Here is a 72,089-nt window from a genome sequence, read left to right on the forward strand (position 1 = left end):
ATTACCCATAAGTTACACGATTGTTTACATCAGATGTCGGGCTATCTGTCGGTGCGGGAAATCGGCGAAAATATTTTCTAGATTTGCAAAAATATGCGGGCAATACATTGTAATCTACAAAAAACAGCACACGAATAACTGAAGATGAATATGCAGCAGTCCTTTTAAACAATACTGGGAATATAACATTAATGATAATGTGATGAACATCACATGATCTTTATTTTTGGAGTAGGCGTTAGAAAAAGGTCTATAGTCATATAATTGTGTATTGAACTATTTACTTAATGTTAAAAATATTAACATCGACAAGTCTATACGAGTATCTGGTGTCAAGGAAACAGGTACTTGTTATAACCCCCGCAACTGACAGTTTGTGATTGATACGCTGAAAATTAGCATTGCATCGATGTCATTGTGTCATCCAGAACTGTTTATGCTCGCCATTGTATCATAATCATTTAAAGCATTCACGTCTGGTTTTGCCAGCTTCACATTCGTGCACGTATCGTAGACACTCGATTCGCCCGTGCTCTGAGCATTTACACCGGATACTGTATCATAATCTGAACAGTCAACCATCCGATTAGTCCCGATAGATCCCGAACGGCGGAAGCCATCATACGTATCATCATTCACCGTTGGCTCGCGTGCATGGTCATATAAATCCTCAGTTTGTTTGTCGGGTATCTTTTCGTGTAGTTCATTGTACACGTTATCAGAATCACCTGTCTGGGATGCTTCATTCTCTTGTGTTTTCTTCGTTGATGAAAACGAAAGAGTTTCGCCCTTGTCCTCATTTTTCTTTGATGACAGCGACATGGTTTCGCCCTTGTCCTCATTTTTCTTTGATGAGAGCGATATGGTTTCGTCCTTGCACGCCGTAATGTCTTTCTTTGACGTGATAGACATGGTTTTTAATACTATATTAGTAGCTTTATTTGGTTCCGTTTCTATAAAGCTCGTTTCATATGACGGTACATGTCCCTCCATTAATTCGTAATTGTTTTCTGGCAGCTTTGCTGAGCCATAACTCATATGTTTGATAAGTTTGGATGTTCTCATTTTCCTTCTAGAATTTTTGTTCTTTCGCCATAATATCACAGACACTGCAATTATGACAATAAACCCAAGAACGATAAAGGCTAGAGGCCAAAGTACAGGTGCATCCGCACTTTGAACTATAATCGGTTGTTTACTGGGGATGCTATGTGTCGACGTGACAACAACTCGTGTCGACGTGCTAACAGCATGAGTTGTCGTTTGAACACCATATGTCGACGTGCCAGTTCGCGGTGAGTTAAAAATTGTGGTAGCTTTTTCAGTCGTTGTAGAAGGTAGACCGATAGAGTCACAAAGAACTGGCAGTGTTTCGTTACAATTCTTGACAGATAGGTTGAGGATTCCATTGTAGTTTTGGACAGCAACGCAGCGATCGCTATCAACTTCTCCTGGCGCAATAAACGAGTATGAGGTTCTACGGAAGAAATTTACCCAATAAGCTTCAGCGTATGATCCTGTTGAACCCACGTGACTAATAACATATGTTTTGTTTCCAAATATAGAATTTTGTCTCGTGCACGCTTCAGCTGCGTCCCACCAGCTGGTGGCGCTGTCACTTGGTATTACATTCTGTCCAGCAGTTACCTGCTGACATACGTAGTTGTATCTATGGCTACAGTCCACCATTGTAATTGCCTGATTCGTAGTGTTGTATTTAGCACACTCTCCAGAACCGACAGCACCACTTGATGAGTTCGCTGGAATGTAGTTACAAATAACAGAGAGCATAGTTCCCCGGCTATCAAGAGGAAAAGGTGCAGTTCCACACAGTGCGTTCTGATCGGACAGACATTGAGATCCAGTATGCAGTAAAATTTGAGGATGGAAAACGGGTACGTCACTTCCCATGCAAAAACACTTGTCATTTGAAAACCCGAACCTGGAGAAATTACAAAACCGGAAACACGTTTCCAACATATCGGCCTGATTACCGAATGGAAGGTTTCTTAATCCAGTAACAACGTCCTCCCTGTATAGCCTACAACTTCCAAATGTTAGTGCTTTTGATAACTTCGAATACATCCCTACCCATGCCTCCTTGATGTCGTCATCGATTGTGCCATTCAATTCGATATTGTTGAAGTCTACGTCACCTGTGACATCACTCTGTATACGACATCTGCCATCGGCGAACGCTGCGTTCCACGTCATAGGTGTCGTTATTTCAGAAAATTCTAAAACAACGCCGAGCTTTACCTGTACGAGGCAGGCAACTAAAACAAGTCTTATCATACTTTTGTGCATGTCGGTCGACGTTGGGAATCAGCCGGACTCAAGTATTACGTTCAAACGAAGCGACTTTGACACAGCTTACCACAAGCTTGCACTTCTCGCTAGTTTTAAGCAAGATAATATTATATATAGTATGTTACCATGACATTACTTCATCATCCGGTAGGTTACATGACATATTTCTCGCGTAGTAGTAGAATCAATTTCATGTCCTTTTTCGGCATTTTGTACACGTTTGTTCTATTTTCAGTATTTGCTGGAAGTTAAGATTTCTTTTCCTTTCCAAAGATTTCAAGCCATAGGCTGAAGATCTGGGTTTTTTTCATTAAAAAAAATCCACAAATTTAACACGATATTTTTACTACACTTTAACCTTGAGTTAAAACACGCCCTTCCTCGTCGATTCCAAGATGGATATATAAAATAAGAACACAATTCCAAAGAGTTCCAATAAACATCATTTGTATAACCATCTACAGAATCCCGTCTCCAAATGTCAAACTCAACAATGTCATTCGGTTTTCTGCATGTCATTCATAGTTTGTGTGTTCCGAACCGGAAGTGACTGGATATCTTATCATCTTGTGTCCAGTTTCCAAATCGGATATGATGTAATAGGTATGCATCCTGAGACCAGTGTCCAGTTTCCGTTGATTGATCATCAAACCTTAAATGGAAATATAAAATATTTAATTTACTCTACACGTGTACAGCCTATATGAATATTGAAACAATTAGATTAATGCGCGATGACATTCGCTCACTGCAGGTTGAAGGTTGGTTTCATGACTATGCTTATTTCCTATAGCGGATGATGTTTTCACAATTTAACACTTTCAATCAACTGATACAATGCTCTGTGTCATTTGAGTCTTTATACAATTACAAAGTTTGTATGGGTCATACTGAAGTCAGTCTGTCTTGATGGCTGTTTGTTATCCGCAGATCACTTCTGGACAACTTCTCCTCAAGTACTAGACTGATTTCAATGATACTTCACAGTGATATTAAGTATAATGTTCAGAAGTCCGAGAAGGCCGTGGTAACTGGTTTTATAAAATGGCCAAAAACTCATTAACTGTCAAACCTGGTCAAATTGTGTAACAGGTAGATTTTAATAGCTTCTGATTGATCAAGACTTAGAGCTTGTCCGATGAATCTGAAAATCTCACAAATACAACGCATATTTGTTTTTAAAGAATTGGGTGTAAAGTGTTTGATTTCGGTTGCCAGGGTAACCAGGTTTTGTGAAATGCCCAATAGTCACTAGCCCTTGGGGTATTTTTTTCTACTATGTCAGTTGGTGAAATATATAATGTGAACAACTGGTAAATATTTAAACATATGGATGATTTTAATTTGGTCGAAATTTAGATATTGTCAGATATAGCTGAATACAGTATCCGTTTGGTTACCATGGTTACCATATGAAATGTCAAAATAAATATATATGAAATTTATGCATAGATCATCGGTTAGCATGTGTAATCTTATTTAAACACACCACCTAATGATTGTAGGATATTCATATAAAAACCGCTAAAAAATGGTTCTTTCAGGGTTTTTGTTTTAATGAACCTTATCTTGTTACACATTGTGTGACAAAATTATAATGAATAAAGTAGTCGCGCCTGACTATACATAATGGTCAATTACAATGAATACAGGCCGAGGTCATTATGTCTGAGGTCAAGGTCACAGGGTAAACATAAGATATAGTTTTGCCCTAAACGATGACATTTTTAACTATAATTATTAAGATTTTGGGAATTGCCTTTTTTATGACGTCGTATTTTGGGATGTTTATTAACCAATATTATAAATCATGGCCATCCATTTGGAGAACAGAATGATCATCTATTTCTTAATTTATCAGTATGTTTGCTTCATTTCTAAATTGTTGCTTGGAAGCAAACAGTTTATTGTTGAAAATATTTCAGTTTGTATAGTACGGATATGACCAACTTGCTTGCAGTACGGTCCATTAACCGGACACTCCGACTATTTATAGGGATCCTTCCCTATTTGTCAGTATTCTAGTTTCAAACATGTGCTTTTAAAGGCCCACTACCTTTCCGTAACAACTTTTAATTTTTTAAATGGAAATGTAAAATCAGTTATTTGCTTACCGTTAACACTATAATCCAAATCACCTTCTGAATAATTAAATAAAAAAAGATTACATATTAATTTTCATAACGCGGGTCGTCTTATGTTTCCCGTCGTCTTCTAAATTGTCTCGTGTTACTTGAATATCACTGAACCAGACGGCAAAACAGAGAATTGAATCGTCACTGTTAGTATAGATTACGGAGGGAATCCTTCATTTATTTGGTTTTGTAACCTCACATTTTCTGATGTTTATGTTGCTTTAAAAAAAATTAACATTTTTGTTTCGGAAAGGTAGTGGGCCTTAATCTTCTGTAAAAGAAAAAAAATCTGTATTTTTTTCATCTTACAGATAAGTTGATGCAGAGGTCTTACTACACAAGCTAGTTCATGTACAATATGGGTCAAAAAAAATTGTACTAGTATGCTTTCGGTAAGCATTATGTATATAATATGAATTTCTTCAAATAGTAGATATGGGACAAGGAAGTAATACCAACTGTGTAGATAAAATTGTAAGTAGATTGTTCATGTAAACCTGTCTCTTTAATCATCCAGATATTTTTGCTTGATTTTCCATTGTTAATTCTATATCACATGGTCGTGTTTGTTTTACATGTGTCTTGATACAGGGACTGACTGTCATGAAAATCTGCATCGTCTGTATTGTTTCCTTGTCCAATATATATTACATTAACATACTAATCTACTATATACATAAATAACTTCAATGATACACGTATATACAATCAGAAACATGTATAAGTATATATGTACATGTTTCCGATACAAGAATATTGCTTTGTCACATCAGAAGCAGATTAATTCACTTACCGTAAATATGTGAATAAGAGCATTTCCCAGACGTAGCCACACTCCACTCACGTCTTGAAAACGATCTGAAGTACACTTCGTACAATTTAATTTTCTTCCTTGTCGTTCAAATATGGCCATGGTCATACAACCATGGCCAGACATAAATGTACGCCTGACTGGTTTCTAAAACTTAAATTCTTCTTAACTCTCCACTAAGACTTGTGTTCGTTTTATCAATTGTTTATCTCGTATTTCCCAACTCAATCTTTATCATCTATCTTTGTAATACATCCGCATTGTTATTATGTGTATGGGGTGGTCTCGCCTTAGTCCTTTACAAGGTTTGACTAATCTGATATTGTTTATCTAACAGATAGAATCTATGTTTAAATTGTTCCTCAAGTTGACCAGTCCAGTAGCAAGTGGACCGACTCGATTGTCGCTGATTGGTCAGATACTGGTCAACGGGACGTGTGACCGACGGATATAGCCTCCGGCAGATTTTCCGGTTAAGGTCAATTTGGCAGATGACAATAGCCATATGACTATTTCGTCCGCAATTTATTTTTAGATACAAACTAATCTGGGCGACGCTTAAATATGTCTATCAAATGAAATATTTGGACCAAACAATCGTTTATTAGCATGTACTACAGAGATCAGCAATCTACTTCCGTTCTAGTCTGAAGTGATTATTTTATGCTTATCAGACGTAATTACATGTATTGCAACTGTTACCTCTATATAATTTAATTAATAATATAGAATGGTTTTAAAAGAAAAAAACAATGCGAATGAAATCCTGGCATATCCCTTAATTACGCCTCGTTTTTGGAATTCGGTTTAGCGCCCGGACCCGGGGTTCTGTCCGCTGCCCAAGACAAATGACATGTATATATTCATAAAAATGGTAGTTTCTGGTCTTTCTTAACGATCAGCAAAAAGGAGATGGGAAGAATAATTTGCCCGTGGTCATTATAATGTGAATGGGTGAAGTGTGATTGTATGTTGTCTTCGACGGCATACTTCAGTGATCGATGAGTTACATGTAGCACTATAAAAATGGTAACGTATTACAAGAAGACACAACACGAATATACCGAAGCCTCCCAAAACATATTCACCACGCGCTTCAAACACTCAACACAGTGCATGCATTGGAGACCGTTCATCCTTCAAAGATCATGACTGTTAATAGGACATTAATTTGAGCAGAGTAATTCGTTTACACTCCGATACGCTTCCTTAGTTTCTCTCTGAGTTTCGCGGAAGTTAACTCATTCATCCCTGAAAATTTACAATGAACTGCTGAAGTCTTTAAATTAGAAGAGACTAAACAAGTTTTAGGGTAAAACAAGATAAACACCAATATTAAATTAGTTCTGGTTAAAGAGACAATTCACTCAGGCTAATTATTTTATATAACCAAGAAGCCAAATATAGCATAAATGAATTGTTCTATATTTCTTATGAAACATATAACGTAAAACATTGACAAATTCCTCAACATTGTTAAGTATTTTAATTAATATCGTTGAAATATCAAATCGTTGATCAATACGATTAAGCAGGTACAATATGGACGCTGTACCCATACCCGAGCCAAAGTCACGCACGTTAAACAAATGAACTACATAACCACTAAGATGGTGATAAAATGATTTTTTGGCAAGACAATTCACCTAATAAGGTAAACACACTACTGTCAGAGCGATTTGAGCAGTTCTAGACAAAAGTTGCATTACTCTACGAGCAAGGGACAGGGTTCGGCATACAAGAAGTTTGACCACAGTGTGTAATGGCGGACAGCGAGAGAGTTTGAACATTTCACACACATGTCACCACCATGGGCTTTTCAGGCATATCACAGTAAAACCGACTGATCTAATTTCCATTAGAAATGGGTTTTTTCCGATATATGTACAAATTTTAATGTTCTCTTAGACTGAATTGCCCCTTGAAACTTTTTTGTATGTATTTAATAATATATTTTGTTTTAAAATTCTAAGGGGAAATATTGAAGTTGTCCAAACGTGCAACATTCTCTTAAAATTACTGTCGACCAAATTGAATTCATAATAATGATGATCAAAGGATACCATATAAATCTACGTTGTGTTTATGAGCTAAACAAGCCTAGAATTTGGCAAGTACAGTAAAATCTCTCAGAGTTACTTCCCTTCATTTAACTCCAATACAGTACTAACACAGTGAAACAAAAGAAATATCTCTGATTGGTCAGAAACCATGTGATATTTTCATACCCAGAAAATCTTTTTTGTTTCACCAACATATAAAAAACGTACACTTTTTAATATACAAATAACCCAACATATTTAAACCAAATTATTTTATATATTTACAGTTTGCACTGACACGGACTCAATTACAATGCTTTCTAGTACAGTACTATCATTATCAGTGTATAATGAAAGCACAACACGTGCGGGGATTCTATTGTTAAGGGAATAGTCGATGGCGTAGCAACGTGGGGTCATGACCCCTTTTTTGTGGGAATATATGAATGACTCGATTCCAATCAGCTGTTCAATCGAATACGTTGACGATGACAGGAGAGAAAACATTATGGGTATTTTAATAAGAATTAAAAATAAATTATATTCATTTACGTGAAAAACTGTATATGTAAGGAATATACTTTATCTATTCCTTAAATACGTGTACATTGTATATTTTATCGGTATCCTGTAAAATGGTCATCTTTCGTGTGATTTAATTTCCGCTTGTTTCAAATGTACATGTACTGTTAGTCTGCGTATTTAACTTGATGCATTAATCTCTTATATACTGTTAATACCCCAAAAATACTCACATCAAAGAACCTGTGACTACAGGATTTTTTTGAAAAAGAATAAAATGATAAAAAAAAAGAAATCCGTAATGATGTTGAACGCCACAGTAGTAAAAAAATATTTGTAATTTTTGTTTTTTTTACAGGTATGTACACTAGTACTGTAACTGATATTTTAAATGACGCGTCTTGTTGAAATGCGTGTATCTGTACAAAAAAACCCAGTCTATATAACAGAAAATAATCAATCATTCCTTATAGTTCCGATGTCGTGTATAGGGATATATTGGTAGTTGGCTAAGTATATTCTAAGGGAGATAATTGTAACTCTTAATGTATACGAGTTATTCCCCTTTATTGTAAAGACAAGTTTTGATCGTAGATAAAAAGACGTGGAACTGAAATGATGTGTTGTCATCTATCACTTAAGTATAGCGAGTTCCCGTAGTAAACAGACATGTTCTCAACTGCACCACACAACGTTAGACGATTGTTGTAACAACCAGTAAACTGATGGAATCCCGGAACAGCTGGCTTTCAATTTGGCGGATTATTTCTTAAATACTTGTAGTTCATCTTCTGATATATATGTATATTTAAGATGTCTATTTATACTCGTATCCATGTTTATATGGAACATTTGTCAAAACATGTACAATAAGCCTAATCGAATCCGCATATGCACTATTTGCGGAAGTCAGTGTTTCGGTGTGTATATTCTTGCGCGACAACCACTGCATTTACGCAAGTGTAAACTATTCCTTGGATGGTAAGGCTATATAGCAAAGAAAAAAAAATGAAAATGAAATATATGAAAACATACTTTTATCTTATGTTTATATTAGAAGGTCTGCTACGTCTTCCTATATGACATAATCTAGTATTTTACCGTTCCTATATTAGAAGGTCTGCTACATCATCGTATGTGACGTCATCTTGTAGGTTACTGTTCCTGCTGTTGGTCTGGATTTCGTCATATATAACATCCTGGTTCCTAGTATGGTCATATATCGTGTGTAGATCGTCATCTTCTGTCTCGTGTAGTCTGTTGTACGTTTCGTCATCATTTACTTTGACGTCATTTACATGGGAGCTGGCATTCGAACTGCCAACCGGAGGACTTCTTGGAGTGGAGCTTTGCTCATGATTCGCGTCTTTCGTTGTCATAGATACGTCTCCTTCATTTAGCTCCATGTACTCGTGTTCAGGACTCACTTGGCCCTGTGCTAATAGCGATGTATATACCCGGGTTTCCATAGGAACGCTTGGAACGTTTACTGTCTCTGAAACACCTCCAGAATTTGTCGGTGCTTTGTGAACAACTTCCGGTTCCGGTTTCTGGACCGTGCGAACTTTCTCTGACTTCACTGATTTCATTGTGACATTTCTATTACGTTTCCTGGAATACATTACCAAAATCAATACAACAATGGCGATTATTCCTAGAAATACACAAAATATAGGTCCGGTTTTAGATTCACTCACGGAGTATACTAAACTTGAATAAGAGTCACTTCCCGGCTTGCCAATGGTTGTAGAGCTTACGGAAATGTCATGTCTTTGAAATGAATCTTTGCCTGATGTAGATTCCTTTGCTGGTAACGTAATTTCTGAATCCATAGAAAAACAAAGTGCTGGAAGTTTGTCGGAACAGTCTTTAAGAAAGAACTTAAATATTCCTGACTCATTCCTAACGGCAACGCAATGGTCATAATCAGATTGTTGCCCAGGTGACAAAAACGAATACAAGTGTTTCCTAAACTTGTTTGTCCAATAGGATTCCACGGCACTCGAATTTGGAGATTCGACATAATGAATTACTGCAGATTTATCCCCGAAACCCTGTGCCAGACTTTGACAAAGGAGAGCCGCATTCCACCAAGAATGCTGTAGATTTTGGAATGAAACACTTTCTTCAATATGATCTTTGAAACACACATAATATTTAGGTAGAGTACATTTCGCTAATTCGACATGACTGTTGCCAACATAATATGACACACACTCTTCAAGATCCTGATTACCGAAATCGAATTTGACTCTAATTGATCGATACACACAGAGACAGCGCAGACCGGTCTGTTGAATCAGTCCTCCGCCGCACACTCCGTTGCCCGGCGATGCACAGAACCAGATTCCGGTATAGCTGTTTACATTACAGAGCGCGGAACTCGTGCGCTCTACAGTTGCCAGGCAATAACAAATGTCCTTAGATAGACCAAATATGGACTCATTGCAAAATAAAAAGCATGAACCAACCAAGTCTTCCCCCTCTGAAAATGAAGCTTTGGGGACAGTATCGTTGTTTAAAATGCTATCTTCATACATATAGCAGCCATCAAATTTCATGAACTTTGTTGATAATCCGTATAATCCGACCCAAGCCTCCGTTATACCGTCAAGTGTTGAAGCAATGTCAACTTGCAGACTTGCATGTGCAACATAACCCGCGAAATAATGTGACGTAGTACACAAACCCGACTCGTACGCTTCTCTCCACGGTAACAGTTCAGTGGCGTGTCTAAATTCCAAAGAGATGGCAGAACATCCGGAAACGATCATAAATATGATAAAAAATTCCATGTTTGGCACGGAAAAACCTTAATGAAATGAAATATTAAACTTCCCCGCTTAAAATGCTACAGCACAAGTTAGAGTTTTAATGTTCTGCACAATATGGAACTACAGTTTGTATTGTTATGCAAATCTTAACGATACTGTAGTTGAAGGGATATTCTCACCTCACTGAATCAACAGCTCCCAAAACATTTCACAGTTTACATGTCACCTTTATCTCAATTACTGGTTCCCGTAAAATGTCCCGAGTAAGTAAGTTCAATTATCTCCTGCTGCACGTGTACAATGAAGTGTCTTCGTTAGATATAATTCAGTCAAACGAATGTAACAGCAATATTTCTATGGAAATACTTGATTTCCGGAAACAATCCCCGTCTTCGTTTCCGCCGTTGTTTCTTTACATATTGAACGTGTATACGGTTTCTTACGTTGACTATTTAAGCATTGGTTGTTATATATTTTGGCATGCATTGATGTGTAACATACTGTGACGGTCAAGTGGTCAGGACTCTTTATCCTGAACCGACTTGAAAATAACCAGTGGTAGCGTGGCTACCGCCACATAAATATTTGAGGGGTGGAAGACTCTTGCCTAACTACCCTAACCATTGACGACTTAGTTACACCATAGATTCACCTGAATAGTTCTAAAATCCTCTAAGAAACAAACAGAATTCCAAAATACAGGTACAAACTTAGATATTTATTAATAAAACACATAAAATAAAGGTTCACAATATCAGCAATATTTCAATATCTCCAAACACGCTCAAGATTCTATTCCAACTATCTATTAACTTCATCATTATAATCTAGACTTCACATCAATATATAAATCATGATAACATGATACACAAACATTACAAGCTCAGAAACTGAGGAAATCCCCTCTCTGTCCATCGCTACACACTAACAACAACAAAAACAACCGACCTCGGACACAGACAGACGCAGACTAACAGGTTAAGATTACGTCATATATGGAACATTAGCACGTGAAGCGATCCTGGATTCGCTGGAAATGGTTCGATCACTCGCTGGATAATCTCTAACCAACATCATCAATCATACAAAAATTGTTTATCTACTATAAACATTAATACACGTAATATAACTCTAATAACTCACTTGTTTTTACATCACATGCTCAAAATATCTACTGCGACAAACGGAAGCACTAATATTATAAAATACGAAACTAAGGTATCGGCTAGCTCTGCAGCTGTGAAAACAATAATGGCTGCGCCCTGTAGCAGAAACATGTGTTCCAATACATCGATTACTTGACCTCGTACACTTGTAAGTAATCAGTTATTGATAGAAGCATCTATCTACCATAAGTGATACATCCTTATCATTTAAATAGATTTAACTGCATCCATACTCCACAGACAAAACATCGTGTTGTCATAATACATTAGGTGTTGTAACAAAAGAGGTTCCTCAATAATCGTGTTTATAAAACTCGAGTTAGTTAATGTTCATATTTTGAAAAAGATACGAGCTTTAGCGAGTGTACACGTCATTTCAAAATTTGAAAAATATTAACTAAGTTTAATAAACATGGCATAAACAGTAACTCGTTGGGGATCTTGTTTATCCCATAACTTGAACTCTATATTTATACCGTGGTGATTATTTGTGTATCGTCACATTGAGGGAAAGTAACCGTCATATATCACATCATAATATCTTTCCGCCATTTGAAATATAGTTCCCATATACTGAATCAATGTTTTGTTGTTTGTACTTCAGATAAATAACATCTTCCCATTGCAGTTAAGTTTTTTTTAAATAATCCGAACTTGGAAGCCGAAAGGAATCAAGAATACGATATACGATAATCAACTGCTATGGAGTTTATCACGTGATTTTTACATTGTGAAACATACATAGTAATTAGATAAATGACGTTCTGTAATTGCCAAAATAAATTGAAATGTCAACACTCGTAAGTTGAACACATATCTCTTACTAAATATCCCCTACGTTTGAGTTTAAGATTATCTACGAAACCCTCTGAAAAGCGATATATAGTACGTGACATTGATTTTTTTTTATCCCATTTGGATATACATGTATTCTACCAACAGATTACCATCGATATCCAAGTAAATAAGGACATAGTTTTTACAGTTGATGGACATTTTTTCCCTTTTTTGGCGGAAATGAACCAGTGTACATTCATTGTTTAGCCCGTTGTTCATCGTATCAACATTTCATCTGAAGGTATCCCATCCTTCTTATCCGAATTATGAAAAGATGTATCCTATTTCGACCTTTGTTATACGAAATTTCGTCATTTTGATTTGTTTTCCGTTAATCTTAACTGCGACTGCAAAGCAATGTCACCTCAGATGGTAAAAGTGTTTTGCATGGCATAAACCAGTAGTTAATGTATATCTGTAGGTAGGAGAGCATTTTGTTTTGTATATCGCATGTAAGTCATAATAATATCTTTAACCATAACGTATGATAAACAACATCATTATAACTCACTTTCATTTAGAATATTCTGATTTGATAAGACTTCATTATAAGATATTGAATAAGATATTTCATCGTAATTTGAAGGAGATGGGAATAACCCCAAGGACATAACTCCTGAGGGAAATAACCCCAGGGACATAACCCCAGGGGCATAACCCTTGATGGAAATAATCCAAGGGACATAACCCCTGAGAGAAATAACCCCAGGAACATCACTCCTGAACGAAATAACCCCAGATAAATAATCCCTTTGAAGCTCTGCACATGACGGGAAGTGGACGTCGTTAACCAACAATGGCGACGTTGTTGCTAATTATTTATGACAGAGATGCTACAAACAACAACAAAAAACAAATTAAGGAATCAGGGCATGATGTTGATATCTTATTGTCTGCAATCAGACATATTTAGCAACGTTGCCGAGAAATATCTTAATAAGTTCTTTTACCAGAGATTTAAATAACTTGTTGATGTTGAATACAACAATTTTATGGATTTACTTTAATTTTGTTCGGTACAATAAATTACCATACAGTATGATGCTTATCGACTTTTGATCTAGACCCCTAATGCATCTGAAAGGGTCTATGGACACGCTGGTAAGTTCATTGTCAGACCAAAATAGCACTGCAGGTAAAGCGTAAAATTTGCACCTGCTACCCCATTGCATGTAAAAGGCGACTAAATTTAGGACCTTATCTTTTCTTTCTTCCTAACTTACTTTCGTCTTCCTAACGTGTCTCTTGACACCAGCTTACTTTTGGCCTTCAGTTGAGCGCTCGCCCCTGTGAGGCAGGCTCTGGGCTCTGTCCCCTGGCCGAGACACACAATAGTCTATAAAAGTGGTAGTTCTGGAACTTCTGGACGGGGTGTGTTGCTTGGTATATTTGGTGGCATTCGAGAAGACACAACACGATTATACTGCCGTCTCCCAGAACACGCACCTCGCACTTCACACAAGCAAGACACGACATCAAGAAGAGGCCGTCCTTGAATGACCCTGACTGTCGATGTGACGTACATATGATAAACCTAACAAACTTGTAAGGCATGTTCACAATGGTGACTCCATCGTACATTGTTTTAGCCCTGGGATACATTAGCATGACAGAAATCGTGTTTGAGACAACTGTGTTAAACTAGCCATGGAATGGACGTGTATTTATTTTATTTACATTCGATATGATGTTGATGAAAATGAAAATGACACCTAACTTCCTTAAAAACGTTCAATTTTTGCATTTTCAAAGTCGGTGACTCTATTTCTGATTTGGTATTCTATTTTTGAAAGTCTGTCACAGTAAATAGAATGTTATTGAACTCCTAGATCTTTTCGTGTTTTCATTAAGACACTTCTGAACCGGCGAAGTCCTGAAAAAAAGAAACAATTCCTTAAGGATATATTATGGTGAGGATTCAGTCTCGTTGAAGTCTCGTTTAAACATTGATCAAAACGTTTTTGTGATTTTCAAAAATTAATTGTCTCTATTTGCAGCAAAATGCCATATAGAAAATATGTAACATTATTGGACTCCTATTATTTGCAGGATTTTTTATACGTTGATGTTAAGAAATTACTAATTTGGAGGCCATTTTGAAAAAAAAAAGATGAATTTCTTACACTTTGTAGAGAGGTGAAATATCACCCTTTTTACTTCAATAGGTTCACATTAATTGTCTGTGCAACGACATTTTAGCTATACCAAGTTCATTTTTGCTGTAAATCTTTTAAATGTTCACCGTTATAAAAACTATTAGCAATTTAAGTGTGAGGTTATACTTAACTTGGTTTTTATCTTTACATTTTATTGAAGTTAATGTGATTTGAATTTTAACAGGAAACGCTGAAAAATTACACATTTTGTTACAGGGAAAAGCATTCCATTATGCAGCAGAAAACCTGTTAAAATACCGTTTGTTATAAAACCAATATATTACTGGAAACCAGCAGTTATCGCGTACAAAAATGGTTCGTGTATAAAACTCGTTGCGGACAGTATAGTAGTTTTCAAACTGTCACTGACCGATCGCCAGACAGTATTCACAATGTAGTCACGTCTCATGCTCGTAGCATTTACAATATGAAATGCAACGAACGTGCGGTGCCCGTCCGATCGTTTTGAAAGACAGCTGACTTTCCGGACAAGTTGAAATGTGACTGTTGTGATAAGGAGGTTTACATTATGATTTGTAAATAGTATGGTGTGGTGGCATAATTCTGCGATCGTGTTATATAAGGTCGCAATACAGTAACTCGACTTTGCCAAGGTACGTATGTCGACTAGTCGAGTTATAAAGTAATTTGTTGAGATGATTATGTTGACAGGTCAAGTCATTTACACGATTCGTTGAGATAATTATGTCGGAATATAGATTTATATCTTGAAAAAAGTCGACTTAGCTTATTACGACGAGGTCCATGAAAGCCGGCCATGATAATAACTCTCCAAGATGCTTATGTCGATATCGTTAAATGCTAAATTTGTCGACATAAATACAATAACTTGTCATGTTTTAACTCGACTGGTTGACATAGTTATCCTGGCAAAATACTCGACGGCAGAAATATGCCACTATATAATTGTGCTACTTACCCTCTTCCAAGTCCACCTGTGACAACGTGTAAGTCAGTCGGAACCATCCCGGAGTATTGGATAGCAATATTGTACCAGGACAAATATAAACACCCGCCTCCATAAACTTGTCGAACAGCTCGATTTCGTTCTCTTTGGTTTTTTCCTTCAAAAACTGATCCATTCCAACACATTTAATTTAACAATAATCTAACATTTGATTTAGCATATATAGGATAGGTCTTTTATGTTTACTGTTTTGTTTTTTACGAATCAATCTTAGTTAAACGAAACAATTAAAAAAACGATGTGCATGCAAACCTGTCTATAAAGATCACCCAAAGGATCATTGGAGATCTGTATTGCCAAATAGTGTTTATACTTAGGTCAAATTGTGTTATAAAGGACCATTTGAGAGCCCTAAAATGGTCTTATTAAGGAGATGCTCTTCATTTCACTTTCACTTTCACTTTAGACTGTTAGAGTAATACTCAGACATATAATAACTAATCTTATTTTTATAAAACTAATCTAAACATACTCATTTTTCTGTTTACCGGCGTTTTATTAGATTGTTAATGCATTTTTAAGTTATTACTATTGAGATTTGCTAAAATGTCTATTCCATTACATAATCTGAATCAGTTATAAAATATATCGTAATAGATTCATATACAGATCTAGACTTGAAGTTATATGTTACCATGTCTCGACTCTCACGCGTATTATAAACACGTACTATTGAATTTGTAAGATAATTTTAGGTATTAAGAAAAGTAGTCTTAACAGTATGGTATATCACGAACTTGGTACACTTCCTCTACATGTAAACCGGATGAAAATCAAGCCTGAAGACATTTGTGTTTTAATGTTACACGTTTATGATAGAGAGCGGGGGATTGGTTTTATAATATAAGGAGTGACTTATTTAGGTTAGGGCTAGGGTATTTATGGAATGCTGTTCATATTGACTCATTTAATGAAAATAGAGTACTGGAAATAATTAAAATTCTAATGATTGGTAATTTTGAACAATATTGTTTAGAATTTATCAATTCGTCACCTATAGTGTTCTTAATACAAATATGTTTGAGGTGCATATTTTTAAAACAGTATTTTTAAAGATACATATATTCCTCTACAACACATCAATGAAATTGTTAAACTTAGATTATCGTCTCATAAATTAAATTTAGAAACTTTAAGAAAATGTATACATATGTATATTGTGATAATGATGATATTGAAGACGAGTACCATTTTTAAATGCAGTAATCATTAAGATATTAGAAACCGCTTTATAAAACTGGATATTATCATAATGCACCTAGCATGGTAGCCAAATTGATTCAACTTCTGGAAATCATCTGATTAAGGAAAATTTAAGGTCTTGATAAAAAGAATAAATACCGTTTGAAACAAAAATACAAGCACCCTCTACACTAGCGTAGCAGCCGTATAGGTGTTGGGTATCTCTGTATGTTTATATGTATGTGTACCTGTATGTGTATCTGTATGTGTATCTGAATGAGTACCTGTGTGTGTACCTGTATGCGTATCTGTATGTGTGTCTGTATTTGTATCTCTATATGTTCCTATATGTGTATCTGAATGTGTACATGTATATGTACCTATATGCGTATCTGTATGTGTATCTTTATTTGTATCTCTATGTGTTCTGTATGTGTATCTATATGTGTATCTGAATGTATATCTTGATATGTACCTGTATGTGTATCTGTATGTGTACCTGTATGTGTATCTGTATGTGTACCTGTATGTGTATCTGTATGTGTACCTGTATGTGTATCTGTATTATCTGTATGTGTATGTGTATGTGTATCACTCTGTATGTGTGTCTGTTTGTGTACCTGTATTATCTGTATGTGTATTGTGTATCTGTTGTGTATCTGTATGTGTATCGGTACCATCTGCATGTGAATCTGTATGTATATCACTCTGTAAGTGTATCGGTATGTGTATCTGTAGGTGTATCTGTATGTGTATGTGTACCTGTATGTTTATCTGTATGTGTATCTGTGTGTGTACCTGTATGTGTACCTGTATGTGTATCTGTATTTGTATCTGTTTGTGTATCTGTATGTGTACCTATATGTATATGTGTATCTGAACGTGTACCTGTATGTTTATCTGTATGTGTATATGTATATGTATCTGTATGTGTACATGTATGTGTATCTGTTTCTTTTTATGTTTAAACGGTATGGGTATCTGTATGTGTATCTGTATATGTACATGTAGGTGCACCTATATGTATATCTGAATGTACACCTGCATGTGTGTCTGTATTTGTATCTCTATGTGTTCCTATATGTGTATCTGAATGTGTACATGTATGTGTACCTGTATGCGTATCTATGTGTATCTTTATTTGTATCTCTATGTGTTCCTGTATGTTTATCTACATGTATATGTGTATCTGAATGTATATCTGGATATGTACCTGTATGTGTATCTGTATGTGTACCTGTATGTGTATCTGTATGTGTTCCTGTATGTGTATCTGTATGTGTACCTGTATGTGCATCTGTTTTATCTGTATCTGTATGTGTATGTGTATCACTCTGTATGTGTGTCTGTTTGTGTACATGTATTATCTGTATGTGTATTGTGTATCTGTATGTGTATCGGTATGTGTATCTGTATGTGTATCGGTACCATCTGCATGTGAATCTGTATGTGTATCACTCTGTAAGTGTATAGGTATGTGTATCTGTATATGTATCTGTATTATCTGTATGTGTATGTGTACCTGTATGTCAATCTGTATGTGTATCTGTATGCGTACCTGTATGTGTATCTGTATGCGTATCTGTATTATCTGTATTTGTATCTGTATGTGTATCTGTATGTGTATCTTTATGTGTACCTATATGTATATGTGTGTCTGAATGTGAACCTGTATGTTTATCTGTATGTGTATCTGTGTGTGTACCTGAATGTGAACCTGTATGTGTATCTGTATTTGTATCTGTAGGTGTATCTGTATGTGTATGTGTACCTGTATGTTTATCTGTATGTGTATCTGTGTGTGTACCTGTATGTGTACCTGTATGTGTATCTGTATTTGTATCTGTTTGTGTATCTGTATGTGTACCTATATGTATATGTGTATCTGAACGTGTATCTATATGTTTATCTGTATGTGTATATGTATGTGTATCTGTATGTGTACATGTATGTGTATCTGTTTCTTTATATGTTTTATCGGTATGAGTATCTGTATGTGTATCTGTATATGTACATGTAGGTGCACCTATATGTATATCTGAATGTACACCTGCATGTGTATCTGTATGTATACTTGTATTTGTATCTGTATGTGTATATTTGTGTGTACCTGTATGTGTGTGTATCTGTATGTGTATCTGTATATGTATCTGTATGTTTATCCGTATGTGTATGTATGTATACCTGTATGTGTACCTGTGTGCTAAATATCTATCTTGTTTTACATTAAGTTTTGTTATAATTTGCATTGTACATAATCATGCAAGTGTTTTTTTACTGATGAACCGTAAGGTTCAAAGAAATACAGAATTGAATTGACTACCTGTGACAAATCCATCCATATAAAAAATAACATGTTTACAATCGTAGGCGGTTGTGATATGAAATTTATCCAAAACATCTTTCACCAGTAGGAAAGACTTTCTTGCTCTGTCGTAATAAGTCGGGAAATACATGTTGTCTAGCCAATCTGAAATAAAAATAGATTTAAAAACTAAGCCCTAAGTCTGAAACCACAGTTATAACTAGACCATTGTCGGTACTCCTGATACCATCGTGATAATAACGCCTGGAATTTGGCATAGCAAAACTGAAGGCTCTTTGTGGGAAAAGAAATGAGACAGAAATTTTGTTCTGTTGATGTCCACCACAAGAATTGAAAACTGTCACAGTGTGGTTGACTTATGGTTTTGAAGTTTTTGGAGTCACTCTCTGTAAACTTCAAATGATGTCTCTACAGACATGTGATTGGTCAGTTTTAATATCTCCTGAACTGACTTCAGTTTTGCTATGACATATTCCAAGGGTGGATATACTGACAGGGATAGTAACCCATAGAGAATCGGGGATACAGGGATAGTCACAGCAGGTGCATTGTAGCTGATGACTTTAACTCAAAGATCGTTATATATTCTAGATATATATTTAGGCGTTACATCCAACTCTGGGATATGTCATAGTTATAACGAAGACAGTTCAGGAGAAAAAAAAACTGACCAATCACAGGCCCGAAGAACTTTCAGTGAAGATTACAGAGATAGTGACATACAAATCGACTACAGTGTAAGATTATTCGATTCTTTTGATGTACATCAAATGACCAACCAAACTACCTGCTGATCTATTGATGTAAACAGAGCCTTCAGTTTTGCTTTGACATAATACAAGAGCGTATATATAACAAGTGATAGCAACCCCTGGAACATAGAGGACGGTTTTACCTGTATCGGAGAGAATGTCGTTTACAAGGAATTGTGTTGGTGCTGGTATAGAAGAAAATATGGAAATCTTTTGTAGTTGAGCTATAACACTGAGGTCATGGGAATATATAACACCACATCGAAATCCGGATAAACCAAAATCCTGAAAGAAACTCATACATTTAAAAAACGTAATTATTAATTTACTTTTACTATGATGATTACATAAATAATAACAAGTTTTAGATTTATTTGTATACCTTCTATAAGCCTTATTGAATTGTGATGCATGTTTTACTGTTGAAAAAACGTGGTGCATAATGAAAGAAACTGCTTACTTAAAAGCCACATGTTTATCCACCGGAAAACAGCGTTTTACAACTAATATATAGGTTATGAACAGAATACGGACAGCAATTCTGGAAACTTCTCTGGTGTATTACATATTTATAACACGGTACATTGTAAACTTGGAATAAGTTCGTTGGGTGCCAATTCCCACGTTATGAATATCACATGTAAAATTAACTCTTGTTTAGCGTAGTCAAGAGGAACAACTCCTACATAAATTGAAATATTTTCTAGGTGGCGTTATCACTATCTTGTTCTTGGCATGACGGTATCCTTATTACTCGTTAATTAATCTGTAAATATGCATGCTATTTTGGTGTAATGTTATGATTTATGTGAAGCATCAAGTAGAGGACTCAGGTCGCCGATAATCATCAATACTATGTTTACAATTTAGTTATTGTTTTTGTTGTTCCCCACGTACATGAAGTAGGTTTAGGTAAATACTGAATTACCTTACTGATTCCCCACATGAAATGAGTTCTTCCAGGATCCGGAATGTCCAGAGACAGGACACTAGTGAAACACTTCTGTCCTTGTGACGACAAGGCGTATATTTCATCAAATACAACGTGCAGTTTCCTTCTGTATAAAATGGCAATTCAGTGAGGCTAATTCTGTTACATAACCATGAAGCAAAGTATGGCATAAATATATTGTTCTGTGTTTTAGATATTTTTCATAGATTGTCCTTTGGGATTGCCTTTATTTGCATATTACAAAGTTATCTGCCCTTGCGGGTAGAAATTGATTGTAATTTGTATGTGTTCACCAGCTTATTATCGTATTTTCAGATAAAACGACGTGAATTTCGCTCACAAAATAGTGAAGTCACAATGGATCCCACCTGCAAGGAAGGGGAGTAACTCTATCATATGCAGACAAGGAATATATAAGATGCAAAGACCATTTTACCGTTTGCAGAATTCCATCATCTGTGTCAATTCCTTTGGTGTGTAAACCTTTCCCGTGGGGTTATTAGGACTGGTGATTAGCAACCCACGGACTGTCAGACCCTGTAAAGTTTCAGATTCGTAGACACATGTGTGGGTAAGTGTATAAGTCTTTACTTAATAATTTCGTATATTAGATGTGCTCTGATTTTCCATAATTTTCATTGGCTAATACATGGTCACGTGTCGTGCAATATATAGCATATTAATTCGGTGTTTCCATTTTTAGAAACACCGAGTTAATAGTCCTTTGCAAAACTTCATTACCCAAACATTGAATTCTTCAGGGAGACGTTCTTTGACTAATTTTTTTTCTTGTGAATAATATACACATTAAAGATAAAGATTGTTTTGACATTTGTAAAGAAACGACATAACTAATATAAAAAAAATAATGGACCTCAACAAAGGTCTATAATTGATATATGCAAAACCATTTATATTCCTTTGACACAACATATACAAGTTTTGCAGGATTTTCAATATTACTTTCACTTTTCCTGAAATATATTGATACCCTTTACCGAAAAAAATGTCAATATATCTCGAAAGACTTATTTGATGTTCTATAACCAATTGCTTTGCTGAAAGAAACAATTTTCTTTTCAAAATGTTATAAATTATGTCCTGCCTTTGTCTGAGCATTATTTAAGGTTCTATCTACGTCACCATATTATATTTCCATTCTACTTTCAGTTTCCCGTTTAATCTATGTTAAACCAGATGGGCAATATCTGGCTATGAACTCCAATCTGGTCAAGCGTATGCATATTTAACGTTTCCGCCGCGTCACTGATAATATATTCGATGTATATACTTACGCCTATACATAACGGTCAAATAATTTCAAAAGTGGTTTTAAAGTTGTGCAGTCTATGATATCTAACAGTATTATCGTGTTGACAAAATCACTTGTATTAAAAACGTCATCGCATAATTTTCATTTGTTCGCTTGTTTCAAACCGTTTTGTGTTGAACTATATTCAGAAGCTGATGCTATGGCTGTTCCATCTATTGAACTTGGTGACGTCAACACTAGCGCAAGCGGGAAATTTAAAGGATATACGTGTATAGTTTTGAATTCGAATGATTGTAATGGAAATATAAGTAATAAACTGTTACCAGATTGTGGACATACAGTTGATATGAAGCCCATCCGTCCGAAAGATAAATATTCATGGCGCCCTATGGGGCGCCATTCTATTTATCTTCCTTCCGGATGGGCTTCATATCAACTGTATGTCCAATCTGGGTAACAGTTTATTGCTTAATATTTCCATTCTACTTTCAGTTTCCCGTTTGATCTATGTCAAACCAGATGGGCAATATCACGCTATGAACTCCAATCTGGTCAAGCGTATGAATATTTAACGTTTCCGCCGCGTCACGGATAGTGTATACAATATATACTTACGCCTATACATAACGGTCAAATAATTCAAAAAGTGATTTCAAAGTTGTGTGGTCTATGAAATCTAATAGTATTATTATGTTTACAAAAAAGCATGTATTTCAAAAATATCATCGCATAATTTTCATTTGTTCGCTTGTTTCAAACCGTTTTGTGTTGAACTATATTCAGAAGCTGATGATATGGCTGTTCCGTTTATTAAACTTGGTGACGTCAACACTACCGCAAGCGGGAAAATTCAAAGGATATACATGTATAGTGTTGGATTTTAATAATGGTAATGGAAATATAAGTAATAAACTGTTACCAGATTGGACATACAGTTGATATGAAGCCCATCCGTCCGAAAAATAAATATTCATGGCGCCCTAACGGGCGCCATTCTATTTATCTTCCTTCCGGATGGGCTTCATATCAACTGTATGTCCAATCTGGTAACAGTTTATTGCTTAAAGGTAGTTCCATACTTTTGAAAACCGCGCCAATTCATATGACGCTATACCGGAAGTTGCGGAGGTTGTTTTGAATTCCAGAATGGTTTCGCGATACGCCACGACATCCCACTTGGATATTTTTTCAATAGGTGTAAAATTGTTTACATATAAGTTGAATGTTTAAAATCATTAAATAAATCAAATAAAAGCAGTGAAGTGAAAATTATATGCTATCTCTGAGGTTTTTGCGTTCCCTGTCGTAAATGGGAATGGATTTTCAAACACCGGAAGTGCCGTTCGTCGCTATAAATGATAAGAGGGGACCCGGCCGGACCGAAATTCCGGAATTCTAAAAAAATCGCATACGGATTTCCTTTAAACACAAAATTTGGAGAAAATCATAAAAAAACAAACAGACATAAACCAGATATACTATCACAAAAACATATGAACTGATGTGGAATGTTTTTTTGCGGCATGATTTTCAAAAAATAGTCTAATATGACCATCTTAGCACTGGATGAAATGGGGGTAGGGGTTGTGAGTTACAACTTCAGCTTACAAAAATTGAGTGAAATTTTGATCGAGGACGACTGCCCGATGTTTTTTATATGATATTTGAAAAACAATTATTATCTTGGGCATATCATATACCAAATATTGTGAAATTGACAATGGGTTTTCAATTTCTGTATGGCCTATTCATTGATTTTTTTTTTTACGGGCCGAAAATATGACAAAAACATGATAATTACGTATAGAAAAAAACGGTCCTGGAAAATAACAAAAAATTAGTTAGCATTTTTTTGAAAAAAAATACAAGATTTTTGTATATTGTTCTATCGTTAGAAATTTCGGACAAAAAATTCAACAGGATCGAGACTACATTCACCCTAATCATTACAGAAAACATAATTTTATGAATTTTTCTATTTTGGCCAGCAAATTTGCATGGATAGTATATTTTAAGCTCAAATATCTCAAAAAGTAGTTCGAGAACACCCTTTTATCTTTACAGATTTGAAATCTACATGAAAAATGCAAGAAAATAAGACCTGTTAGAAAAAAATGACATGGGTTTTCACAAAAGTATGGAGCTAGCTACCTTAAATATACTTTAAAAGTATATATGATGCATGAAGGTGTAAACTATTTAAAGTGTATGGTTATGTATACATTATAAATGTAAAATGCTTCATGTATTTCATTAGATGTCAGTATAATTATACACGTATGCAATAGTCACGTCAATAAAGTTTGAATCTGAATTTGAAACTGCATTATATACTAACATTAACACACAGCACACGGTTTAATTGAAAGGAATATTCCAAAACTATTTACTCCCTAACGATTACGTCCGGTCATACTCGCGTTAATAGCGAAGCAGAACGTATACTAGCATATCATAGCGTGTCCCAACCTACCGTAGCGTAATGTAACAGACCTAAACGTGTCTGAGAATACAGACGTACCTCTACCCCAAATGCAATGCGCGGTTTTACGTAACAGGATCAGAAACTTTGAATGTGCACAGAATTCTGGTATACGCTATTCCATGTTTGATTAATGCGTGTTTTTGCGTAGTTAAGTGTAGTGATAAACGTAATCTTATGCATTTGGTCTATGCATATTATAGAGTTAGCTCCCTTGCGGGTAGATATCGATTTTTACGTCATTAGTTTGTGAGCGCAATTCACTTCGTTTTCTCCGAAAAGTATGATGTGACGCTCGCAAACACATGACGTCACAATCAATACCTGCCCGTAAGGGCAGATAACTCTGTAATATGCAAACATACATAATAGATAACGTAGCTTCGTTAGCTACTTGAGCTCACATATCCATAAGACCCCACTACGAAGAGATACTTTATGTGTAAATCTTTTAATTACATCAAGAGGAAGGTTGTGATATGCTAGGTCACGAGGCCTAAAAGAAACCTTCTTTCTACTATTTTTAGTACACTACAATAGGCTAATTGCACAATTATGACCGGGTCTTAAATACGATATGATAGACTAAGAGCTTAAGGTAGGTCCATACTTTTTGAAAACCGCGCCAATTCATATGACGCTATACCGAAAGTTGCGGAGGTTGTTTTGAATTCCAGAATGGTTTCCGATATATATATTTATATATATATATATTTGGATATTTTTTTCAACAGGTGAAAATTGTTTACATATAATGTTGAATGTTAAAATCATTAAATAAATCAAATAAAAGCAGTGAAGTGAAAATTATATGCTATCTCTGAGGTTTTTGCGTTCCCTGTCGTAAATGGGAATGGATTTTCAAACACCGGAAGTGCCGTTCGTCGCTATAAATTAAAGAGGGGACCCGGCCGGACCGAAATTCCGGAATTCTAAAAAAATCGCATACGGATTTCCTTTAAACACACAATTTGGGAGAAAGTCATAAAACCAAAAAGACATAAACCATATATACTATCACAAAAACATATGAACTGATGTGGAATGTTTTTTTGCGGCATGATTTTTCAAAAAATAGTCTAATATGACCATCTTAGCACTGGATGAAATGGGGGTAGGGTTGTGAGTTACAAACTTTAAGCTTACAAAATTGTGAAATTTTGATCGAGGACCCCATGTTTTTATATGATATTTGAAAAACATATTATCTTGGGCATATCATATACAAATATTGTGAAATTGACATAGGTTTTCATATCCTGTATGGCCTATTCATTGATTTTTTTACGAGCGAAAATATGACAAAACATGATAATTACGTATAGAAACGGTCCTGGAAAATAACAAAAATTAGTTAGCATTTGAAATCTACATGAAAAAATGCAAGAAAATAAGACCTTTAGAAAAAAATGACATGGGTTTTCACAAAAGTGAATGGAGCTAACCTTAAGTATAGGCCCAATAAGTAGAATGACATTTTGGTTTTATGCCTCTCTGCTTGAAGTAATATCAACCTGGTTTTGCCGATCCCTTGTATAAAAACTTAAAATACAGAATTGTATCTGAAGAGGCCGCGGTTTACTTGCACATAAAACGTGAACCTACAACGTTCCTTTGCATGTATCTAGAGATTATCCAAAATCATACCAGGTATTCGAGCCACCCTTAAAAAGAAAGAACTATTATTTGATTATCTAATATCAGTTGTTTTATATGAAAATTTGCATTGAAAGTTAGATGTACGCATATTACTCTAAAATGTTAATTTTTTTGCCCTTTCCATTAATAGTTCAGTCCCACACCACATGTACAAAATGACAACGTTGATGCATTGGTCATTCTTATATAATGTTGCATGTATAATTGCGCTGTTACTACATTTTAAAAAAACACTTTTTTATTGTAATTTTTTGGCGTAACGAAAGTACTAAATACAATTGTGTTTGTCTTTCATTTGCATTGTCATCCAGTCACACATGTACAATTCATAGGGTCATTCTTATAGTGATGTTTCATGTTTACAACGCACTGCTATTACATTGTTAGCACATCAGGCGAGCAAATTACACCTATCGAATATCGTACTATAAACTATAAATGGCAGTTGTTTTATAAGTCTTACCTCTTGTTTTGCTTTTTTCATAATATACTTCTAGTACATCCATTCGGATCCCACAAGGATCAGTTGAGTCCACCATGACATAAATATTATACTAGTTATTTACTCATACCTACAGGTGTAAAAACAATTTATCATACCTATGATTGAAAACTAGTTTTTAATTAATACCTAGGGGTGTAACACTTGCTTTTTCTCATACCTACCGGTGTAATACTACTTTTCTCATACCTACCGGTGTAATACTACTTTTCTCATACCTACCGGTGTAAATACTACTTTTCTCATACCTACCGGTGTAATACTACTTTTTTATCATACCTACCGGTGTAAAATTACTTTTTATCATACCTACGGGTGTAAAATTACTTTTTCTCATATCTATGGGAGTAATACTACTTTTTCTCATACCTACGGGTGTAATACTACTTTTCTCATACCTACGGGTGTAATACTACTTTTCTCATACCTACCGGTGTAATGCTACTTTTTATCATACCTACCGGTGTAAAATTACTTTTTCTCATATCTATGGGAGTAATACTACTTTTTCTCATACCTACGGGTGTAATACTACTTTTCTCATACCTACCGGTGTAATACTACTTTTTTTCTCATACCTACCGGTGAAATATTACTTTTTCTCATACCTACGGGTGTAATACTATTTTTTCTCATACCTAGGGGTGTAAAACTACTTTTTTCTCATCCCTACCGGTGTAATACTAATTTTTATCATACCTACCGGTGTAATACTGCTTTTCTCATACCTACCGGTGTAATACTACTTTTCTCATACCTACCGGTGTAATATTACCTTTTTTCTTATACCTACCGGTGTAATACTACTTTTCTCATACCTACCGGTGTAATATTACCTTTTTTCTTATACCTACCGGTGTAATACTACTTTTCTCATACCTACCGGTGTAATATTACCTTTTTTCTCATACCTACCGGTGTAATACTACTTTTCTCATACCTACCGGTGTAATATTACCTTTTTTCTCATACCTACCGGTGTAATACTACTTTTCTTATACCTACCGGTGTAATATTACCTTTTTTCTTATACCTACCGGTGTAATACTACTTTTCTCATACCTACCGTGTAATATTACCTTTTTTCTCATACCTACCGGTGTAATACTACTTTTCTTATACCTACCGGTGTAATATTACCTTTTTTCTCATACCTACCGGTGTAATACTACTTTTCTCATACCTACCGGTGTAATATTACCTTTTTTTTCTCATACCTACCGGTGTAATACTACTTTTCTCATACCTACCGGTGTAATATTACCTTTTTTCTCATACCTACCGGTGTAATACTACTTTTCTCATACCTACCGGTGTAATATTACCTTTTTTCTCATACCTACCGGTGTAATACTACTTTTCTCATACCTACCGGTGTAATACTACTTTTCTCATACCTACCGGTGTAATATTACCTTTTTTCTTATACCTACCGGTGTAATACTACTTTTCTCATACCTACCGGTGTAATATTACCTTTTTTCTTATACCTACCGGTGTAATACTACTTTTCTCATACCTACCGGGTGTAATATTACCTTTTTTCTTATACCTACCGGTGTAATACTACTTTTCTCATACCTACCGGTGTAATATTACCTTTTTTTCTTATACCTACCGGTGTAATACTACTTTTCTCATACCTACCGGTGTAATATTACTTTTTTCTCATACCATACCGGGTGTAATACTACTTTTCTCATACCTACCGGTGTTATATATACTTTTTTCTCATACCTACCGGTGTAATACAACTTTTTTTTTTCATACCACCTAACCGGTGTTGTATTACTACCTTTTCTCATACCTACGGTGTAGATATTACCTTTTTTCTCATACCTACCGGTGTAATATACGTTTTCTCATACCTACGGTGTAATATTACCTTTTTTATTATACCTACGGTGCAATACTAATGTTTTCTCATACCTATGGGTGTATTACTAATTTTTTTCTCATTCCTACGAGTGTAATTCTAGATTTTTTTTCATACTTACTGGTGTAATACAAGGTTTTTCTCATATTTACGGGTTGTAATACTTGTTTCTTAATGGTATTATTGGAAATTTGTCAAAAAGAATGAAATAATCATTATAATAATAATTATTATAATGGAGTCAAAGAGTCTTCTCACATGTGGTCGAACACATAAAATGCACAGTATTTACAGCAGTAAATTTAAAATGTCGAGTCAGACTACCCATGACTCTGTACTTACCTCAAACATGGGAACTTCATAGATGTTTACTCCTCCAACGTCTAACATGTCATTTCTTAACCGAGGGTATGCAGGAGTAGGGCAGAGGAAAACATCTGTAAATAATCAATTTCTAATTCGAGCATAGGAAACAGGCAGATGGCGGAATATTCCTAAAGAAGATAGACTATGTAATATGTGTTTGGAACATGTTGGATATGAGTTTTATTATTTGTTTGTTTGTAATAATGTTGTTGTCCAAAACTTGCAACGAAAGTATATTCCAAACTACTTCTGAATTAACCAAAATAATAAAAAGATGAAAGGATTGATATCACTATGTAATAAGAGTGTCCTAAATGGACTGTCCCTTTTTCTTAAAAAAACTTAAACCTCTTCTATTACCGTAATAATGATGCTACTATAAAATCAAAATATATTACATTTATCATTTAAGTTTTTTTTTTCTTATTTCATACATGTGCAATGTACAAATGTTGGGAGTAATTGCTATTAATAATGTTATGTACATATACTTGTCCATCCTGTCATGCCTATACATTTGTATTTGTTATACCCCTTAATTTACACATTATAATGTGTATGGATGTAAAATAAAATCGTTGAAATCGTTGAAAACGTCTATAAATAGTAATTTTTTTATCCGAGCATAGGCAAACATCTGTAAATGATAAATTTATAATTTGAGCAAAAAAAAAAACTATTAATACGACATTTCTTATACAAACATGTTTATCCGAGCATACGAAAACATCTGCACACAGGAACTTGCATTTATTATCGACAGTAGACAATATCCTGGGTGATGTAGTGGTTAAGTCACTCGGCATAAACAGGAAAAGGTCAGGGGTCACCTGTTCGATCACTTTGGTTTTGTACGGACGCACCGGTTTCTTCTTACTCGTATACCCGAGCATTGACAATCGGAACTCATCGGATTTAAAACATAACCTCGGATGTGATAGGTGTAAGAATATGTAGAAAAACCAAACATTTCCATCGCCGGAAAACCTAATTACGCCATAACTGCGCATAAGAAAATGAATAGTAATTGAAATGTTGAAATTACATAGTCTAAATTAAATGTAGCCATATTACCTTCGAGACGGTCAACAAGCAGCATCGATGAACTAACAAGGGTTTTAGACTGGTTCCCGCCTCAGTTACCTCCCTTGCGTACGCTTCACTAAGGACCGGTAGCGAGTAACCATCTTGAGTGAGAATTCCTACTCTAGAGTGCGCATCATTTCTGCGCTTGATATGTCATCATGGAGACGGCTACTTCCGTTAAAAGAAATAACGTCATTAACGTCGGTCCTATGAGCACCCTAAACTCTGTTAGCACGAAATGATTTCAAAACTGATAACCTAATTCACTTTTGTTTATATATCGTTCAATAAAATTAATTTATTCTTTACGATAAGATCCGTCGCTTCGTGCGTAAAGGGGTTTTCCACGTCTAATAAAGTGGTGCCAGCGAACCGGATATGTAGATTGACCAATCAGAAAAATCATCATGGTTACCCGCTACCGGTCCCTAGTGAGCGGAGCGCAGCCTTGCGATAGTAGAGAACTAATTATGGGAAGGGAACTAGTCTAACAAGGGTGTCTCCTCGGTGACAACCAGTTGTTATTAAAAAATAGTCCCTTAGTCTCAAAATGGAATCCCTTGCGTCACATCCGAGGTCAATGTACGACAGTTACATCCGAGGCGTTCCGAGTGGAGCATTGAGGGGAATTTGTTAAGGTGTACAACCTAGTTCACAATTGATATCTAGTTTATCTAGTATCGATACTTGGACAGTGTGTCTTGTTATAGGCGTTTAAAGGCCCACTACCTTTCCAAAACGGCTTTTTTTTTCAAAATGGGAATGTAAAACTAAATTGAAATTTTTTTAGAGTTGCAAATGTTATAAGCTTACAGTCAGAAATACACTTATCATCACCTTCTAAACACTTTAATTAGATAAATCAAATGTTAATTTTCATAGCGCGGGTCGTCTTATGTTTCCCGCCGTCGTCCTAATTACCGCGCATTAGTAGACTATCACTGCGGCAGACGGCAAAACTTCACTGTTAACATCGATTACGCAGACAAGTTCGCATTTGTTTGGTGTTTTAAGCTCATCTTAGGTCATCGATATAATTCTTATGATGTTCTACATTTTTTAAGTCACTTTTAATGATTGTTTCGGTAGGGTAGTGGCCTTTAAATACTAAGGGAAATTGGGGTCTGTTTAGGAAAAGACCACTATTTTTTCCCCAATAGGTCGAAGGAAGACTCGGATTTTTGACCCGTAAGACCTATTCTGTATTTGCATATTACAGAGTTATCTGCCCTTGGGGGTAGGTATCGATTGTTACGTCATTTGTTTACGAGTGTAACGTCATATTTTTCGGGACAATATGAACTTCCGTTAATTGACCCATCCCCGACTCCGCCCCTTTTTATTTTTTGACCAATGAAAATAATTCACCCCTTCACCTCGGTCCTGTCGTCACGCCCCCCGCCATTAGGTCGGACAAACACGGCGCTTGACCGACCTGCCTTGGACTTTACATTTACGACCGTTTCTGATACTATAACGGTGAAAGGATGCACATTTGGTCTATGAAACTTTGACATTCGGTATCCGGACCATGTGAGAGATGTAAGAGCAACATTTATCGATGTTGAGGTGGATTCGCACATGTAACAGACTCCACGATTAGCTGGATGTTGACAAAATCGACAAACACGTTTTGTTCAAAGGTACGTTTTCGTAAGTTTTTTTTAAAATTATTTTTAAATATTTCAAAGTTAGAATAAGAATAGTCATATATTATATACAGTTGGTAGTAGACTAAAGGTTACACATTGTGCACACGGTGTGAACTACGAGTGGACACGGAGTGCACGAGGTTTAGACTACAGGTAGACACGGAGTGCACGAGGTTTAGACTACAGGTAGACACGGAGTGCACAAGATTTAGACTACAGGTAGACACGGAGTGCACAAGATTTAGACTACAGGTAGACACGGAGTGCACTACGTGTGAACACGGTGTCCACTACAGGTGGACATCGTGTCCAGGTAAAATGTCCACTACATCCAGACCACAGACAGACTAGATGATGTGCCACAGAAATATGAGAAAATATGTATTGATTCTGCAGTCTATATGGACTTTGACAGATAGAAATAGTTATTGCGATCAGAAACATAATATTCATTGCAACATAAAAATTGCCGTTAATTACTGGAAATCATTTGTACTGCAATGTTTATTTGAATAGATACATATAAAGTAAAATGTATCAATATATATTATCAAACAATTTAATTTATAAATAAGGACGTTAATTATAGAATTTATAAAAGCAAATTAACTGCGTTGAAAATTAACTGCGTACGGTAAACCACATACCGGTTATGTCTCATCAATGGATAGTTCCCAGTAAAAACTGTTTTTCTTAGCTAGTGATAAGTAGTTTAAAGATGATTTTTTTTTTCGTACGCATAAAGTGATGAACCTTGCGTGGAGTAAGATTTTTAGTATAAGCAAATCGTCGCCAAAGAGATATTTTGATCGGCAAATTATTTTGATTAAAAAGAATATATTGATGGGCATAATAAAAGCAAGGACATATAAACATAAACAAATTAAATTCTTCATAAAATGTTTAACTATGTATGTTTGGAATATAGTTTTCTAAACGGCAAGGTGCGCGAAATAGTTTGTATAATACGTATACATTTGCTACATGGAACCTGGCGCGTTGCAAAGCATTGGAAAAATGAGAAATCGTTCATAGACGTTAAAAATCGGCATTAGAAATTACACTTTATTACACTCAATCGATTGAGAAACCTGTAAGCACTGGCTTAAGAAAGCAAAAATTTATTATCGGGCATGTGGCTGCTCGTTAGCATCAACACTGTTTATGTTCAAAGGACCGATCGCTAAAATGTAGGTCACATGTCTGATAACAAACAGACAGAATCAAAATAAATCCAACTTCTACCCAGTTAAACTGTAGATTCATAGTTGTTGATTAGATTCTGAATTTGTCATAATTATTTTAATTCTAGAAACCTTGATAATTTGACAATATCCTTATTTTGACCTTCTTTTACAAACCGCGTGAGTTATATGATAACAATATATATATTAATGTATGATCCATACATGTAGTATATTGTTCACTTAAATTTGCCTGCTCGAAAGGTAGACCCCTAGGCTAGGACTGCAGTTGCCATGGTCACTTGGACTTCATACTGTTCCATCAACCACACGGGTATGATAATCTAAATTACCTAACATTGGCCAGAGTGGGACCAGGGGCCTGGGGCCTTCTTTGGGCACCCTTCAATATGTTCAGTCAAGTGTATCACAGACTAACAACACCTGTATACATGTAGTACCTTATCCCAACCCCAGGAGGTCCATTTATAGCATGCATGTACTTAGGTGGCAGCCTCTCTACATACATACATTGTACTCATCACACAAATACGTACAGTTATACAACAATGCTAGTCAATAGGGATATGTGTTTTAACTAGTAGTGCATTTTAATTTATTTGCTAATGAAGCTTTATATATTAAAATTAAAAATAATCTAAATACCAAGTGTATAGTTAACTAAAACATTTATTTCAAGATTATTGGAATACCATATTTCATCCAATATCTTTTCATTAATTTAATTTTTTTACACTGGTTTTTTACATATATCAGAAACCTGATTATCATGACTATGTATATAAAATACCATGTTACAATGTTGAATAAGTTCCTAATCTACATTAATTTTGATTATAATATATATATGTATTATTGGTTAATTCAAGGTTGTGACAGACATGCATTATTTACGCATTGTACAGCTACCGTCAGCTCCACTTCACGCCCCCCCCCCCCCCCCCCCCCCCCCCCCAGGAACCGGTGTACATGTTTACCCAGGCTCTACAACAAGCATGTACATGTATCTAAGAAGAATGGTACTTATGTGTTTCAAACTCATGAACATATGTGATTTTTAAACGGTAAAGTATATTTGTTTGTCTTAACAAACTTCCATAGAAACAATTCTAAAATCACATATTATATAAGGATACTGCCCCCATTCTCATAAAGCCGTGCAAACACAGAAGGTAACGATTCTGCCCTCTGGCCATCTATCGATGGTCACCTTGAGGCACCTGTATAGCTGGATACTGTGGCTTACCTGTATGTTTGACAAGTTATAATTATTGGACCATGACGCAATATACGGTCAAGATAACTTGCGGGGTTGGGATCATAAACTTATTGTGTGTACCGGTAATTAAGAATCAAAACAAGCTGAATTGGGTACTTGTAGGTAGACTAGCCACCAATTAGTGGAGGACGTCATATAGTTTGAAGTGGATTTAATTCTGCATGATCTTTTAAAGACGTTCAGTTTTTAATAAAGAATATGTAATTAAGTTTTTTTTTTACGTACAATACTTTTAGAACTTAAAATAGCAAGAAAAATATTATAAAAGTGTATATATTTTAATGAAAGACGATCTACAAGGGTATCGCTAGACAACTGATTGATAGGCACCAAATCTTTTTGTTTAAAAGCTATGTATTACCCGGTATATGATTGTATTACTGATAGCTTATTATAAAAGAAAAAGTGTCTCAAAAGCACATTAGGACTGGTTTTTGCTGCAATTCAAAGTTGTTTTTGACTTGTGAAAATGCTTGATGTAAATGATATATATATTTACCCATAAAACATTTACTTTTGAAAACGTAATATAGACAATTTAAGATAAGAAATGGAAACTACTGATATAATATTAAATAGACATATACTTAATGAATATAAATCAATCTTTATTACTTTTGCAGTGAAAAGGTTTTATTCATGTATACTAAAACATATTGTATTATATAGTTATATATACTGTACATTAAATTGTAGATGTTGTAATTAAAAAAAAATAAACACTTAAAAATTATAATTATGTATTATTTCAAATTGAAGAACTTATTCTTCCCCGATCCCTAACTGTAACACATCACCTTGTCTGTCTAGGTCTCAATGTACCTGGACACGATGTCCACCTGTAGTGGACACCGTGTTCACACGTAGTGCACTCCGTGTCTACCTGTAGTCTAAATCTTGTGCACTCCGTGTCTACCTGTAGTCTAAATCTTGTGCACTCCGTGTCTACCTGTAGTCTAAACCTCGTGCACTCCGTGTCTACCTGTAGTCTAAACCTTGTGCACTCCGTGTCTACCTGTAGTCTAAACCTCGTGCACTCCGTGTCTACCTGTAGTCTAAACGTAGTGCACTCCGTGTGCACAAGGGTGTAACCTTTAGTCTACTACCAACTGTAGATATGTGTACGAAACGATATAAACGTAGTGAATCAATGCAAAACGTGACCAGTCGGTGAACGAGCAGACGACAGGTAGCTTGATCAGTGAGTAGGCGTACTACTGTACGGAAGCATTCATGCAGATCAATCAACAGTGACACTAGTGGCCTACGTGCGATTTCGATTTCAAGCAGGTATAGAGAATATGAAGTTATGGTTGAGGAATTAATGCACATGTAACTTGAAATAGACTTCAGCAATCAATGATCACATGGCACATTTAAATTTACTTCCCCGTGAAAATGTATTTAGTATTAAGGGGGGGGGGGGGGGGGGGTGTTGGCTGATATATGCGGGTAATAATCAATATTGAAACACGTTTTGAGAATAATTGTAGGAAAAATTAACAACAAGGATTTTACAAGAGTATCTTTCAGCAGAAAACGTACTTGCTATCACGTCTCATAGCTAGACTGTCAAAAGTCATAACAGCAACATTCACTAAAGGCTACATAACAGTACTTGACACAGGGACATGTAAATTCAGACAACACAGCGCATGTATTTTATATTTATATAGGGGTTTTAGGTATATAAGATGACCTGACCCCGATTTCACGAAACATTGACCCAGTCACATAAAGAGAAAAACTTAGGGTTTTGACTGAAGTCTGCATTTTTGTTTCTTAATTTTGGATTACAAATTAAAAATGGGTCTATATACAACTAAGAGAATGTACCGTACATCTTCTATACATGTAAGCGTGAGTTTGGACCAAATATTTTGTGATTTTTTTTTATTATTATTTTATACTATACACCGATACTCCAACTCGGGGTCGCTGTTACAAAGATCTAACAACATGTGTGACAAGGTTTTTAAGTATGCATATTTATTGACTCCATTAATTTAAAGTAATATTAATTATTGTAATACATTTTGTTTCATATCAGCACTTCCATGGCGGGCATGGGCCTAATAGCAGAGACACAAAAGGTTCACACCCTGTGCGTCAACCACCTCAGAGGAAAAAATCATTTTTCCACCATCAGTAAACAGGAAAGGTAAATTGATTACAATGCATTACAAAGTATCAGTTATTATGTGTACAGGCTACAACACATTCACATCAGTGAGAGCTGTACCTCCATTGTAGTATTTGTACATGTCCGAGTGATTGAAGATGTCCCAATATATTCCACAATCCCTTCGTCTCTGGGTCACAAGTTCGAATACCATGAGGGGCAGTTGTGAGGTACTTTTCTCCGGGTACTCCAGCTTTCATCCACCAACAAACTGGCACGGCCCCAAATTACGCTATAATTATACTTGTATTATTACTTGAAATCAAATTTTGAAGGGCTAAAGTGTCTGTAGAGGTCATACAATTATACATGTATGTAATAATTTAATATGTCAAATTATTTAACGAGTTTATCAAATTTCATATTAAGTACTGCAGCCGCAAGTGTATGGATGCATAGAAAACAAATCAATTTCGTTTCTTTATAGGAGTAACGTGACGCTACCCAACATTGGAACACTTTTTGAAGATAATTGTAAAAATTTTCTTACTTGTGCTTGAATCCAGATTGTTTTCTTAATATTCCACAAATAGATGCCTTTATTTTAAATTTCATGATATGTTTACTTGTCAGCAGTGCATATGTTAATAAAGTTTTGAGATAAAATTATATATGAGAGTCTGAAATTAAAGAATGTCAAGGCTCAAATGAAGCGACCCCATCCCAACTTCCTTTGGAGAGGCTGAGACTGTTAACGAATAAATATCAATGTTTGAAAAAGAAATGAAAACAAGGGTTTACAGGATAATTTTATGTTAATAAGTCTTTTAAATTATTTAAACTAATTATTTGTATTGACCAAACAGACTTTCAAGGCTTTAATATAAACTAACCAATGCAAAATGTTATATAATATATACAATGTCTTGATTTTCAAAAGGTCTATATGAGAGATTAGTGTCAAGAACTAAGAAGCATTGTTTGAGTTTATGGAATTATTTATATATATATATGATATGTCTCTTCATTTGATTTCAGGGGTGTTCCGATGGACGTTTTGTAATTTGGCAATTAAGAGAACATCCAACATAGACAGGAAAAAATCTTCTTTGACACTCTATGCAGATACCAAACATTACAGAGAAAATTTTCCAGCTCTTCAGTTCAAACTGACAAGCAATAACATCATTTTAATGTTCATGAACTTGAGACAAATGAGGAGCAGTTCAGATACTACACTGGATTTACAACACAACAGTATGATTATATTGTGAACTTTTTTGTACTGTACCAGATGTTGCAGAATACCCTATCAACTTGCCTACCAATGGACAGAAAGAAGTTATGTCACTGTCTGTTGAAAATCAACTGTTATTACATGTAGTTATATTGAAAGTCTGTCACGACTTTGATTATGTGAATCTTGGTTACAGATTTGGCTTTAGAAACCAAACTGCAAGTGTATTGTTCCCAACTGGATGGATTACTTGTATTTATGATGTGGAGAATTTTCTATCTGGCCATCAAGAGATGTTATATATGAACACATGCCCAAAGTTCATCAGCTGGAGTTTCCAACCACATTTGCTGTATTTGATTGCACAGAAATAAAGATTTCTAAACCAACATCATTGTCTGCATATTCCAAAACCCACTCGGATTATAAGTCTACAAACACATTGAACTTCAGAGTCTTGTGGCATGTGATCCAAGAGGTTCAATTATTTTTATACCTGTGTTATTTGATGAATTTATGTCTAACAAGGAAATATTCAAGCAGTCAGGGTGTCGGGAAATGCTGAAAAAGCTTGTGGAGAGATACCTACATGATATGGATGGCATCATGACCGACAAAGGATTTAACATTCATTCGGAGATTGAGGAGTGTAATCTCAAGTTCATCTCTGGAATTCATTACACAATTTTGGTATAATTTTGTTCATTTTATGTACACGTAAAATTTTGATATCAAAAGTAAATGTAGAAAAGGCATAACAATGATAACATGCCATTTTCCCTGCTGTAAGAAGACATTTAATGAACATAAATTTGCAGGTCTGAGGTTACAATCATATGCTCATGATGCTTTTACTTAAAAGCATATTTTATGAAAATGATTTCAAAATTACAACACAGTATAAACTGTATACATGTTGACATAATACTGTAACTTCTGTAATTTCTTTACATTCTAAACAGAGAATTCTTTAAACTGATGTTGTACAGTTCAAAACATTTCTCAAAATCAAAACACCTATCTTCTCATCATCACAGGTTATAAGTATTATTTAACTGATGTGTTATATGATATATTATACCATTATTGGGCATTCTATATTCTTTATTGCAAGATTTCAAGAAAAGTTTAAGGCTGCAAAATAAAGCTATTTATGGTGTATTATTAGAGTTGGTTTCATTGTTTTTATCTGATCATGAGATGTATGAGCACTGTCGCTAAGACTACATTGTAAGACTGCAGTTGCTATCAGAACTTGTGCTTGAGACAAGCTCAAGAATTTACGAGAGAAATAACATAGGAGCTAATACAAGCAGCTGTGACCCGAGTTAGTTATACATATGTATCACAAGGTAACTCCTGTGACTCAACTGACGAGTACTACGTCAAGAGTAAATAAACCACGGTTATAACGAACATTTACCAGTAGATCAAGTGAGCTTTTTATTTTCATTTCGACTGCCTTGTGTTTGCAGTAATAATGAACCTGATAGCTATCCTTTATGATAATATTTCCTTGATTCGTTAAAGCCGTGTTTACTGTAGACGAAGTACTTCCTGACGGCTACGTATCGCTGAGTAGTTGCGTTCGGAACTGTCTGTCATTCGAGCGAGGGGGCGGAGCCAAAGGTAAGGTAATATTTGTAAACATTTATAAATACACATGGAAAGCCTGCATATACAGTTAAAGTTTTTTTTACTTTGCCTGCAACACATGGGCAAATAGATAAAGATATTCTCACTGTATTTATGTCGAGATGCAGCAGATGCGGCTGGTCATTTGTTTCGTTGGCTCCGAAACTGACAGTTTATCGATGCTGGTTTTGTTAGTTTAACTTTCCCAAGATACGCCTCAATAAAATATTTGAAACCCCAATGGAGCCTATTGTGTTGATTTTAAACTGATGGATTCTTTTGAATACTTTTAAAGAATAGTCGTGCGGAAGATCCTTCAAGTTGCTGCACGGATTATCGCAGCATCCGCCATCTTTCCTCAGTGTTTGTCCGACCTAGCAACAGTAACCATGCTTCGGGAAAGTGGGCGGAGCTTAGCTCCGATTGGGGATGGGTCAATTGCGCTCACAAAATAATTACGTAGCAATCGATACCTACCCGCAAGGGACCTAACTCTGTAATATGCAAAGATGGAATACTACCTCCAACATCTCCAAGAGTGAACGCCATGGCGTTCAGGGCAGCAGCCACTCCAACTACAAGGATGATCTGGAAACAAAAGTGGATAGATAATATCAACAAATCAAATGAAAACGTCACGTAAATTATATTCTTGATCATTTATCTATGTATTGACATTGAATGTAACTATCATCCTCAACGAATGAGCAAACTCGATTGTTTCAGAACCATCGTCACATTCTATATAGTCTGCTTAATTTAAGTATAATTCCAATCAGCATACTAAGTGTAGGCAATTTCACATAAGAATGAGCACTATGTTTCTTCCATCGATATACCATATGGTTTCACGTTTCAGGATTTCTCAATATTGCTGTCATTTTTCTCAAAATTTATTATTATTTAAAATACATTTTCTTATTAACATATTATTGAATTTTTTGTTTGTTTGAAGTTTTGTTAATGATATATATTTTATACTTATTTTTTTTCTTTTGCTTAATGTCTAAAAGATCTCCAGCTTGTAAAGACGCATCATAATTGTTGCAGTACTACTTATACTGCTGTAAAAACGACAAGCCACAATTTGGCGTAACAGAAAAAGATTTCGCGTGCCACACAAAAGATTTCGCGTAATAGACAATAGATTTGCGTAACACATAGAAGATTTCGCGTAACTTACAAGATATGTTTGTACTCACAAAAAGATCCGCGTAACTCACAAACTCACAAAAGATTTCGCGTGGCACACACAATTTTTCGCGTTACTCACAAAATATTACGAGTAACTTACAACAAATTTCGCCTAACCAAAAAAAAAAAACCCAAACATTTCACGACAAAAAATTGCCGTAGCTCAATAGATATTTCGCGTAACTTACAAAAAGAGTCATAAACAAAAGTTAATTTATCTGAACATGCGTTAAACTTACTGATGGGGCTCTTTCTCTGTAAACTTAGTGATGGGGCTCTATCTCGGTAAACTTAGTGATGGGACTCTTTCTCGGTAAACTTAGTGATGGGGCACTTTACCAGTAAACTTAGTGATGGGGCTCTTTCTCGGTAAACTTAGTGATGGGGCTCTTTCTCGGTAAACTTAGTGATGGGGCTTTTTCTCGGTAAACTTAATGATGGGGCACTTTATCAGTAAACTTAGTGATGGGGCTCTTTCTCTGTAAACTTTGTGATGGGGCTCTATCTCGGTAAACTTAGTGATGGGACTCTTTCTCGGTAAACTTAGTGATGGGGCACTTTACCAGTAAACTTAGTGATGGGGCTCTATCTCGGTAAACTTTGTGATGGGGCTCTATCTCGGTAAACTTAGTGATGGGACTCTTTCTCGGTAAACTTAGTGATGGGGCGCTTTATCAGTAAACTTAGTGATGGGGCTCTATCTCGGTAAACTTAGTGATGGGGCTCTTTCTCGGTAAATTTAGTGATGGAGCTCTTTCTCGGTAAGCTTGGTGAATGGGCTCTTTCTCGGTAAACTTAATGATGGGGCTCTTTCCCGGTAAACTTAGTGATGGAGCTCTTTCTCGGTAAACTTAGTGATGGTAGCTCTTTCTCGGTAAATTTAGTGATGGAGCTCTTTCTCGGTAAACTTAATGATGGGGCTCTTTCTCGGTAAACTTAGTGATGGGGCTCTTTCTCGGTAAACTTAGTGATGGGGCTCTTTCTCGGTAAATTTAGTGATGGAGCTCTTTCTCGGTAAACTTAGTGATGGGGCTAGCGCTCTTTCCCGGTAAACTTAGTGATGGGGCTAGCGCTCTTTCCCGGTAAACTTAGTGATGGAGCTCTTTCTCGGTAAATTTAGTTATGGAGCTCTTTCTCGGTAAACTTAATGATGGGGCTCTTTCTCGGTAAATTTAGTGATGGGACTCTTTCTCGGTAAACTTAATGATGGGGCTCTTTCTCGGTAAGCTCTTTCTCGGTAAACTTAGTGATGGCGCTCTTTCTCGGTAAACTTAGTGATGGGGGCTAGCGCTCTTTCCCGGTAAACTTAGTGATGGAGCTCTTTCTCGGTAAACTTAGTGATGGGACTCTTTCTCGGTAAATTTAGTGATGGAGCTATTTCTCGGTAAACTTAGTGATGGGGCTCTTTCTCGGTAAATTTAGTGATGGAGCTCTTTCTCGGTAAACTTAATGATGGGGCTCTTTCTCGGTAAATTTAGTGATGGGGCTCTTTCTCGGTAAATTTAGTGATGGAGCTCTTTCTCGGTAAACTTAGTGATGGGGCTAGCGCTCTTTCCCGGTAAAATTAGTGATGGGGCTAGCGCTCTTTCCCGGTAAACTTAGTGATAGAGCTCTATCTCGGTAAACTTAGTGATGGGGCTCTTTCTCGGTAAATTTAGTGATGGAGCTCTTTCTCGGTAAACTTAATGATGGGGCTCTTTCTCGGTAAATTTAGTGATGGGGCTCTTTCTCGGTAAACTTAATGATGGGGCTCTTTCTCGGTAAACTTAGTGATGGGGCTCTTTCTCGGTAAATTTAGTGATGGAGCTCTTTCTCGGTAAACTTAATGATGGGGCTCTTTCTCGGTTAACTTAGTGATGGGGCTCTTTCTCGGTAAACTTAATGATGGGGCTCTTTCTCGGTAAACTTAGTGATGGGGCTCTTTCTCGGTAAACTTAGTGATGGGGCTCTTTCTCGGTAAACTTAGTGATGGGGCTCTTTCTCAGTAAACTTAGTGATGGGGCTCTTTCTCGGTAAATTTAGTGATGGGACTCTTTCTTGGTAAACTTAATGATGGGGCTCTTTCTCGGTAAACTTAATGATGGGGCTCTTTCTCGGTAAATTTAGTGATGGGACTCTTTCTCGGTAAACTTAATGATGGGGCTCTTTCTCGGTAAATTTAGTGATGGAGCTCTTTCTCGGTAAACTTAGTGATGGGGCTAGCGCTCTTTCCCGGTAAACTTAGTGATGGGGCTAGCGCTCTTTCCCGGTAAACTTAGTGATGGAGCTCTTTCTCGGTAAACTTAGTGATGGGGCTCTTTCTCGGTAAATTTAGTGATGGAGCTCTTTCTCGGTAAACTTAGTGATGGGGCTCTTTCTCGGTAAATTTAGTGATGGAGCTCTTTCTCGGTAAACTTAATGAATGGGCTCTTTCTCGGTAAACTTAGTGATGGGGCTCTTTCTCGGTAAATTTAGTGATGGAGCTCTTTCTCGGTAAACTTAGTGATGGGGCTAGCGCTCTTCCCCGGTAAACTTAGTGATGGGGCTAGCGCTCTTTCCCGGTAAACTTAGTGATGGAGCTCTTTCTCGGTAAACTTAGTAATGGGGCTCTTTCTCGGTTTAGTGATGGGGATCTTTCTCGGTAAATTTAGTGATGGGGCTCTTTCTCGGTAAACTTAATGATGGGGCTCTTTCTCGGTAAATTTAGTGATAGGGCTCTTTCTCGGTAAACTTAATGATGGGGCTCTTTCTCGGTAAACTTAGTGATGGGGCTCTTTCTCGGTAAATTTAGTGTTGGAGCTCTTTCTCGGTAAACTTAATGATGGGGCTCTTTCTCGGTAAACTTAGTGATGGGGCTCTTTCTCGGTAAACTTAATGATGGGGCTCTTTACCAGTAAACTTAGTGATGGGGCTCTTTCTCGGTAAACTTAATGATGGGGCTCTTTCTCGGTAAACTTAGTGATGGGGCTCTTTCTCGGTAAACTTAGTGATGGGGCTCTTTCTCGGTAAACTTAGTGATGGGGCTCTTTCTCAGTAAACTTAGTGATGGGGCTAGTTATCGTTACACTTAGTCATAGGTTTTTTTTTATCTCGAAATGAAATCGTGGTGAAAATGAAGCATCAATTAAATCTTGAAATGAACTCGAACCAAAATTTTTTTTTTTCACTTTATTTCTATTTTGTAAAAGTAAATCGGGAATTATATCTTCAAATATATGCCTTTTACTCAGTATCCCAATAACTTAAGGCAAATCTTACCTTTTCTTCTTCAATTCTATCTTTGCTGTTGAAACGCTCTTCTATAAAGTTGGCAACTGTTTTACGTACGCTGAAATAAAAACATATAGTGTGATTCTGTAAAATTAGCACAGAGTTAACTGCCCTTTGATGTAGGTAAATACTGTGACGTCATTAGTTTGTGACGTGTTTTGTTGCCTTTGTTACCCTTCACTATATTACACATTGTATTGTTTGGCTATTCCACCATTCCAGGCAATACCGTACTGCCTATTATGCAATTAAAGCATTTGTCTGATGTCTATAGCTTGATTACTCGACCACAAAAAACAATATTGACCGACGATGTTGTGCGGTGTCGATTCCAGATACATTCATTGTTTTATTAACCACAAAGTTTTATGTAGATCTACATAAAACATTTTTAAACTTAATAGTTATTTCCACAACTTCTTCGAACGTTTTAAAACACAGTATTAAATAAGTTTTTATAATGCATTTTCATGTTAAGGCATGTTTTCAGTTATTTTATCAGTGGTACCAGATGGTTTCATATGATGCTGACGAACCCTGCGAGTTTCAGTCGAAATTGACGGAACTGTCTTCCTTTCTATACAGAATTCTAATGAAAAATCTTCATGAAAATTGCTAAGATGTATGTGTTGTGTAAGGTTAGAATCGATCATAACCATATTGTTTAAGCGTACACAAATACTGCCGTTTAGCAAGCGAAATCATTATAGATTGACGTCACGTTACGTGCAGCACGCACCAATATAAATGCATATATATATACATTTGTATTCACACACTTAAGGCAATGCCAGTATTTATAAACCATCACGTGACACACTTCTGACTAATCAGAAAAGATGTTACATATTCAAAAACTGATCAATTCCCATATACTGTTGAGAAATCTTAGATATATTTACCATTTCAACCCGTGAAATGGGAAGTAGAAGAGTAGGTGTTTACCAACATAACCAGGCGTGCCAACAACCTCGGAGATCTGGAATCAACGGTTTGTATTAACACATAGGCTATCAGTGGGATATACATTAAGACACATATTTGTGTTTATTATTTCATTATCACTTATTGCAACATGACTTTTATGTGTACACTTATGGCAATTTTCTGTATTTCGCTGTGATATCATGATTTTACTTTGTGATTTGATAATTTATTCTGTGATATGATTGACTATTTTTGTGATATGTTCTGTTTCATTTTTCTTTATAATTATTTTATGTATATTACTATGTTGTAAATACTGTACATTTTATGTGTTCGTCCACATGACAGAAGATTCCTTGACTCAATGTGCAATCGAATGAAAGTACAATCTTTTATTATTATTATCAAAACATTAAAAAACCATATCGACACATTGTAAATGGAAAATATCGTCCAGTAATAACCTGCAATCAAGATTACAATTATATATTCAGCAATTTGTAACCTTTCCCATAATGGAAGTTCTCCACCGTTTTTTTTTAATTTTTATTGATATCTAGAATTTTTTCTCTTATCATTGTTATTATATTTTCATCTTTTTTATTAATTTATTATTTTTTGAATTTTATTTACTTATCTATATATATATATTTTTTCTCTATTTTGTTTAGCATTATTTAATTTTTATTATTTTGTTTTGTAACTTATTGATTCATTACTTAATTTGAATATCAATCACCATATACAAGAGGTGATCATGCTATTGTATCACACTTTTGTTTAAATATTGTCCATTGGTGAATACTTCCTTTCGTTTAATTTGGATTATTCCTCCGAACGTCCTATATATTAATATCAAGGATCATGTGGGCTATGTGTAAACGTCTGTATGATTTTTGATTGCGGTGTATTCACGTTGTGTCTCTTTGTAAAAGTGAAATTCTTGCCATTATAATAGTGCTATCTCACTGAAGCATACCACTATAGACATCGAGCAGCACACTCCACCCGGTCATAATTAACACGGTGTATACATAGAAAAATAAAAAGGCGAAACATACCTTGGCTAACCATAAGTCTTCACATACTTTGTTTTTAGCCGTTCCGAGATTGACATATCCCTATGCAAAACACAAATTGTAATCACAAACTGAATAATAAATATAGTGAATATATCAATTCAGCACGAAAAACATGTAATATAAACATCTTCTGGTTTTAAAGGCCCATTACCTTTCCGGAGCAAAATATAAAGGTTTCTTAAAAAAACATTAATAACACCAGAAAATGCATACCGATGATCTAAAATAAGGTTACGACACCAAACATATGCAAGATTGCCTGCGTAATATATGAAAACAGTGGAGAGTCACTTCGCTGTTTTGCCGTCTGGCGCAGTGATAGTCAACTACCGCGCGGTATTTAGGACGACGGCGGGAAACATAATACGACCCGCGTTATGAAAATAAACATTTTATTTATTTTAATCAAATCGTTCAGAAGGTGATGATAAATATAGTATTAACGGTAAGTTAATAATTTTTTTGGACTCTACAAAATTATCGATCTTGTTTTACATTCCCATTTTAAAAATTAAAAGCCGTTTCGGAAAGGTAGTGGGCCTTTAAGAGTTTAAACGACTGTTATTCTGTATTTGCATATTAGAGTTATCTCTCATTGCGGGTTGGTATTGATTGTGACGTCATGCAAGAGTAATGTCATATTTTTGAGATAACAATGTGAATAATGACGTCATAATGGATTCCTACTCATAAGGGAGGTAATATCCAAGGACGGAATAAAGTATAGCAAGGACAATATAGGTTTTTGCCGTTTTGACCCCATTCGCTAAAATAATACATGCAGTAGTGCGTGAATGAATTGTTGGTTTTCATCCATACACAAACTGAAGATGCAGACCTCAGTGAAGTCAACAGTTTTTTGTCAAAATAGGATTTCATACCCTAAAATAAAATGAAGAAAGACATATGACATTGTGCTCATTTTTGAGCTATTAATAGTCAATCAAAGATACGAAATTGACAAAATATTGGATTTTATGGGAATTTTACCGGTTTAACCATAAACAAAACCATATTTTTCTAATGGGGTGTTTGATATGTATGGATGTTTGGACTTCTTTAAAAATATAGCAGTTATGATAAATAAGACTCATGTTTTTCTGCGAATAACAACATAACAGACCTTTAAAAATATAGCAGTTATGATAAATAAGACTCGTGTTTTTCTGCGAATAACAACATAACAGACAAAATTGTGGTATTAAGCATTTAAATAGTTTGCATATTAACAGGAAATATGCTGCTCTTTCTAAATAAGGCAGGAAAAAGGTAAGGGTTCGTGTGCTTACAGTTTTGCCCCATTTTAAGTATTTATTTAAATTATTTATTATTTTAAATTTTATATTTATCTTATTTGTTTATCTTTTAATTACCTGAGGATTTGTGTTGTTATCAAAGCTATTTGTTGATGCCTTCATAAAGTAAGCTGAAACAAAATCTTCTTTGGCGGTTTGTTGTGCCCTTTTGGAAAGCAGTTCTGAACAAAAATAAAATATGTAATTTTAAAAAAATTAAACACAAATATATAGTGGATATTCATTATGTCTTGATGAATACCAGTTATATTTCATCGCGTGAGGTGGAACTTTGATATTTTGCACGAGTGCGAAGCATTGGTTACATTTGTTTTCTCGCTTCCATTTAGAGAAGACCATCACTACTAGTTCCACCAAAGGTTAATTCGCAATTGTATTGTACATAAAAAAACATGTAGTTAATTGCCCTTGCGATTGTTACGTCGTGTTTTTGTGAGCATAACGACTTCTTTGTACACAAAAATATAACGTCACTTTTGTGTACAAACAATGACGTAACAATCAAAGTTATATTTTTACTGTCAATTCTGAATTCCGATTTGTCAAAAGCTAGGGATTGTTTTTCACTGGAGTGAAATATGTCGCTTTAATGTTCACTGTACAACCTTATATTTCACTGCGAAAATTGTAATTTATTGTATTTATAAATATTCCATTTAAAGCCACACTATACGTAACTATCAACAAAATTTCAAGTTAAATTCGACTCCGATATTGTTAGTATTTGTAGATGTAGTTGAAATTAAGATATATTAAAGAATATTTGTAATGATTTTTTTAATAACTTTAGTACAGCAGTTGCTGAAAGTCGATACATGTAAACAAACTGGTCGCCATAGAAGTTACGATTATTACCGAACGGAAGTCGGAAAGTTCATGACCCGTTTTCGGAAGAGTTCGGACAGACGTTACGTAGTAACGGTAGTCACATGACGTTCTCGGCAACGACGTTACAATGTCGGCTAACTTCGGCTTGTTTGACTAAGTGGGACCCACCTAGCGATGTTTAATATTTATTTGATTTTTATCAAAGTATTCCGAATCATAATCGCTCATCTTGACTTCGATTTAGTCCTGTCTCTGCATGATTTACAATAGGATTTTTTTTCAACATTCTCCTAAATCATGAAAAAAATAAGAAAGATGCGGATATTGGGCCTTTAATCAGACAGGAACATACTTATTGTTAGAAATTGAGGGGTAAAGGTGAGCTATTATAAGCTTTCCTGACGGGGAACGTGACATATTGTACATCAATGAGCCTCAGCGTCCAATAACGTGTTATTAACGTAGTTTACCTTGTAGTTTATGTATATTGACAATATGTTAATTATTATAATATGTTACGTTAAGGTACGTACTCCTACTATGTTAAAGGGACATTTCAGTCTTAATTTGCATATCTATCGGGAACAAACCATTCCTTATGGAAGTTATAGTAGTTGGTATTTCTGTGATATGTCAGAAAAGACCATTGTGCTAAAATGTGTGAGAAATATTCAAATTCTCTCTTTCTTCGCCGTTACAAATTGTCCGACGTCTTGTATGCCGAACCCTGGCCCTTATTATCAGTGGAGTAATGCAACTTTTGTCTAGAACTACTCAAATCGCTCTTACAGTGGTGTGTGTACCTTATCGAATTCTAAGTACTAAATGAAGTGTAATAATTGGTTCGTTACTATGGCAACCGAGACTTTTGAAAAGGATACCAACCATCATGTCAGACATGCCTTAAATCCATTATATCTCTATTTCACCGAAATATCCGTCGTTATCCGTCAAAAGTAATAAGTCATTCTTATCAGATTAGTGAACGCATTATGTAAATAATTCACAAAACATTATAAATGCATCTTTTTTACATTAGCTTGTTACAACTACTATTATATATATGTATATCACTTACCAAGTTCAGATGAAGTTTATGGAGTTATAATGACATTCAAACGTGACCATATGACTCACTATTGTTGACGTGGACACGTCAACTTATAATCGTCAAAATGACTGTTCCTTCTTAGGATTAAATAATAATTAATAAGACGTTTGTTTGGGCGAACTTTTTAATGTATACCTCTAAAATGAGCAACTAATGTAAATATAGCATTACTTTTTAGGAAATCTATGGTCTCTATAGATGTCGTATTGTGCGCTAAATTCAATATAACATGACTATTATGTTCCTATTGTTTAGATTTTGATCACATAATCCGTCGGATATCCTGTGTAATGCTTTGTTTATGTTACTGGTGCCAGACATGTTGACGTTGAAATTATTCGAAATATAGGTTGTCGTAGTTATGTGATAGGCATATCATTTATGTCTGTTCATTTCATACGATATTTGATAAAACTTGTCTTAACGTTTTAATGTTTGGTTGCCAAATGCTCACAATAATACAAACGTCTTAAGACTCGCTTTTTATAAATACATATGAAATTATCAATCATAAAAAACCTTATATATATCTTACCTGTTTGGCACGCCAAAATCAAACTAATCTAGGAACGTTTACGCCATTCTTTAAATTCGATTGAAAGACAATTTTAAAGTGACGCACCTTTTTTAGAACATTCTGTCGCCATTTTCTTCAATATATTTCCCTTACTGATCGCAACTTGTCCGACAAAAATTTGCCACAACTGAGTATTTCCTGCCACGATTGTTTGTAATTACGTCTACTACGACACCTGCCTTTTACTCTTAGTGTCCAAGTAGTTAACACTTAATAATACTTAAAAAATAGCCAAGATAAGATAAGCTAAATATAAGGTAAATTTGGAGTACAACTATCGCGTTATGCGTATTTAAATCAATTGGGGTTTCTGTATGTTATATGGAAAGTCATACAAAATCATATTTGGTCATGATTTTTTTCCAACTGAAAAATTCTCGGAAAGTGGAGTTCTATGTTAATTTGTGCATTAGCTCGTCTTACATACAATATGAGACAGTCCCATAGAGTGTGGACTCGTGTCAACACACCATTTTCCAAAACGTGGCCCCTATAGCAGGTGTGAACCTATACTATTCCGTAACAAATATATTCATATTTACAGGGGATGAAGACATGTGCTCGGAGCCGGAAAATGAATTCCGAGGTCGTATAACTCGCCCTATAGTTATAAACACGGTTACAGTCCCATGGGGTGAGAGACCATTTCGATACGTGAATTTCAAACGTATCCACCGGCGCATATGCTAACTTAGGAAAACATTTGTAAAAAGAACTTTCTTATTTGAGCTCGGTAAAATATTTTGAACTTTGAACTGTCACTCGACGAGTCACTTAATCCAAAATGGCGGCTGTCGTTGCGGTAAAGCCGAATGTGTAAATTGAAAAAAAGAAGCCGAGTTATATTATTAAACAAACATTTATTAATAGTCAAAGACTAACATTGAATAAATTAACGTTTCTGAAATAAAGAAGTATCAAGTTTGGAAAAGACTTAAAAGTGTTACTATCGGCGATGACCCAGCACAAAAACTTATCATAGTGATTGATAGCAAAGGCGTGCGGTTGGAGAACAATTCTGATATGTGGATGGAATATTCAGTGACACCATTAAATGGGAATGGAATGGAGGTCGAATCACTACACAATCTGTGGATCTGATTCTGTCACATTTAGCGGATCAATGTCTGTTCTGTTATGGACATGTGATCTGACAAAACAAGGTAGACAACTCTGTTTGAGCAATACCCAGCCGTCTGATAGACTTTAGTAGAGATACTGGATCTGTATTTAATTCTACAATGGAATAAGGGCAAGTGTGATATAGATCCAAACAGTACAGATATAGAAACATAGAATTACCTTGTGTTAAGAATAAAGGAACTGAACCAAGGGATAAGAAACGTAGATTCCAGAAACAATCTGGAATTACCAAAGCATCTCTTGATATGACTTAAAATCTTAGGAGAGACAAAACCTCTCAACGAGAGAAGGTGTACTGAAACCTGTTCACAGATGGTGTTCACCAGGATCAGGTTTTGTGCAAATATTGGACAAGGAAAATATTATTGGGATCAAGTACTGCTAAAATTAAAACATGGCATCGGCAAAAGGGAAAGATTTGACAGTGACAAAGCATGTAAATATCCATTGAGTGATAATGACTTTCGATATATTTACCTTTGTGTTTACTATGTGAAATATGTTTCTGCATCAAATGGTTAAAGCTATCAGACTCGTTTGTAGAAACTCTGACCAACGATAGAGATGAATATGGCCTCGTGTGGGTGTGTAGGGTATGTAAGCGGAATTTCCCGAGGAGAGCCCGTGAAGATCAAGGCCTTAAATATATTCTGTATTTGCATATTACAGTGTTATCTTCCTGTGTGGGTAGATATTGATTGTGACTTTATGGGTTTCCAAGCATAACTTCATTCTTTTCGAAGAAAATTATGTGAATTGCGCCCACAAAATAATGATGTCATAATGGATACCTACCCGCAAGGGAGCTACATATAACTCTGTAATCATGAAACAATATTTAAAATAGATACCTCCAAAATGAGGAAATCATGTATGTTACTATAAGCTGATAACCCTTGTAATACGTGCTAAATACAATACACCATGACTGTTATATTCCTATTGTTTAGATTTTTTAGTTATGTTTTTCAAAGTGTAATATAACATTGAGTGTTTTTCATTGGATAAAATCCATTGTGACGTCATGAATTGAAGTTAGTAAACAATGACGTTACGTCATGATTTGAGGACGTTGCGACGAAATGGGGGCCTCTGTTTGATTTTTTTTTATATTAAAATTGTTCGATATAGGTTGTTGTATGAATGTGATAACATTATCATACATAGGTACATAATTTATTATTTTCTTATTAATTTCTACGGTGGCTGGGAGCGGACATGATTATTTCGTTCGCACGCAATACTATTGCGTTCACTCGCAATACTTTTGCGTTCACACGCAATACTTTTTGCGTTCACACGCAATGCTTTTGCGTTCACACGCAATATTTTTTTTTTTATTTCATGTCCGCTCCCAGCCACCGTACATTTCATATGTAATTTTCTGAAACTTGTCGCGAAGTTTCAGTTTTTATAAATAACATTTGCATTCGCAAATATAAAACCTTCTAATCCTATATGTATCTTACCTGTTTAATACGCCGTAAGCATACTAATCCAGGAGCGCATTCGCCAAAGTCAAATAGGCTACCGTTCTTTAAATTCATTGAATAGATAATTTAAAAAAGACGCAACTTTTTCATTAGATTCTGTATTCATTTTCTTCAATATAGTTCCCATACTGCTCACTGTTCGTCACCTGCCCAACCAATGTTTTTCACAACTGAAAATTCCGCAACACGATTGTCTCTAATAGAGGAGCAGACTTTAACCCTTTGTGTTTTGTTTTTTAATATATTTTTTTCCTTTTTTGTATTTAACCCTTGACGGATAGAGATGATACCAAGATAAGCTCCAGTTAAAAGTTAAACAGATGTCAAATTCGGAGCACAAACACCGCTTTACGCATATTTAAATGAGTCGCTGTATGCAATATGCAAAGTCATACCAAATGACATTTCAGTATGATTTCTCCACCGCAAATATTTTCATAAAGTGGATTTCCAAGTCAAATAGCGCGTCTTACTACCGATATGGTAAAGCCTATTATTTTCATTTCTGATCACTGTGCACAAATTAATAACAAAAACTGCATATTTTTTAAATTTTGAGTCGAAAAAATTCGTTTTGAAAGAAACACACCTACGAGTAGAGTAGCCTTTACAAATGTAACCCTTAGCGTCTCATTTGTTTGTTAACGATAAACAGACGTAAAATTCGGAGCGCAAAAACCGCTTTACACATATTTAAATGAATTAGGTTTTCTGTGTGTGATATGGAAAATGGTATTTAATTTTGATTTCTCCACCTTAAATACTCCCGGAAGTGGATTTGTAAGTTACGAATACTTTAGAATTGACCGTTGAAAAAGAACGGACCGTGTTGATGAGTCTAATTTACTTGTACTGTCATTACAGTGATATCTAAATCTAATACTGAATTTCTGTTTAAACATATGTTTCCACACATGTAATATTTTATCATAATATTTGAAATATAGTTTGATTGATATACATTTAATTTTGGTTTATTCATTGCATTGTAAGTTTGAGCGATATCTCTTTATATTATATATATACATGAATTCTATATTGAAATAAAGCACAAGTTGTGTACATTTATTAAAAGATTATTAACTAAAAGGACTAACATGTACCATACAATAATGTGGAGTGTTATATATAATTCGTGTTGTCAAGAGACATTTTAAGCATACGTGTAGATATGTTTAATTAGTGTTTACACATACACATAAAATACAATATTTTATCATATTAAATGTACGTAGATATATGTACATGTGTATTATACATGTACAAAAGTATAATTGGTACAAAGGTCTGTTGCATACACTCATATAAATATATACATGTACTTTACGTTGTACGGGGGATACAGGTATACACTGTACCTGCATTTACGTAATTATATTCATGTATATATAAATGCATATTGTGTACTGTAAATTAAAGGCACACAGGGCTGTCTTTATAGTCCGTTGTAAGCCTATGTCCCTTTTCTCCCTCTTTTCCCATCCCACCACCTTAGAAGATGACACCTTACCTGAGATGAGGATCAGTCAGGCGTCACAGGTAATAAGGTATACCTATTTTCTTTAACACCAGGGGATCCGTTATAGTATTCAATTCAATTGATAACAAGCATGCTGTGATCGCCTCTGTACTTGTATAACCTGATTTTGTAAAGTCTACTTGACCCCATGTGTGATTTTGTTTCAAATAATAATAATGACTTATAGCTACTTTTTATCAAATTGTGTTTATTCTTTCAATTGAGAAAAATTCATATAATGTTAATTTTTTCTCAAAATGAAGATAATGTACACAATTTTTTTGTATCTTTTTTGAATTTTATTTATCTTTTTTCCAGGAAAGAGAGATGTTTATTAATAGTTAAATTTATACTTCATATATACATATATGTGTATTTCAAACATACACATATGTGGATTTACCGTGTCTTCAATACAGTTGCAATAAAACCCCATCATCGTTCCGTATGTTTACTCAGTAAAATTGAATTCCTATATTTATATCGACCACGATAACTATCGCCCAGACACCGTTAAGCGTTCCTACCGCCCAGACCGCACATCGTGCGCACACCGCACAGACCGCACATCGTGCGCACAACGTGCGCACTCCGCACATCGTGTAACGTTGTGCGGTCACACAACTGTATATATAATGTTTAAAGTCGGTGGTACGTGCACATACTTTTATCGGAAAGAGATCACTTAGTAAAATCAAATCGGGTATAAGACTAACTATAAACTAATCTAATATAATTTGTCAAAATGATAACAACAACGTTTTCCACTTGTATATACATACAGTGCTTGTACATAACTCCGAACCCCTTGTTTTGCAAAATAGACAATTAAACCAACTTTTCAAATGAAGCAAAATTATGAGAATCTGATGATATCACACTGTACAGCTATGGTATATACCTCTTGAGCACGTGTGTAAATTATCTGTCAAATCAGAGCTTACTCATTGAAAAATCCGCCATGTTCTTCTAGTTTTTGTTTACCACGCACGCGCATATTATTGCTTGGTAAAGACCAGGTTAGTCTTGTTTAAGTAAAGAATATGTTAGTCTGGTGTAAGTAAAAACCAGGTTAGTTTGGTGTAAGTAAAGGTCATGTTAGTCTGGTGTAAGTAAAGACCAGGTTAGTCTGGTGTAAGTAAAGACCATGTTAGTCTGGTGTAAGTAAAGACCATGTTAGTCTGGTGTAAGTAAAGACCAGGTTAGTCTGGTGTAAGTAAAGACCAGGTTAGTCTGGTGTAAGTAAAGACCAAGTTAGTCTGGTGTAAGTAAAGACCAGGTTAGTCTGGTGTAAGTAAAGACCAGGTTAGTCTGGTGTAAGTAAAGACCAGGTTAGTCTGGTGTAAGTAAAGACCGGGTTAGTCTGGTGTAAGTAAAGACCGTGTTAGTCTGGTGTAAGTAAAGACCAGGTTAGTCTGGTGTAAGTAAAGACCATGTTAGTCTGGTGTAAGAAAAGACCATGTTAGTATGGTGTAAGTAAAGACCAGGTTAGTCTGGTGTAAGTAAAGACCATGTTAGTCTGGTGTAAGTAAAGACCATGTTAGTCTGGTGTAAGTAAAGACCGGGTTAGTCTCTGGTGTAAGTAAAGACAATGTTAGTCTGGTGTAAGTAAAGACCAAGTTAGTCTGGTGTAAGTAAAGACCAGGTTAGTCTGGTGTAAGTAAAGACCAGGTTAGTCTGGTGTAAGTAAAGACCAGGTTAGTCTGGTGTAAGTAAAGACCAGGTTAGTCTGGTGTAAGTAAAGACCATGTTAGTCTGGAGTAAGTAAAGACCAGGTTAGTCTGGTGTAAGTAAAGACCAGGTTAGTCTGGTTTAAGTAAAGACCGGGTTAGTCTGGTGTAAGTAAAGACCGGGTTAGCCTGGTGTGAGTAAAGACCAGGTTAGTCTGGTGTAAGTAAAGAACAGGTTAGTCTGGTGTAAGTAAAGAATAGGTTAGTCTGGTGTAAGTAAAGACCAAGTTAGTCTGGTGTAAGTAAAGACCAGGTTAGTCTGGTGTAAGTAAAGACCAGGTTAGTCTGGTGTAAGTAAAGACCAGGTTAGTCTGGTGTAAGTAAAGACCAGGTTAGTCTGGTGTAAGTAAAGACCGGGTTAGCCTGGTGTGAGTAAAGACCAGGTTAGTCTGGTGTAAGTAAAGAACAGGTTAGTCTGGTGTAAGTAAAGAATAGGTTAGCCTGGTGTAAGTAAAGACCAGGTTAATCTGGTGTAAGTAAAGTCCATGTTAGTCTGGAGTAAGTAAAGACCATGTTAGTATGGTGTAACGTAAAGACCATGTTAGCCTGGTGTAAGTAAAGACCATGGTTAGTCTGGTGTAAGTAAAGACCATGTTAGTTTGGTGTAAGTAAACCAGGTTAGTCTGGCGTAAGTAAAGACCAAGTTAGTCTGGTGTAAGTAAAGATCAGGTTACCTTGTGTAAGTAAAGACCAGGTTAGTCTGTGTAGGTAAAGAACAGGTTTAGTCATGGTGTAAGTAAAGACCGGTTAGCCTGGTGTGAGTAAAGACCAGGTTTAGTCGGTTAGTCTGGTGTAAGTAAAGACCAGGTTAGTCTGGTGTAAGTAAAGACCAGGTTAGTCTGGTGTAAGTAAAAGTCAGGTTAGTCTGGTGTAAGTAAAGACCAGGTTAGTCTGGTGTAAGTAAAGAGTAGTGGTGTAAAGACCAGGTTAGTCTGGTGTAAGTAAAGATCAGGTTAGTCTGGTGTAAGTAAAGCAGGTTACTGTGTAAGTAAAAACAGGTTAGTCTTGTGTAAGTAAAGACCAGGTTAGTCTGGTGTAAGTAAAGACCAGGTTAGTCTGGTGTAAGTAAAGACCAGGTTTAGTCTGGTGTAAGTAAAGACCAGGTTAGTCTGGTGTAAGTAAAGACCAGGTTAGTCGGTTTACGTAAAGACCAGTTTAGTCTGGTGTAAGTAAAGACCAGGTTAGTGTGATAAGTAAAGAACAGTTTAGCTGGTCTTAGGTGGGTAAAGACCAGGTTTAGCATATGTGTAAGTAAAGACCAGGTTAGCTTGTGTAGTAAAGACAGTTTAGTCTGGTGTAAGTAAGACCGGTTAGCTGGTGTAGTAAAGACTTTGTGTTTAGTTCAAATATTTGTTCTCCATCTTATTTTTATTGATGTTTATCAATAACGCATGATGATATTCTATCAAACTTGAAGTATTGGAGAAGTCATTAATATATGACATTTAACAACAGATATTGTCTCAATATTATTCCTTTGAGTACAGCAAACATAGCTTCGGTCACTTTGCTCTCTGTTACGAAACTGAGATGACATAAAGAACAGTTTAGCCTGGTGTAAGTAAAGACCGGGTTAATCTGGTGGAAGAAGAATTCAGGTTAGTCTGGTGTAAGTAAAGACCAGGTTAGTCTGGTGTAAGTAAAGACCAAGTTAGTCTGGTGTAAGTAAAGACCAGTTAGTCTGGTGTAAGTAAAGACCAGGTTAGTCTGGTGTAAGTAAAGACCGTTAGTCTGGGTAAGTAAAGACTGGTAGTCTGGTGTAAGTAAAGACCAGGTTAGTCTGGTGTAAGTAAAAGTCAGGTCAGTCTGGTGTAAGTAAAGACCAGGTTAGTCTGTGTAAGTAAAGACCAGGTTAGTCTGGTGTAAGTAAAGACCAGGTTAGTCTGGTGTGTAAGTAAAGACCATGTTAGTCTGGTGTAAGTAAAGACCAGGTTAGTCTGGTGTAAGTAAAGACCAGGTTAGTCTGGTGTAAGTAAAGACCAGGTTAGTCTGGTGTAAGTAAAGACCAGGTTAGTCTGGTGTAAGTAAAGACCAGGTTAGTCTGGTGTAAGTAAAGACCAGGTTAGTCTGGTGTAAGTAAAGACCAGGTTAGTCTGGTGTAAGTAAAGACCAGGTTAGTCTGGTGTAAGTAAAGACCAGGTTAGTCTGGTGTAAGTAAAGACCAGGTTAGTCTGGTGTAAGTAAAGACCAGGTTAGTCTGGTGTAAGTAAAGACCAGGTTAGTCTGGTGTAAGTAAAGACCAGGTTAGTCTGGTGTAAGTAAAGACCAGGTTAGTCTGGTGTAAGTAAAGACCAGGTTAGTCTGGTGTAAGTAAAGACCAGGTTAGTCTGGTGTAAGTAAAGACCAGGTTAGTCTGGTGTAAGTAAAGACCAGGTTAGCCTGGTGTAAGTAAAGACCAGGTTAGTCTGGTGTAAGTAAAGACCAGGTTAGTCTGGTGTAAGTAAAGACCAGGTTAGTCTGGTGTAAGTAAAGACCAGGTGTTAGCCTGGTGTAAGTAAAGACCAGGTTAGTCTGGTGTAAGTAAAGACCAGGTTAGTCTGGTGTAAGTAAAGACCAGGTTAGTCTGGTGTAAGTAAAGACCATGTTAGTCTGGTGTAAGTAAAGACCATGTTAGTCTGGTGTAAGTAAAGACCATGTTAGTCTGGTGTAAGTAAAGACCAGGTTAGTCTGGTGTAAGTAAAGACCAGGTTAGTCTGGTGTAAGTAAAGACCAGGTTAGTCTGGTGTAAGTAAAGACCAAGTTAGTCTGGTGTAAGTAAAGACCAGGTTAGTCTGGTGTAATTAAATACCATGTTAGTCTGGTGTAAGTAAAGACCAGGTTAGTCTGGTGTAAGTAAAGACCAGGTTAGTCTGGTGTAAGTAAAGACCGGGTTAGTCTGGTGTAAGTAAAGACCGGGTTAGTCTGGTGTAAGTAAAGACCAGGTTAGTCTGGTGTAAGTAAAGACCAGGTTAGTCTGGTGTAAGTAAAGACCATGTTAGTCTGGTGTAAGTAAAGACCAGGTTAGTCTGGTGTAAGTAAAGACCATGTTAGTCTGGTGTAAGTAAAGACCATGTTAGTCTGGTGTAAGTAAAGACCAGGTTAGTCTGGTGTAAGTAAAGACCAGGTTAGTCTGGTGTAAGTAAAGACCAGGTTAGTCTGGTGTAAGTAAAGACCAGGTTAGTCTGGTGTAAGTAAAGATCAGGTTAGTCTGGTGTAAGTAAAGACCAGGTTAGTCTGGTGTAAGTAAAGACCAGGTTAGTCTGGTGTAAGTAAAGACCAGGTTAGTCTGGTGTAAGTAAAGACCATGTTAGTCTGGTGTAAGTAAAGACCAGGTTAGTCTGGTGTAAGTAAAGACCAGGTTAGTCTGGTGTAAGTAAAGACCAGGTTAGTCTGGTGTAAGTAAAGACCAGGTTAGTCTGGTGTAAGTAAAGACCAGGTTAGTCTGGTGTAAGTAAAGACCAGGTTAGTCTGGTGTAAGTAAAGACCAGGTTAGTCTGGTGTAAGTAAAGACCAGGTTAGTCTGGTGTAAGTAAAGACCAGGTTAGTCTGGTGTAAGTAAAGACCAGGTTAGTCTGGTGTAAGTAAAGACCAGGTTAGTCTGGTGTAAGTAAAGACCAGGTTAGTCTGGTGTAAGTAAAGACCAGGTTAGTCTGGTGTAAGTAAAGACCAGGTTAGTCTGGTGTAAGTAAAGACCAGGTTAGTCTGGTGTAAGTAAAGACCATGTTAGTCTGGTGTAAGTAAAGACCGGGTTAGCCTGGTGTGAGTAAAGACCAGGTTAGTCTGGTGTAAGTAAAGACCAGGTTAGTCTGGTGTAAGTAAAGACCGGGTTAGTCTGGTGTAAGTAAAGACCATGTTAGTCTGGTGTAAGTAAAGACCAGGTTAGTCTGGTGTAAGTAAAGACCATGTTAGTCTGGTGTAAGTAAAGTGGTTAGTCTGGTGTAAGTAAAGACCAGGTTAGTCTGGTGTAAGTAAAGACCAGGTTAGTCTGGTGTAAGTAAAGACCAGGTTAGTCTGTGTGTAAGTAAAGACCATGTTAGTCTGTTAGTCTGGTGTAAGTAAAGACCATGTTAGTCTGGTGTAAGTAAAGACCATGTTAGTCTGGTGTAAGTAAAGACCAGGTTAGTCTGGTGTAGTCTGGTGTAAAGACCGGGTTAGTCTGGTGTAAGTAAAGACCAGGTTAGTCTGGTGTAAGTAAAGACCAGGTTAGTCTGGTGTAAGTAAAGACCAGGTTAGTCTGGTGTAAGTAAAGACCAGGTTAGTCTGGTGTAAGTAAAGAACCATGTTAGTCTGGTGTAAGTAAAGACCAGGTTAGTCTGGTGTGTGTAAGTAAAGACCAGGTTAGTCTGGTGTAAGTAAAGACAGGTTAGTCTGGTGTAAGTAAAGACCAGGTTAGTCTGGTGTAAGTAAAGACCAGGTTAGTCTGGTGTAAGTAAAGACCAGGTTAGTCTGGTGTAAGTAAAGACCAGGTTTAGTCTGGTGTAAGTAAAGACCAGGTTAGTCTGGTGTAAGTAAAGACCAGGTTAGTCTGGTGTAGAGTAAAGACCAGGTTAGTCTGGTGTAAGTAAAGACCAGGTTAGTCTGGTGTAAGTAAAGACCAGGTTAGTCTGGTGTAAGTAAAGACCAGGTTAGTCTGGTGTAAGTAAAGACCAGGTTAGTCTGGTGTAAGTAAAGACCAGGTTAGTCTGGTGTAAGTAAAGACCAGGTTTAGTCTGGTGTAAGTAAAGACCAGGTTAGTCTGGTGTAAGTAAAGACCAGGTTAGCCTGGTGTAAGTAAAGACCAGGTTAGTCTGGTGTAAGTAAAGACCATGTTAGTCTGGTGTAAGTAAAGACCAGGTTAGTCTGGTGTGTAAGTTAAAGACCAGGTTAGTCTGGTGTAAGTAAAGACCAGGGTTAGTCTTGTAAGTAAAGACCATGTTAGTCTGGTGTAAGTAAAGACCAGGTTAGTCTGGTGTAAGTAAAGACCGGGTTAGTCTGGTGTAAGTAAAGACCAGGTTAGTCTGGTGTAAGTAAAGACCAGGTTAGTCTGGTGTAAGAAAAGACCATGTTAGTATGGTGTAAGTAAAGACCAGGTTAGTCTGGTGTAAGTAAAGACCATGTTAGTCTGGTATAAGTAAAGACCATGTTAGTCTGGTGTAAGTAAAGACCGGGTTAGTCTGGTGTATGTAAAGACCATGTTAGTCTGGTGTAAGTAAAGACCAGGTTAGTCTGGTGTAAGTAAAAACCAGGTTAGTATGGTGTAAGTAAAGACCAGGTTAGTCTGGTGTAAGTAAAGACCAGGTTAGTCTGTTGTAAGTAAAGATCAGGTTAGTCTGGTATAAGTAAAGACCAGGTTAGTCTGGTGTAAGTAAGGACCAGGTTAGTCTGGTGTAAGTAAAGACCATGTTAGTCTGGTGTAAGTAAAGACCATGTTAGTCTGGTGTAAGTAAAGACCATGTTAGTCTGGTGTAAGTAAAGACCATGTTAGTCTGGTGTAAGTAAAGAACAGGTTAGTCTGGTGTTAGTAAAGACCAGTTAGTCTGGTGTAAGTAAAGACCAAGTTAGTCTGGTGTAAGTAAAGACCGGGTTAGTCTGGTGTAAGTAAAGACCAGTTAGTCTGGTGTAAGTAAAGACCGGGTTAGTCTGGTGTAATGAAGACCAAGTTAGTCTGGTTTAAGTAAAGACCAGGTTAGTCTGGTGTAAGTAAAGACCAGGTTAGTCTGGTGTAAGTAAAGACCAGGTTAGTCTGGTGTAAGTAAAGACCAGGTTAGTCTGGTGTAAGTAAAGACCAGGTTAGTCTGGTGTAAGTAAAGACCAGGTTAGTCTGGTGTAAGTAAAGACCAGGTTAGTCTGGTGTAAGTAAAGACCAGGTTAGTCTGGTGTAAGTAAAGACCAGGTTAGTCTGGTGTAAGTAAAGACCAAGTTAGTCTGGTGTAAGTAATGACCAAGTTAGTCTGGTTTAAGTAAAGACCAGGTTAGTCTGGTGTAAGTAAAGACCAGGTTAGTCTGGTGTAAGTAAAGACCAGGTTAGTCTGGTGTAAGTAAAGACCAGGTTAGTCTGGTGTAAGTAAAGACCAGGTTAGTCTGTTGTAAGTAAAGATCAGGTTAGTCTGGTGTAAGTAAAGACCAGGTTAGTCTGGTGTAAGTAAAGACCAGGTTGGCCTGGCTGTGTCGGATAGTTGGCAGGAATGGTTTGATCTGTTAACAATCATTGTCAATTTAATTATCGGGAATAGCTGGAGATGAAAACGAAGTTGACGATGTAATTGAAAAAAAACAGGTAGGAACAACCATGTTACAGTTTACAATATTTACTATCGACTATAAAACAACAGTGCAACAAAAAAAATTGCTTTGGATAACAACTAATATTTATTTCTACGACACACAATTAACTCTTGGATAATAAAATTGAATATATAGGTTGTTAATCGAAAAGCAACGGAATCATATTTAGCGTATATCAATGTACATGTAAGCATACATAAATGTAACGCTTTGCATAACATACAATATATCCTAACAAAATGTACAAAATTTTGATTTACTAGCCATATTGGGCTTCTGCGCCACATGATGGTATACATAAAATGTATGAAAGGTATACAACTTAGTTCTGCGTCATCTGAGGACGAGTCAACCCTGCTAATATACATTTTTACAGCAAGAAGATTGATTTTAAATAATTAGTTTCCATTATCGGGACCAACAGTATCTGGGACCTTTGGGAACAAAAGTAAACTTGGATGAAGATCAAGTATGCACTGAATCTTTTTATATTCATGGAAGAGAGTAAATATCTCCATTTACCCTGTGCGAAATGGTCACGCACGACAATTCAAATACTTGACTCTTTAGGCCAAAGTAGTTTAGAATTGATACAAAAAAATCAAAATTAATTTCTAATCAATATATGCAAAACTGTTGTATTTTTGCAAATACTAACTATTTCCAAGGACTGTTTCTATACGTAATTATCATGTTTTGCCATATTTTCGCCCCTAAAAAATCAATGAATAGGCCAAAAAGGACACGAAATCCCATGTCAATTTCACAATATTTGCATATGATATACACAAGGTATTTATATTTTTCAAATATCATATAAAAACACGGGGTCCTCGATCAAATTATCACAATTGTGTAAGCTTGAAGTTTGTAACTCGCAACCCTACCCCCGTTTCATCCAGTGATGAGATGGGAAATATTTGACTATGTTTTAAAAATCATGCCGCAAAATTTTGTGTTTAAAGTAAAAACCTCAGAGATATCATCTAATTTTCACTTCATTGCTTTTATTTGATTTATTTCATGATTTTAAACATTCTATTATATGTAGACAATTTTCATCTATTGAAAAGATGTCCAAATGGGATGTCGTAGTGTATCGGAAACCATTCTGGAATTCAAAACAACCTCCGCAACTTCCGGTATAGTGTCATATTAATTGGCGCGGTTTTCAAAAGTATGGACCTACCTTTTAGTGGTTGAGTAAGTACTTGAGTGGTGTATTGAGGGACGGAGGGGTTCAGTTTCAAATTCAACAAATTTTATTGACATATTATTTAAAGTCAAGAGAATTAGATGACAGGCAAGGCCTATCTAGGTCTTCTCCCGACGGAGTGGTTGAGTGAGTGGTTGAATGTGTGAGTCAGTGGGTGTGTGAGTTGGTGACGGGAAGAGGAAGACATTCATCAACACGGGACAAAAAGACAAATATCGGTTAAAATAATTTTCGAAAGTAAACGAATGTTAGTCGGGTAAAATTTCTGGCACTTATCGTAATTGACGGATCGCCAGATTGACGTTACCCACGCCCACCTTAACGACGGTTGTCATGTAGGAAAGGCCCGTCATCTACAACATGGTGGACAAGTGCTCTTCGATTGACATACCCGGCGACATTGTTATTTCCTTTAGACACCGATAATAAGCGAAAACCGAACTATGTAATATTTTGAGGGATCAAGCAAAAATAATCAGGTAAAAAGCATAAGTAAATATTATAAATTCATTGTAAATAAACCCGTTGAAGTCACAAGATGATCCTTCTAAATTATTTTATAAATGGCTTTCGTATAAATTGAAGTCGATATTATAAAGTTAATTATCTATATTAAAATGTATGTTTTAACAGTTGACCAGTTTAAAGCTGAAGAAAAGAATAGTGCACATTGTTCAGCTGTCAGTTACTCAACATGTTCGACAGCGAGATCGTAGAGCAGTCTGTTACATATGTAAGACTTGCACTAGTCCACTTAGATGTTTTGTTATATTGACAGTAGGCCTATACAGTAAATAGCCTAGCCGAACCATTGGATCACATCACGTCTCAAGACTACGATTTAACATGACTTATACAGTATATACATACATTTCAATGACTGACAAGTTAAAATATATCATGTGGAAGCATCAAACAAAGTTTTAAATGCAGTCTGATATTCTTTGTATGGCTTTGTTTTATTAAAATATTCTGGCAACTAATTCTTTTTTATTTAAAGCTCGAATTGTTCCGTCGCCTATGTGTACACTTTACATCTCGGAATATGAAACTATCACACACTTGCTTTGGGAATGTCAAGAGGTGCAAAAACTTCTTGTGAGTCTTGAAACTCTTTTAGACACTCTTTTTATTCCTTTTAGTTTCAATAAAGAATCTTTCTTTTTTGGACTTCTCCTTCAAAAAATGTAAATAGTAGAATTGATAATGAAATACTCATTATAGTGAAACACTATATATATAAAATGCGTTGTCTTCACAAATCTTTAAATTTAAATTCTCTAATTAATGCTATTCAAGACTATCATAATGTTCAAAAATGTTTGGCTTATAACAAAGGTAATGATTATGCAGTAAAATTTCGAAAGGAATGGCAAAAATGGGAAAAACTTGTTCTGCTATAATTAATGTATATTTGATTTATTTTCTTTCTCCTCTCTGTTTATCTCTCTCATATGTTCTAACATACTTTGTCTCCTGGGCTTTGAAACAAAATTTGAAACAATATCTGCATTTTTACTTATATTTTAATATATATAATGACAATAATTTATCCATCCCCCATCTCTCTTTTTCTCTATCTTTTTTTTATCTTTATGTCTATATATATATATCTGTGCCTGTCTCTATTGTAGGTCTTTCTGTCTGTATTTGTATCATATGTTTATATGTTCATGTGTGTATGTGGGTGTGCAAGTGTGTGATGGTGTGTGAAAAGGTGTATATGTTGTGTACCAAGTATGTATGTATATAAGGTATATATATCTTCCTATAAAAATAATGACGAATGATAGTGAGTGAGTGAGTTACATGTCAATATATGTCCATGTATTTATAAAATTGATTGAAAAAAATAAAATTATAAAAAAGTATAGTACATGTGTTACCGTATATAGGGATATATACGGCCTCGTTTAAATAGCATGCCCCTTGGGGAGAAGGTACCTATAAATAATGATACATATCTACAGGTACAGTAGCAATCATCTGGTGATTTAGAGAGATCATGATAAGGCCTTCAAAACAATATTTGTGTTTCCTGTAACCCGACCGACCCTATAAAATCAGTGCCTACTCAAAAACTTTTCATCAGTTTTGTCCTCAAGCAAACAAATAATAACCTTAATTTTGTTTGGTTTTTCACATAATCAGGAATTTTGGTACAAATTCTCTAAATCTAAGACACCAATAATCTCCTGGGAATCAAATTCATGGTTTATATAAGGTTGAATAAATCTACTTCAGTTTTTCACTGCAAGAAACTGGAATGAAGAGAAAAAATATTTCAAAAAAAAAAAAAAAAAATAATAAATAAATAAAAAAAAATCCTACCTATCGATTCTTCATTTTTAAAGGGTATTACCGGAAACAAGAATATTTTTTATTAGGCCTAAAGACACATGACAAAGGAAAGAGTTGATGTTCATTTACTTTTAACCTATGGTATAGTATCTGGTTAATACCCTGTGATGCAGTGTGTTAGCAGTTGGAGCTAACATGATCAGGTGGAGGGTTTGTGGTAGGGGCACCTAGACCACTTGACCAGAGTAGCCCATACTTTAACACACTGGAGCTTGCAAAAAAAAAATATTGGCCACCAACTTGTACTATAATTTGTGCACTGTATATTGTCTTATAACTGCAAAAAATCTTACAAGATAAATTTAATCATGTAATAATATATTTATAAATGTTTATACATCCTTTGAAGTTTCTTCTATACAGTGATGGAGAGGTCTTGACAGGTGTAGAAAAATTAGCTGATGAGGATATTTCCTAATGGTGTAATTTAATAAAACAATGACATGAAGTTATGATAATTTTAAGATATAGAATTGTTGTTTTGAATACCTTAACAAACATTTTTTTGTAAATCTTAACTTAAGTTTAATTGCTGGAAATGTAGACTGCAATTTAAATGAAAAAAGTACAGACGAGACAGTGTACTAATGCCGGTCAGCATGCAATATTTTAAACAATACGTTTATTGCAGTATTATGATACGGTTTCTCACGACAAGAAACAAAACATCAAGATAGTGACAGTTGACATGTCCCTTTTGAATGTCATCAGATGTCAAACGAGCCGTCAAACAAGTGTGACCACAATATGAATTATTGTTCCGTTAGTCTATTTAAATCATGAAATAGCCTACAATTGAATTCGGCATTATTCAATATCTATGGAGTTCATTTACGTATGCTGGGCCTACCTTAGGCATTGAATAACGTTATCTACAATTATGTTTCAGTTGATATTAGGATCAGCTGACGGCCGAATTTTGTACGGAGTTATCCGTATTTCACAACATTCTACATGTCACCCTGGTTGACAGTAGGCTCTGAAGGTAGCATGGACTTCCATAAGGTCATTAAACATGTCAATCGTGTTGCAGATCAACTGACTGTACCGTTTTACCCTAAATGTCATTACACTTCAACGGTGCATGCAGTCGAACCGGTTGACGGGAAAAATGTCGGCGTGTATAGACATGGCCGAAGTAATTTGTATCGCGTTACGCGATTGGTCGAAATAACCTGTCAATCAAACTCCGGTGATCTGTCAATTGCAGAAGTGAACGTCCCAACTTTAGAATATTTCAATTTTGATAAATCAAGCAGACAAATAGGCTTTATTTGTCGTTATAATGAAGGTTTCTTGAAATTTACACTGTATCCATAATACAAACTATTAATACACAAATCACAACAGAAAATTGAAATTAACAAAATGAAATAAAAATACGTTTGACAGTTTTTTTTTTTATAAAATTTCAATTAAAGATTTATGAAAGTTAAGTTTAATCCTTAATTAGCAGCATATTCATCTGTTGAGTTTACTTTTACTTTAAAACCGTGTCGTAAGTATAATATTCGTTTTGAATTTTACACAGGAGGTGTAGTTCCCATTGATGTCGGAAGAAGAGTTCCCTCTGACCAAGAGATCATGAGAATTGCCGACAATATTGGAAAGGCATATTTCAACCTTTTCCTGGAACTTGGGTTGTCTCCTCCCACTATAGAACAGCAAGAGGTGAGGTATCCAGACAACATCCAGTCGAGATTGGTGGCTCTCATCCGGTGTTGGATAGACAAGTTCCAAACCAGGGCCACTATCGGTAGGCTGCTGACAGCGATGAAATATTGTCAAATGGATTGGCATACGACAGCGCAGATCTGGTCGCCGTGATCAGGGAAGTCTGGTACAGAAATGGACAGCTAGTACAGATGGTGTAAATGACGTATTATGTCGGTAGTAGTTACCGCCGGGATAGAGACAAAAAAAGTACTTAAAAATATTCCCCTCCCCGTTAGATGGAGAGGCTCAGTGATAGAACATTCCATTAGAACATTTCGTACTTTGCCAATCAAAATGCAAATAATAAATACAGTTGGGTTAATTCTTATCATGATATTCGAATGAAACCGACTATTTGTCATTTTTTATTCAAACTGATTTAATGCAATTACTTTGTTTTGTTTTCATAGTCGAGTTGGAAGTGAGATTCCAGTCATTGCAAATAAGTGTATAAAAATATATGTGTATAATGCTAAACACGTCACTGATATTTTTGTAATCATATTGAGATGTGAGCAATACGTAAATAGGAATAACAAATCCACACGTATTTAGCCATCGAAGATGACGGTACGAGATACTGCCTTCCTTATATGTCAAAATTTTTCTGTTATTAAATAGATAAGTGTATATTTCCCTAACGACGCCCGACATTCTGAATGGGGTCAAGTACTTAGTGACCTTATAGTCAACACAATTCGAAACCTGATTTTCCCTTGTACAATTGCTGGTAAATAACAATAGTCAGAGCGATGTGTTAGTTTTATAGTATTTTTTATGTTTATATATATTTATCCATAGTAGAACGCTACTCATTTTTTAACACCATAGGTACAATGCACGACTGAAAACGCAACTGAGAAGACTTTTTGCAAACATTACTACTACGAATTTAATCCATGGAGAAGAGTATGAATTGTAGATAATGTCAAATGATTGATTGCAAGGCTTATCGTAAAATCCGCGTCACCTTTAACGTTTGAGTCTGTGCTACGGGACTGGTAAGATAAATCTATCTCTTTGGATACTTTATTCGTGGTCCTTTTAATGTTTTCTTTTGTTTATTTCAGTCTATATCAAATTAATCCATTCGATAACTTGTGTCATATTGTTATTAAAGATATGAATACATTTTCTGTAAGATTAGTTACATTGGAAACTGGTGATATTGAAGTCCTATGGAGAATGGAAAATCTTCCAGATTTTCAATTGTGTTTTAAGAGGGAGGTAATGCGTTTTTGCTCGCAGGAATTATACTTTTATATCTTTTACAAATTTATTTAGTAATTCAATTTTTCCTATTTCATATCGATTGGGGCCCACTTAATTTTATTTTTCATTCAAATTTCTGATTTGATATCCGACACACAATCACACGCATTTGAACATGTATTGTACATAGCGTATATGTCATTTGATCATAAATTGGGTTGCGCTTTTAATGAAGATGTTTAGTTTAAGATGTTTAATTTTCAAAACAAATTTAAAAGAAGGTTTTTAAATTATCAATTTTTTTTTGTACCAAATACTGTATAGCGCGTTAAATTCACGATCAATATTTCGTGGTTTCATATAATGGACTAATTTCTATTTTTTTCTTACGAATGACAATGAACTTCCGCTTAATATTTCGCTGGTGTTTACAATTCGGGTTTCAGTGGAAACAATTAAAAAACGAAAATAAATTGACCTGTTAAACAGTACAAACAAAGATTTGAAATTGTGAAGCCTATTATCTATTCCTCCATGGTAATTGCACTAAAATGTTTAAATTATTGTTGAACATTTTGTTTGTTTGCTTTGTGAATCAAACAAAAGCGTGATTTTTATTTGATTTTACCCTCTATAACACTTTGTATATTTAGTTAACCTAATGTAAAACCTTTTAAAGTTTTTATCTATATAAGCAGAAATACAAAGAAAATGTAACTTTATGGTATACCTACACTCATTGTAATGTATGTTTCCTCATTAATGTTGTTGATATTTTAGCAAACCGTTGCACAATATTTTTCACTACCTTTCCGCAATGGCTTTTCATTTTCAAGATATGAATGTAAAACGAGATTGATAATTTTGTAGAGTCACAGAAGTTATTATCTTACCGTTACTACAACACTTACAATCACTTTCTGAAGAGTTTAATTAAAATAAATCAATGCTTATTTTCATAACGCGAGTCGTCTTATGTTTCCCGCCGTAGTCCGAATTAACAATCACTGCGTCACATGGCAGAGCATCGCTATGAATCTTCACTATTGCATATATTAAAAAGGAATCTTACCTTTGATTGGTGTTGTAACCCCATCTTAGGTCATCAATATAAGTTTTCTTATGCTATTGTGGTTTTTAACAAACTTATTTTCCATTTAGAAAGGTAGTTGGCCTTTGATATACAAATCGTAAAATATTAAACATTCCCATTTTTTATCGTTAAGAGCATTAAGCATCCGTTTATGGCTACTGGCCACTGTTGTCTACAAAACATCCTGTTACCATGACATGCTAAACATAAAAAAAACTGAGAGAAGTTGAGAATAATTCGAAAGTGTGTTATTTTAACTTTGAATTGCTTTATTTTGATGATTTGTGTTTTAAATTTAATTACTAGTTTTTGATTAAGGTTTATATATGCTGACTTTAATTAAGAGGCTAGAAATGGATTACGTTTGCGTGCCCTTTATAATATCATAGCTAGATTATAAAAAATGTATTTGTATGAGAAATATTTAGCTGTACATTTTGATTTTTATGTATCAATTCTAAACTACTTTGGCCTAAAGAGTCAAGTATTTGAATTGTCGTGCGTGACCATTTCGCACAGGGTAAATGGAGATATTTACTCTCTGCCATGAATATAAAAAGATTCAGTGCATACTTGATCTTCATCCAAGTTTACTTTTGTTCCCAAAGGTCCCAGATACTGTGGGGCCCCGATAATGGAAACAAATTATTTAAAATCAAACTTCTTGCTGTAACAAATGTATATTAGCAGGGTTGACTCGTCCTCAGATGACGCAGAACTAAGCTGTATACCTTACATACATTTTATGTATACCATCATGTGGCGCAGAAGCCCAATATGGCTAGTAAATCAACATTCTGTACATTTTGTTTGGATATATTGTATGTTATGCAAAGCGTTACATTTATGTATGCTTAAATGTACATTGATATACGATAAATATGATTCCGTTGCTTTTCGATTAACAAACTATATATTCAATTTTGTTATCCAAGAGTTAATTGTGTGTCGTATTTTATTCAAGAAATAAATATTAGTTGTATCCAAAGCAATTTGTTTTTATTTGTTGCACTGTTGTTTTATAGTCGATAGTAAATATTGTAAACTGTAACATGGCTGTTCCTACCTGTTTTTACAATTACATCGTCAACTTCGTTTTCATCTCCAGCTATTCCCGATAATTAAATAGACAAGGATTGTTAACAGATCAAACCACTCCTGCCAACTATCCGACGCAGCCAGGCCAACCTGGTCTTTACTTACACCAGACTAACCTGGTCATTACTTACACCAGACTAACCTGGTCTTTACTTACACCAGGCTAACCAGGTCTTTACTTACACCAGACTAACCTGGTCTTTACTTACACCAGACTAACCTGGTCATTACTTACACCAGACTAACCTGGTCTTTACTTAAACCAGACTAACCTGGTCTTTACTTAAACCAGACTAACTTGGTATTACTTACACCAGACTGACTTGGTCTTTACTTACACCAGACTAACCTGGTCTTTACTTACACCAGACTAACCTGGTCTTATCTCGGTCTTTACTTACACCAGACTAACCTGTCTTTACTTACACCAGACTAAACCTGGTCTTTACTTACACAGACTAACCTGGTCTTTACTTACACCAGACTAACCTGGTCTTTACTTACACCAGACTAACCTGGTCTTTACTTACACCAGACTAACCCGGTCTTTACTTACACCAGACTAACTGGTCTTTACTTACACCAGACTAACCTGGTCTTTACTTACACCAGACTAACTTGGTCTTTACTTACACCAGACTAACCGGTCTTTACTTACACCAGACTAACTTGGTCTTTACTTACACCAGACTAACTGGTCTTACTAACCTGGCTTTACTTACACCAGACTAACCTGGTCTTTACTTACACCAGACTAACCTGGTCTTTACTTACACCAGACTAACTGTCTTACTTACACCAGACTAACCTGCTTTACTTACACCAGACTAACCTGGTCTCTTTACTTACACCAGACTAAACCTGGTCTTTACTTACACCAGGACTAACCTGGTCTTTACTTACACCAGACTAACCTGGTCTTTACTTACACCAGACTTACCTGGTCTTTACTTACACCAACTAACCTGGTCTTTACTTACACCAGACTAACCTGATCTTTACTTACACCAGACTAACCTGGTCTTTACTTACACCAGACTAACTGGTCTTTACTTACACCAGACTAACTGTCTTTACTACACCAGACTTAACCTGGTCTTTACTTACACCAGGACTAACCTGGTCTTTACTTACACCAGACTAACCTGGTCTTTACTTACACCAGACTAACTGGTCTTTACTTACACCAGACTAACCTGGTCTTTACTTACACCAGACTAAACTGGTCTTTACTTACACCAGACTAACTGTCTTTACTTACACACAGACTAACCTGGTCTTTACTTACACAGACTACCTGGTCTTTACTTACACCAGACTAACCTGGTCTTTACTTACCACCAGACTAACCTGGTCTTTACTTACACCAGACTAACCTGGTCTTTACTTACACCAGACTAACATGGTCTTTACTTACACCAGACTAACCTGGTCTTTACTTACTCCAGACTAACCTGGTCTTTACTTACACCAGACTAACACTAAATGGTCTTTACTTACACCAGCTAACCTGGTCTTTACTTACACCAACTAACCTGGTCTTTACTTACACCAGACTAACCTGGTCTTTACTTACACCAGACTAACCTGGTCTTTACTTACACCAGACTAACCTGGTCTTTACTTACACCAGACTAACCTGGTCTTTACTTAC

At 35.7% G+C, this 72,089-nt stretch overlaps 2 protein-coding genes and 2 long non-coding RNA genes across 4 annotated transcripts; 1 reads left to right on the forward strand and 3 right to left on the reverse strand.

Moving 5' to 3' along the window:
- Nucleotides 1–264: 264 nt before the first annotated feature.
- LOC138311037 (uncharacterized) lies at nt 265–5,630 on the reverse strand. Its single transcript, XM_069252463.1, has 2 exons — nt 5,239–5,630; nt 265–2,962 (listed from the first exon to the last, which is right to left on the reverse strand). Exon 2 carries the CDS (start codon nt 2,305–2,307, stop codon nt 421–423), a length of 1,887 nt encoding a protein of 628 aa, XP_069108564.1. The 5' UTR covers nt 2,308–2,962; nt 5,239–5,630; the 3' UTR covers nt 265–420.
- Nucleotides 5,631–12,164: 6,534 nt separating this feature from the next.
- Nucleotides 12,165–26,898, reverse strand: LOC138310517 (1-aminocyclopropane-1-carboxylate synthase-like protein 1). Its single transcript, XM_069251772.1, is given in 8 exon segments — nt 12,165–14,470; nt 15,694–15,847; nt 19,247–19,264; nt 19,266–19,393; nt 20,145–20,286; nt 20,930–21,059; nt 21,390–21,490; nt 26,831–26,898. Coding segments are annotated over 8 exon segments (753 nt in total). The 5' UTR covers nt 26,852–26,898; the 3' UTR covers nt 12,165–14,411.
- A 2,187-nt stretch (nt 26,899–29,085) lies between these two features.
- LOC138310518 (uncharacterized) lies at nt 29,086–43,841 on the reverse strand. Its single transcript, XR_011206448.1, has 3 exons — nt 43,759–43,841; nt 39,849–39,915; nt 29,086–29,182 (listed from the first exon to the last, which is right to left on the reverse strand). It is a non-coding gene; the product is annotated as an uncharacterized lncRNA (long non-coding RNA).
- Nucleotides 31,514–38,081, forward strand: LOC138310427 (uncharacterized). Its single transcript, XR_011206427.1, has 3 exons — nt 31,514–31,840; nt 36,384–36,494; nt 37,494–38,081. It is a non-coding gene; the product is annotated as an uncharacterized lncRNA (long non-coding RNA).
- Nucleotides 43,842–72,089: the final 28,248 nt, after the last annotated feature.

Source organism: Argopecten irradians, chromosome 16 (assembly GCF_041381155.1).
Source record: "Argopecten irradians isolate NY chromosome 16, Ai_NY, whole genome shotgun sequence".
NCBI classification, from domain to species: domain Eukaryota; kingdom Metazoa; phylum Mollusca; class Bivalvia; order Pectinida; family Pectinidae; genus Argopecten; species Argopecten irradians.

Excerpts from the sequence above, each read along its gene's own strand:
- LOC138311037 (XM_069252463.1), bottom strand. The coding sequence starts at position 2,307 with ATGCACAAAAGTATGATAAGACTTGTTTTAGTTGCCTGCCTCGTACAG.